At 50.8% G+C, this 71,031-nt stretch overlaps 1 protein-coding gene across 4 annotated transcripts; it reads right to left on the reverse strand.

Annotated features, from left to right (window-relative positions):
- Positions 1–2,274: 2,274 nt before the first annotated feature.
- On the reverse strand, positions 2,275–40,180 carry UAP1 (UDP-N-acetylglucosamine pyrophosphorylase 1). Of its 4 annotated transcripts, none has more exons than XM_039483643.1 (10): positions 39,753–40,179; positions 33,333–33,537; positions 24,310–24,485; positions 22,322–22,494; positions 13,735–13,928; positions 11,865–12,008; positions 9,721–9,909; positions 8,768–8,815; positions 4,427–4,493; positions 2,275–2,650 (listed from the first exon to the last, which is right to left on the reverse strand). In XM_039483643.1, the coding sequence occupies exons 1-10, from the start codon at positions 40,021–40,023 to the stop codon at positions 2,558–2,560; spliced, it is 1,560 nt and encodes a 519-aa protein (XP_039339577.1). In that variant the 5' UTR covers positions 40,024–40,179; the 3' UTR covers positions 2,275–2,557. The 4 variants fall into 4 exon arrangements, 3 of the variants coding, with proteins under 3 accessions (XP_039339577.1, XP_039339578.1, XP_039339579.1); XR_005583484.1 differs by lacking the exon at positions 2,275–2,650 and adding an exon at positions 6,520–6,691 and having other exon boundaries at positions 4,429–4,493; positions 39,753–40,180; XM_039483644.1 differs by lacking the exon at positions 8,768–8,815.
- Between the last annotated feature and the right edge of the window lie 30,851 nt (positions 40,181–71,031).

A 71,031-nucleotide genomic window follows, 5' to 3' on the forward strand; every position in this document is an offset into this window, starting at 1 on the left:
AGGGGTTTCTGTAATAACTCACTTTTTAAATTGCAGGAAGGGAAGAAGTCACAGAATCAATATAGGAAAGGAAGTAGGCACAAGCCAAGGGAAATTAATTCTGTGAGAAGCGACAAAGAGTCCCGTGGCATCTTATAGACTAACAGACGTATTGGAGCATAAGCTTTCGTGGGTGAATACCCACTTTGTCAGATGCATGTCACATGCTCCAATACGTCTGTTAATCTATAAGGTGCAACAGGACTCTGTCGCTTTTTTACAGATCCAGACTAACACGGCTACCCCTCTGATACTTAATTCTGTGAGGCCATTCCAAAGCACAGACAGCACCAGCAAGTTCAGCAAACTGAGCCAAATGAAGAATATAAAAGAGAAGGGGAGGATTTGACAGAGAAAGGACAAAGAAAAAGCTAGAACTGAAAGTAAAAATATTAGAGAGAGGTGGTTATATCATCGGCTGGGAGAGAAGTGGTTCTGTGCAGGGGGGTGGGGGGAAGGGAGGGAGGAAGGAGGGGCTGGGAGCCAGGACCTCTGGTTTTTATCCTGGCTCTGGGAGGAGTGTGGGGATTGCTACCTGTCCCTGCAAAACCTGTATTTGTTCCCCAAGTGCCTGCTGCTTTTGTCTGCCCTCAAAATTGTTTACAGTAGTGCCCTTCCTTGCTTTGGTTAATAGACCGTGTGTCACTGTATAAACACCCATTTCTTTCTGCTCTTTGTCTTCTCCCTTTTTTGCCTTTTCCCTCCATCTCCAATTTAAACAGATTACATACATGACTCCATGGATCACTTTTTGGATTGCCTTTAATGTGACCAAATCACTGCCATAGTCCGTTGTGTACTGTATGATAACATGCTTTAAAATGTCCTGTTTCTCCCTTTGCTATGGCTTATATTTTTATATTTCTATACGGTGTTTTAGCATAACAGTGTTTTGTTGCAAATAGTGGCCACTTTAGACTTTGCTTTATCTGGGTACTTTGTGCAGAAAACATTTTACTTATAATTAATCTTTAAATATTCTTAAAATATGGCTTTATGCGCAGAAAGCAGTTTTTGCTTTCCATAATCTTTGTTAACCAGTTATTTGCCAAAGTAACACTTATTATAATTTTTCCCCCGACTTGGCAAGGACTCCCAAAGTCCAACCTCTAGGAAACTGATATTCCAAATCCAACTGGCTAGCTCATGACCTCAGGACAAACGGGTTTGACTAATGCTTGGCTAATGTCCCCTGGCCTGGTTTGCCAAATTATTGATTGATTAATGGTATAACCAATTGATTTGACTACACTTATGGTTCATTATTAAGGGCTTGTCTGCACTTAAAATGCTACAGCTGCACCACTGTAATGCTTCAGTCCAGACACTATCTACGCCAATGGGCGGGGTTCACTCATCAGCATAGGTAATCCACCTCCCAGGGAGGCAGTAGCTAAGGCGATGGATCAACTTAGATCAACTTAACAACGCTATACAAGGGAGTGGATTTTCCACCACCCCCGACTGACATAGTTAAACCAACCTAATCCTCCTGAGTAAACCAGGCCTAAGAACGTTCAAGGGACCAACTAAACAAGCCTAGCCAAATTTATTGCCTAAAGACAAAACAGCACAATACGAAGAGGAAACATACATACCCTCCTTCTGGGAAGCAATTCTTATCTCGCAGCGTGTTCACCTTTCACAGGTGTGCTTCAAAGATATGCCCTCAAACCCACTTCTATTTATAGTGTGATTGTTACAAGCTAAATGACCCATGTACGTCCAGTTAAAGTTTAAATTTAACCCACTAGTTTGTGCCAGCTTTGTCCTTGGTTCCTCCCCATACTTTCCCATATCTTGTTCTGAATATTACATTCCAAGTGTTGATGAGCCAGGAAAGTACTCCCTAACTGCACTTGGTACAAGGTATTTATGCAGCTTTGCTTTGATAGGTTTCCTATTTTCTAATGCCAAAGCTTACTTCAACTTTGCAGTGTTATGAGATACTTGACATAGGTGAACAGAACTGTGGGAAGAGCATAATACAATCAATTAACATAACTTCCCAACACCCACATACTTAATGTATGTTATATTAATACCATGCACATAATACCTAGTAATGTGGTGTATGAGAAGCCAAAACAGATGTACTAGCTAACAAAATGATGACTCTAAAAAGGCAGAATGTGGACAGTGACATCGATCCTATTTTTGTTTTTAAAGATAGTCATGTCTATTTGAGGAAAAAATAAAATTTAATATGAACCCCTCCTCGTACCATAAAAGCCCTTCAGCATGTACAATTGTTTATTATTTTATACACATTTAAAATAAATGCCTATGCTCAAAGCGTGGAGAGCAACACCACATCTGTACTTAGCTTCAGGGGATTGACTGAAGTGTTTGGTTTTTAAATTAAAATATAGAGACCATCATGTGCCACGAGCCAGTGAATTCAGAGGGCAAGATCACCCCCTACAATTTACAGGTACAATCTTCATCTGTTTGGATTCACAGTCTGACAGTTAAAGTCACAAGCTATGCTGGGTCTGCTGGCTTCCTGCAAAAGAGTCTATACACTGTTCTTCACCCGCTCATAGATCCCATTTTCATCAATGATCAACGGTGCATGAAATTCTTTGTTTTCCACATACTTTTCCAGACCCTAAAAGGAGAAAAATAGCTGCCGTTAGGAACCAGGCGACAACAGCCCAGTGGATTTAGCAGCATTAAGAATGACTCTACCTGCTAACGGACAAGAGCTAGATACTTAACCAAGTGGGGTGAGCAAATTAAAGTGACGTTCCAGAGCAGAAAGCTTTGGTTAAATAGTTAATGCTCTGGGCCCATCCGCATGACAACCTTTAACTGCAATATTGCAATCATCATCTTAACCAGTTATAAGATACAAGGTTCTGTTTTGTCTGAAGGAGTGGCTCTCAGCCATTCCAGACTACTGTACCCCTTCAGGACTCTGATTTGTCTTGCATACCCCAAGTTTCACCTCACTTAAAAATTACTTGCTTACAAAAATCAGACAAAAACACAGACATGTCACAGCACACTACTACTGACAAATTGCTGACTTTCTCATTTTGACCATATAATTATGAAATAAATCAACTGGAATATAAACATTGTACCTACACTGAAATGTATAGTATACAGAGCAGCAGAAACAAGTCACTGTCTGTATGACATTTTAATTTGTACTGATTTCGCTAGTGCTTTTTCTGTAACCTGTTGTAAAACTAGACAAATATCTTCTAGATGAGCTGATGTACCTTCTGGAAGATTGCTGCATACCTCCACGGGTACATGTACCCCTGGTTGAGAATCACTGGTCTAAACAGCAGGGCTTCCGCCATCACAGCTCTGGGGGCATGTCCCATCTACCATGCTGCCCAAGAGTAGTTTTTCAGTGAGTTCTGGAGGAGTTTGGGCAGCTCTGACAAAACGCTCTGAAGACATGTATGCAGAGCAGCATCTGCAGCAAGGTATTCTGGGATGTCTTCCTGCACAAGGAATGGCCAAGCCAGAACATGGCTGGGGGCAGTCCCCATTTGCTGTTCCCAGTTGACCATATGGTACCAGTTACAGAAAGACAACGTGTCAACCTGGGCCACCTTGCTGCCACGGTTCCTAGCCAAGTTTGGCCAATGCTGCTTAGAGCAAGCCATGGCAGTAACCGGTTACAAGCTTGGTTAAAAGGCAGTGTGGACAGGACATAAGAGTTAAGTTGTACTGAACTGATGAGCATGTAATGCCACCAGTCAAAGGGGCTGCATTGCATCTTGTGGACTGAATTGGTTCTTTCCAATAAATGCCAGCTTCAGATTCACTGAGCTGGTCTTAATGAAACTCAAAGCAAGGGCTTTAAGCTGCACAGAGAATCCAGCAATACTCCCTTCAGCTACTAATGTGCGGCCTACGTAAGAGCCAGCACCATCATGTACTGTAAGGTGTTGCATAATTTTGATGCATCCAGTTGTAGTGGGACACACCAGTGACTGCAAGACTGTTCCGACAGCTGCAAGCTCACTGCCATAGTCACTAAGTAATAGTCACTAAGTAATAGCTGAAGGGGAGATATTTCCAGAAGGCCAAAGCACAGCTGGCCTGCTCAGCAGATACACAATGCAGACTCCACTAGGCATGGGCAAAGTCAGGCCCTGTCTAGACAAACCACCTCCAGAGCATCAAGGATGCACCTTGCCTAACTCAGTAAAGTCTAGGTAACCTCACAACAGGAGAAATTCTGGGCATCTCTAACAAGCCAACTCTACCCCTCCCTTCCTCCCCCTTCAATTACAGAATCTGCTCTAAGACAGATCATAACCTGCACAACCCGCTCAGTCACCCGAAAAACCTCATTAAGCTAGTCTACAAATGCATTTTCAGCTAGAAGGAAGTGGGGGGCGGGGGAGGGAATAAAACTTACTTCTCCACCATAGGAGATGAGAGGAGAAATTTCACACTGAATGGGCAAGTCGTTAGCATCCTTCAAACTAAGGCAGAAAGAGAAAAGTTGTGTTAAGAAACAGATGCTTCTAGTTGTGGTGACTATCAATAAGAGCCCTGGAGAATTCAGCCCTTAAACACCAGCAGCCTTCCAGGTGCAAGCAGCTGCACTTTGTATACGCAGACCGTGTGTGTACACTAGCCCCTGATGCCAATGCAAGGGGCGAGCACAGTATACTAAGGAACGAACATGGCCGGTACTCATGCACTGCCTTCCAATGCCTGGCTCATTCACAGATTCATCAAGCCTCCGCTGTGCATGCAGGATTGATGCTTGCTAAGCCTGAGACAGAGGCAGTGACTGATTGGGGAAGACTCAGTGAAGTGACATAGTGCGACCCTGTTCTCTTGTTCTCCATGATCAGCCCCTCCCCCATGTTATATCAGACTGCTTGTCTGCAAGGACGCATGAGCTGTAGCCATTTCAGGATGCCTCAGACTGTCTCCGGGGCATGCAGGGACTCCAGTCTAACATCAGGGTTTTCCTTAAGTCTTAATTCAGAAGCTGGAAGTGTGTTTTATACTGTAAGTGGTGCATGTGCTGTTTGCTTCTTCTGACTCCAACAATTGTTGGCAAAACTTTTTAGATGCAGCTCACCATTTTTTAAATGAAATTTCTACCAGGAAGCCACACGAGATGGAGAACTTCCTAAGCAGATATTTTGAAAGGCTTTAAAAAGTACTGATCTCCTGTCTACTGCTGTCTCATGTTTAGTCACCCTTGAGTGGCTCTCAGATCCAGTTTGCTCAATTTGTAAGTTTCTATAAGTATCACCCCCTGTACTTGAAGGCCAGATATTACTTAGCATGAGTCAGGTGGTAGAAATGCAGTCCTCAAGCAGGCCCACATAGGGCTTGTCTACAGTTAAAATGCTACAGCGGCACAGCTGCACCACTGTAGTGCTTCTGTGTACACATTACTTACACCAATGGAAGCTGTTCTCCCATTGGCATAGATAATCCACCTCCCTGAGAAGTGGCAGCTAGGTCAACTTCCATCCACCTAGTGCTGTTTACACAGGGACTTCAGTCAGCTTAACACTGCTGCTCAGCCATGTGGATTTTTCACAGCCCTGAGCAATGTAGTTATGCCAACCTAATTTTCTAGCGTAGACAAGACCTAAATCAGTGAGGCTACTTCCAGAGCAAAGAGCTGCTCAACATGAGTTAGATGGCTGTGTTCTTTCTGTTGTGTTGAACAATGCTAATTCTGGAAGGGGCAGTTGTTACCTGATGCAGTGCAAGGGGGACAGAATCCTACTCTCTCTGGGAGGCAGCATGATCTGGGACTCAGGACACCTGGATTCTATCCCAAGCTGTGCCACTGGCCTGGTGGGTGACCTGGGGCAGTCCCATCACATGTCTGTGCCCGTCTCCTGCTCCCCTTTGTTGTCTGGTTAGACTAAGACCTGCAGCAGGGCCTGGGCTGGCTCACTAAGTTTGTACAGCACCTAGCACAACGGGTCCTCGATCTCAGCTGTGGTCTTCCAACTCTTTCTGTAATACAAATACCAACTTGTACTGGTTCTACAGGGTGGACGATATCAAAAAGGGTTTTATATGAGAATTAAGTGCATTCTGGGTGATAGCAGTAGCCAGACTAAGCTCTCTGGGAAGGGACTGATTTTTGGTGTTTGTACAGTACCTAGATCACATGGGTGTACCTTCTGGGTTCTACTACAGTACAAACAGAAACAGACCTCTCTTTAACCATACTCCATTTCAAAGCAAAGCCAAGAGAGTCTCAGGAAATCGGTTTCTGTGACACTAGAACTCACGGCATCTCAGGACAGAAGTAGAGGAGGAAATATGCTGGAGAGGTTGGGAGAAGGGGAAAAAGGATGTGGTCTCTACGTGTGAAGGGCTGGGACATAAGCATGTCGGACTCAGTAAAATTCCACTCTTTATGTGGCTGGGCACGTGTAGGGCTATGCTGATTATTAAATGATACCTCAGGAAGCTCTAGCATATCTAGCAGTGTTCATTGTCGTGGGACCCTCTCCCATGCCTTACCTGATAGGCAGGAATGGAAAAGTTTGAATTCAAGCTGCTGGACAAGTTGACCACAACGTACTAGAGCACTCTGAGTGTGTTGCTCTGATGAAAGGTGAAGGGGTTGGATGTTTTCCCTTCGTTTACTGATTTTTATCTTGCCCAGCTTCACAGTGACTGATGTCCTTATCACCTGACATAGATCAAGCAGTTAAAGGGGGGAGGGGTGTGTCTTTCTCGCTTTCTCTCAGCCCAGCTCTTAGCTCTCAATCAAACACTCCATCTTCACCCCAGGGAATTCTGTGCCAAAAAAATTAAAAATTCTGCACACAGTATTTTAAAATTCTGCATATTTTGTGTCAAAATAACACAATAAAAATCACACCATTTTCAATTATTTGTTGACAAGTATTAAATTACCAAAATAATTGAAATGGTGTGTGTTATTTTGACAAATAAAATATGCAGAATTTAAAAATTTTTAATGTTTTGGCACAGAATTCCCTCAAGAGTACCAGGGTTTTGTGTGGCACCATCTGGACGCACAGGGGCTCGTTGGGGAGTTCTGGGTGCAGGGGGAATGGAACTCTGCAGTGGAGTCCCGGTGAAGGTGGTTATGGCTCGGGGAGGAGTGGGGCTTGGTGGGGTGGGGCTCAGTGCAGTGAGGGTCCAGGTATTCAATTCAGGGGGTGTGAGACTCAGGAGGTGGGGGTTTGGGAGTGGGGGACTTTGGGGGGAGGCTCTGGGTGCAGGGGGGGCTCCCGATGCATGGGGGTTGGGCGGACAGGGGGAGCAGCTCCCCGTACAGTGACCCCTCCCCCAGTGGCCATGAAAGTGGGGGAGGGGTCACTATACAGGGAGCTGCTCCCCCTGTCCACCCATTCCCTATGCAGCTGGAGACCCCCCCCAACCAAACCTTGCCCTGCCCAGACCCGGAACCCCCACCCTACCAAGACTCACTCCCTGAACCCAGATTCCTCTGCCAAGCCCCACCCCCAGCAGTGCAGAGCTTCCTGCAGCCGGGGGAGGTTTCTGGGGATTGCTCCATGCAGGGGAGGGAGAGGAGGAGGAACTCTGTCTCTATTGTCCTCCTCCTCCCCCTCCGCCTAACTGGTACTAATGTCCCTGGGCAGCCGGGGCATCCCCAGTCCCCTTCCTTCCCTTGGGCCAAGACTTACCTCTCCCCTGGCTGCCAGGGAGCAGTGAGTGAGCACTGGTGCAGCTTCTCTTTGCTTCCTCACAGAAACCATTTTTCTGTGGAAAAGCAAAGAGAATCTGTGTGTGTGTGTAGGGGGAACATGTTTCTGCAGGTGTGCAGTGGCACAGAATTCCCCCAGGAATAGCATTTAAATGAATAACAGAAACAAGCAGCAAGTCTGAATGACCACTGTCTCCCAAAGAGTCCAAGGCAGACCTTCTCCCAAACACGTACAGTACAAGGCTCACGTAGCAAATAGCCCCAATTCCTAATTTTCTAAGGAAATTGTTTCCCAGTTAGTTTCCCTAGTGTGAGGCCTGAGATGATGAACGCTGAAGATGATGGTCTCCATTTATGGCTTGAAATACGCAGACTCTCTGGAAGCACAGGTTCAAATGCCAGCAAGCTCAGCTGGGCCCGCAGATGGTAGCTAGAGTTCCAGCCAGTCTCTGGCGCAGGAAGAACAGTTTGACAGAAGGCCACAACCAACCCCTGCCTACGTTGCAAGGACCTGAAGAGCACCCATGCCATTTTTACATGGTTCGCTCTCTTGCCTTTTCCCAGTGTGTATCGGATTCAGATCCACATACTAGAGAGAAAGAAAGCACAACCACAGAAGGGAGCTGAAGTCTTTCCTGGCTCCTGCATCAGCAAAACTGTAAACCCAAATTCCAACTGCCAGGCTAAGTTGTGCCTCAAGTTACACCACTCCGTCCCACTGCTGAGAGGAGCACTAGGAATTAACACACAGAGGCCTGGACATGAGACAGGTCCCAGCAAGAACACATGGAATATTATAAATAATTGATTTTGGATCTAGCTACCATGAGAAGCAACAGATACAGGATTCTTTAGCAGGCCATGCTCTCCATTTCCCAGCATGCACCCTCGCTACCTTTCTGTTAGTAGTTCCCAATCAGAAGCCAGTCACCATGAAAGCGGTGCACACCAACCAGGGCGAACTGCCTCTCACCAGGCACCTGGCCTTACAGTGAAATGCAGAGCCAGTTAGTACCTAAGCAGAGCCCCATCACCATGCATGATGTACACAGCCTGGCACTGGATATTTACTTGCAATTGACATCAGCTGTGATGGCATCTGGCTTTCCACTTGTGAAGCTGTTATGTGGGAATAAATAAGAGTTAAAGAAAACAGAAACAAACTGAAATGGAACTAAACCAAGTTAGGAGGTAAAGCTGTTTGTCAGCCCCTTCCTGGAACCCCCTAGTAGTGGTGGCTGCGGTGAAGAGCTGGTGAGAGGGACAGCCAGCAGCAGAGAGCACAATTGCCGGCGAGGATACATTATAACTCTAGCTGCTCCTTAGGATGGGCTGTGTAGTGGTGAACTGTAGTAACCTCTTCACTGTATTGAACAAACTCAACCCAACTGCCTGAGCTGGTCAGGAGCTGGGGAAGGCAGCTATCCTTAATGCAGAGGTCGGCCTACAGGAGACTAGCAATACACCACTGAGCTCTGCAGGATGCACTTCCGCCAGTAGCAGTGGCCATGGACCACATGGCAGAGCTCCACAAGCCATATTTCACTTGTGGGTGGCACTTGGACCACCACAGAGTAGTGACCAACTAGCCATCAGCTCCAGGTAATGACTCTGCACAGGCCCTCAGAGGATCTGTTTGCTGCTTACTGAATGGTTGCACAGCGGCTGGGAACTATTTGCTAATATTTTCTCTGCTCTGAATCCATGGGATGAAAAGAATTCTCTTCAGTGTACAGACAAACCAGTTGCTGCCCCCTACTCAAGACAGGTGCTCAGCTGAGTAACAGAACAGTACATCAACTGGATGACACGAGTCACAAGTGGCCAAGACTCTCCAGAAGAAACCCTGAGGGCAGGAAGAGTGCTCCCCAGTAGGACAGCCAATGGGGCTCCCTTGTGTTCCCAAGGCTAGATAACAAACTGGGAATGAAATGTCTCTGTTCTTCTCCCACCAGCCACTGAGACGGTAAAGGAGCCTGCTCTGTGGGGATGAAGCAGGGGTAGGGCAGGTAACAACAACTTACCGGGGAATCGCAGGGATGCGGGTGCCATTTTCATCCACAAAGTGGCCTCCAGCATTGAGGACCCAGCAATGGTGCAGCGACATGAGGGCATGTCGGGCAGTGGTGGGGTTGTCTTTCCCATTCTGACTGTCTGCATTCTTCAGAGGAGAGAACTCGTCTTCACGCAGCACTTCGTATACCACAAACTGTCTGGAGCGGGGATAAGGCAGGGAACAGCTTGGTGTCAAAGAGAAGGGCTTTGCTACAGATTCCCTTTATTCTCACTTCTCTGGAGCTGAAAGGAAGCCTCCCCTCTTCTCTCCATCCCAGAGACTTGTCAGCAACCGGCAGCACAGATAATGCCAGTGGCGTCACAATTAGCTCCTCTGGGCCGAGATACTGCACCCACTCAGTCTGTAAAGTCTGTAGCCACCTAGGCCTTACAGCCCTGAGCCTGTGTCCCCTGCTCTGAGTGTGGGGAGTACAGTAACTCCTCACTTAATGTTGTAGTTATATTCCTGAAAAATGCGACTTTAAGTGAAACAATGTTAAGCGAATCCAATTTCCCCATAAGAATTAATCTAAATGGGAGGGGCGGGGGGTAGGTTCCAGGGCAGCTTCCCCTACTCTGCAAGCACCAGGGGTGGGGGGCTCAACCCTCAGCCTGTCCACTCCACCCCTTCCCCCAAACCGCCACCCTTGACCTGCCTCTTCTCCTTTACTTTGCACGCTGTGTCCTGGCTCGTCCTCCCTCCCTCCCTCCCCTCCCTTCTAAACACCGCAAGCCAGCTGACTGCTGGTGTTTGGGAGACAGGGGAAGGAGCGGGGAGGCACACCGAGTCCTCGCTCCTTCCCCCTCCCTCCGGCCAGAGGCAGTCAGCTGGCTTGCCGCATTGGAGGGAGGGGGAGCATGTGCACTGAGTCCTCGCTCCTCCCTCCTTCCCGAGGTAATCAGCTGGCTTGCCACAGAGAGGCAGGGGGAGCCTGCACGCTGAGTCCTCCCCCCTGCCTCCAAGACGCTGCAAGCCAGCTGATTGCCACCAGCAGGAAGCGGGGGGAAGAGGCTGATCCGTGGGGTCTGCCGGCAGGCGGGGGGTGCTGTGGGGAGGAGAGGGAATAGGGAGACTACCAGCTGTGGAGATAGCAGGCAGGCAAACAACGTAAGAGTGGAGCATTGCACAACTTTAACTGGGTATGTTCCCTAATTGATCAGCAACATAACGAAACGTTAAGCAGGATGACTTTAAGTGAGGAGTTACTGTACAACACATTTTCCTTGTTGCTGGAGGTGGCTTTTGTCAGTCCAAAGACCACTCTGCTCTGACAAGAGCTCCATGATTCAGGCTGTTCCCAGTCCAGGCCAGGCTGTTCCCAGCAGAGGATGTGACCAAGATGGCTGGCAATGCACCAGAGGGAGTTCGAGAAGCTTCTCATCCCAATTCCAGGAGACTGGCCTACCTCAGAAGGTTTCTGGTCCCACTCCCCAACCTAAGGCAGGAAGTGACAGCAGCCCACAATGTGAGACCATGTGAGGGCCGGAGCGGGAAGCACAGAACTTTCCAACCCTGCCCTGCTGCTTCCTCTCTTGGCTAAAGGGCAGTGCAAAGTGCACCAGACAAAGGAAACAGGGCAGCTGCCAGCCTGCAAGGAGGCAAACGAACAAACCAGGGAACAAAGCCTGGGCAGAACTCAGAGCAGGACTGGGCACCAAAACTGGCTCTTGCAGCTGGACCCCGAGTCTTTATCTGTACCAGCCAGAGCCACCACAGTCAGCCCTCCTCAAAACTGTGCTGAGAGCCACGTCATCTGCACGTGACAGCACAGCTTCCTACACAGTTTGTAACAGAATCCAGAGTGTAACTACACTGGGGGAGGAGCCCTGTGACCAAGCCATGTTGTCCTTGTTGGGAGACCACTGCCACTGAGCGGCCAAGTCCAGGCTGGGTTATAGCATACCAACACCGATACAGTAATTGCCAGTAACACCTGGCATGCCCAGCTCCTCCTTGGAGCAGCTCCCGGAAGAGGGTACAGCAATATGGCTGGTCCGAAGGTAGTGGGTTATCTCAATTGATTGTTCACAGTCAGTTACAGATTGATCTCTCGGAAGAGGGTACAGCAATATTCTACCATCTGAGTAACAAGCAGCAGAGCCCAGGGCATACTTGGCAAACTGGAAGATGTCAAAGACAAACTTCTCCATCTTGATGCCATTCGGTTTGTCTGGCTTGACCAACTGCCCACTGGTGATGTCCACGTACGGAATCTTCTTCTGAGCCACGTGGTGCTTCAGCTGAGGTTCGTGAATGCTGGCAGGGCAAGAAAGAGAAGTCAGAACCTCCTAGTTAGAAGGCATGTTCTAGCTGTCACTGTCCTCCAGTCGTTCTGGCCCAGGAGCATCTGGGAATGATGAGGGTGTATTGTCCTCCCAGCTCTTTTGGTCCCCCAGCCGCCTGCACTTTGCTTGCCCTATGGCCAGAATACAAAAAAATCAAACTCCCTACAACCTGCCCTCCTCCTGCTGTTGGTCCCCATTTAATGCCCCCTGGATCAAACAATTCTGTCCCCCTCTTCCCTAGCTTCTGGGAGTGTTGGCAGGCTCACAACCTCCTCTGCAGGTTGTGCAACTGGAGTGGAGGAAGCCCAGGTACTCCAGTGCTTCTGCCTCCTGCTGAAAGGCAGGAGAGCAGAGCAGAGCAAACTGGTGGACAGAGCATGAGAGGGTGACAAAGCACGATGCTGATACTCCAGGCCCGCTGCTGTGCACACGATGCTCCTGAGGGATTCGTGGAGGGGAAGAAGCTCATGTACAGGGCCAGATCTTGGCCCTTGCCTCAATGCTTTGTTGGCTGCACATATGCATCCTAGTGCCTGTTAACCTTGCTAGACAGTCCAGTTGGGTTTCAACCCTTGCTAATTGTGCTTTAGTTTCTAGAAGCAGTTTTTGTTTTGTTTCCTTATTTACCTGTCAGTGACTGTCCCAGTCCACATATTCCCAGCCCCAGCAGTCACCTCCCAGCTGCCTCACACCCACAAAACAATGTGCTCCATTTACATTAAGGAATGAAGCATTATTAACCAGTCCCAGTCTTGCCAGGGACAGAGAATGTATACGGGTGATGGAAAAGAGGATTTAGGGGGTTGAGAGCAAGAGGAACTATTCTAAAGTGGTGAGACATCTGGAGACGTGTGACGTCCGCTCCCAGGAGCGCTAGCTTTCGCTATGATGACCATGTGAACAGACATGCCAGAAGGCCATCTGAGGCTACAATAATGGCAACAATACATACTGCAGCTGATCCCTGCTCAGTCATGACAGCTAGGGCTTCTGCCAGTAGTGCAGTATAGTCAGGGCAGTGAGGGACTGTGGGCCTGGGGACAGGTGTTACAATTCATTCCAGACATAATGGGAGAGCGTTCATCATGCCCGGACTCTCAGCTGTCCTGTCTGCAAGGCTGTAAATGGCTTTTGTTTCCAGGTGGCAGGGGGTCCCAACGTAAGCGAAGCAGGAACCTAGTGAAGGCAGAGGTAGTTTGCAATTTTACCCACGTCACTTTAGGGCGGGGGTTTGGACTGCTGGTTCTGAGAGCTGTCTCTATAGCGAGAACACCACCAGCAGGGTACTTTACCGATCTTGCACACTGAGGTTGATTTCTACTTCTTGAGGGGTGCCACAAAGTTCAGAGAACAGCCTCATTCTGACCAGAGATGAAAGTCTCCTGCCTTCCACCATTAGCTTGGACTTTACCGCACATGGTGAGCGTGAACACAGCCACTGGCCTGCTGCTGAGGGAAGGTGGTTGTGAAGAAAGGGGCTAGGAGGAAAAATACTAGTGGTAGAAGGAGACACTCAGATGCCACCCCTCATCCTACTCTGCTCTGGGAAAGCTGAAACCCCTGTAATGTTTAACAGAGTGAGATGCTGCCCAAGAGCTTTTGTCTGATTGCAACGGGACCATACTAGATTTCCAAGTCCCAGCTCTTCTCTTTGGCACTGCACTAATACACAGCCCCTGGCCCAAGCTTGCCCGTACTTGACAACATCTCTCAGAAAGGGCACTGAGAGGTAGTGATTGGCAATGTTGCCTGCGTTGAACAGCAGCCGGCCATCGGAGCTACGTTTCTGTGCTGTGGCCAGGGAGATCTCGCTGTACTCCACCACCTGGTACATGCCATCCACTCTGCACACCACGCCCACTGGCTCCATGGGGTTTGTCTTCTCCACCACCTGCCCAGAAAACACACACAGGAGAACTCAGATGAGAGGGCATTTGTCCTAGAAGTCCCTGTAAGGGGGTGAAGTGGGTTACCAGAGCCAGTGCAGAAAGGGGCACGAGTGGGAGCCCCTCGCACAGGGGTTCACAACTTTTACACTGGATTTTAGGTGATGCTTTTGTCCATAGAAAGGAAAGAGAGGCTAAATCAACCCTCTTTATCCCAATCTGTTCTACAGCTCTGCCCCCTCCATCCAAGCCCTGCCCCTGCATGTGCTTCCCTGGCACCTGCCCCTCTCCCTCACAGGCTATCCAGTCCTCTGCTTCCTTTTCCCAGAAACATTGTTCTGCCAGGAGAGGACTTCACTCCCACAGACAGCTCTTCTCCTGTGGCGCATCTGGTGCACCAAAGGACAGAATACTGCTGTCTTCCTCCTGCTAAGGGAACTGGCTCTGCAGTTGGTAGGACACTCCATGCTCACATTATCCATGAAGAATCAACAGAGGACATGGAGCTGGGGAAAGAAAACGGAGCAGCGAGTGGCCTGCCCTTCGGGCTGCACTGCACAGAAGCTGAATGAGACTGTCTAGCCACACTGAAACAGGCCTTGCCCACAAGGGTCATCTGCAGAGGCAGCAGGTCTCAGCATCCCCTCTGTGGCAGGCTGGCCGCTCACCTTGGTGCTGAACACTAGAGAATCTGGGCAAGCTATTGGAATATGAAAGAGCTCAGCCACTGCCTTGGGCTTTCTAAAAACTTGGTCCTGGCTGTGGGTGCTGAGCTTTCCTAGACATAGCTTGTGGGGTTAGCTCCCCCTTGTGCTCTTTGTCAAAAGAAGCTGGATGCAAATAAAAGTGGCTTGGCAGAAGGGGGTTTCCTAGGAATGGATGCAGGCATGCCCTGAAGGCCCTTCCACTGAGATCTTTAGTTAGAGATGGATATGATAAGTCACAGTGGACACGGTTTTATATCCCCCGAGTATCTGGTGTTCAGCAGTGGTGGGGGGTGCATGGGAAGCCTCATGTGGCACTAAAGAGTCTTACAGGGTAAAGCTATGTGTCCTACCACCAGGGCACTCCCCACACAGAACTACAAAGTACCAGGTCCCTCCTTGTGTGAGTCTCCTTGCCTGCATGGAATCTGAAGGCCATTCTGGTGCAAACTGAGGTGTTCAATCACAAGTGCTTTGGGGGGGAATCATGGGGGCTAGCACTGCTGCTGGGGGGGGGGGGGGCACTCTTCATGCACCACAGGTATATTCTGTACCTAGCAAAGCAGCTGCACTCGTTACATGGTGCATAGAGGACGAGATCTCAAACTTGAGCTGCAATCCCTGCGGGTGCCTGCTGCCATGTGATGTCTGGACACTGAAGTGCACTGGAATGCCAGTAATGACTGCACTACATAACAGGAGAAAGGGGCTTTGGCTTAGTACCAATAACTCAGTGCCTTTCATAGAGGAATCTCTAATGTTAACTCTCACCACATCCTGGTGAGGCAACTCATTTTTACCGGGGATAAGCTGAGAAATAGATGTGAAGTGACGAGGCCAAAGTCACATAGCAAGGGTTTGTCTACACAAGGTGCTCCAACTGACATTAGTTTAGTACTGGTGCAACTTGTAACTAATTTTAAATCAGTAGGAATGCTAATGCACATCTGCAAACTAACCAATGTAAGTTTATGACTTCAAGCTAAACCTAAACCAGATTTAAGAGAGATGCAAGAATGTCTACACACAAAGTTACAGTGGTTAAACTAAGCGGGAATAAAAATCACACATTTCCTTACAACTTTGGGTATAGTTCTAAGTCTATGGCAGAACTGGGAATAGAAACCAGGAATTGCAATTGCAGGTCCCCATCTATGCACGAGACCATGCCTGTACAGCTGTGGAGTTTGTGTAGCTATTTCAGCAAGATCCCATTTTTATACATACTTTCAACCATGTAACTGTGGAAATACCTAGTGTAGGCCACACAGGTAGCTTAACATTAAATGTGTTTGCCTTTTTTTAAAGGGGGAGAATTAAAATACTGCTCACCTAAGTTAAGCTTTGTGAGGGAACCTGGAGATTCCACCTTCTTAGAGTCAAAGAAATTGGGTTCAAATTTTTATTGGCTAGAGATACGTAGTGGCCAGGCAAAGAAATTCCTCAAGGCAGAGATTTTCCAAAGCTGGCCACTGAGAGGACTTTAATACGCTCTTGCCATTAGTTTAAATGGGCATGGAGTAGCTAAGCCCATAGGATCTTTGAAGCCTCAGGGGCCAGACTGAGACAAGATCTTGGAAGCCTTTGCATTTTAGTATTCCCCTTAATTAGCAGTCAAGGCGAGGCATGGAACCACTCCTAGCCAATGTGTTTGCATGCATGGGATACAGCTGCTCTGTTCTTCCAAGCAAGCCATGTCTGAATATAAAAGGAGCACTGAAACTTGTAATTGTGACTGTCCAGTACACAGAGCTGGCCGGTGCCATGAAGGGTTACCTGCTGAGCAAGAATGTCAGCAACCTAGAGATGTAGAGTGCCCTGCTGGAATTCTGACAGCACCAGTTATTGAAAAGGACTGGAAGCCATCGGTCTTTATTTACTGCACTGTTATGACTGCCTCACAGCCTAATACAACATCCTCTAATTTGTTCATAAGTCCAGTCACTCTGTCTACTGCCCCCAAATAGAGGCACGGTGGAGGGGGAAAAGCAGAAATGTGTTCTATCACCTGCCTATAAACCCACTGCCTCTGCTATCAGGAGAGAGTGCATGCACCTCACCCTGCAGACCACTACCGTTACATCCCAGCAGCTTTTCTTTTCCAGACTCCGGGCTCATTGAGAGGGAGGAGAGACCCGCCATTTCACTGGATTCCCCCTACCCTGGGCCAAAGCACTTCCCTTCTGCCCTCCTTGGCCAGCTAAACCCAGGAGCAGGGCACTCCAGCTCTGCCTCCCCACAACCCCCTCCTACTCAGGAAGGTGAAGAGTAGGGAACTAGTTCCTCATCCCTCTCTAGGGGAGGGCCAAAGAGTACGGTCGCTGCAGTGCACACCCCCTTCGGCACAAGAGAAGGTAGATACCAACCCCCCAGGCCCTCTAGGATCATTAAGGGAAACTGTAAACCCAGGAGAACAGCCAAACAGGGGCTGAAGTGTTTGCACCAAGCAGTCCTTCCCCACTGAGGACAGGAATAGCCACCCCTGCTCTAAACCACTGCTGCTAAGAGAGAGCACAGGTGAGAGTTTGCTTGTGGGGAGGGGGAAGATTTAAAAGCATCAAGCCTTTGGTGGAGAGAGACAGAACTGATGTGAGGAGGCAGTAGTGCAGCAGGGGTCTGGAAACAGAGAAAAAGAATTTTGTGCACATAAATGAAAGACTAGCCAGAGACACACAAGGGAAAGAGAAAGCCAGTCAGCAGGGACATGACATAAAAGTGTCTGGAGAAGGAAGCATGGTATGGTGCTTCGTAGTGTTTATTAAGTGGGTGGGCAAGTGGTTTTTTGCGTGGACTGGTAAGGTTTCCTGACTGCTCTTCCTGGCAGTCTCCAACAGGTGAGAGGCTTGCTCCAGAAGCAATGATGTGGGCTGTGCCCTTTATCTGGACTTTGCATTGCTAACCTGGCATCCCAGGAATTAGTCTTTCATTATTTAATTAGCCCAGGGAGTTTACATTTGTCAGGATTTTAGCTGGACATCCCTGAAGCCCACTGCTGGGTTAAGGTTCACCAATTTCCCAGGGCAAGCTCCACCCCTGCACTACTGTAGTCAGATATTTTTATAGACCGAAGTGGGCAAACTACAGCCCGCAGGCCACATTTGGCCTGCCAGCCATTTTAATCCAGCCCTCAAGCTACTGCTGGGAAGCAGGGCCTGGGGCTTGCCCCGCTCCAGCTGGGGAGCAGGGTCAGGGGCCACTCCGCACAGTTCTCAGAAGCAGTGGCATGTCCCCCCTGGCTCCTATGCATCGGGGCAGAAGGGAACCACGGCCAATAAGAGCTGCAGGGGCAGTGCCTGTGGATAGGGCAGCACACAGCAGAGCTGCCTGGCTGCGCCTCTGCGTAGGAGCCAGAGGGGGAATATGCCACTACTTCCAGGAACCACTTGAGGTAAACACTGCCCTGAGCAACCCCTGCCCCCCTCACATGCCCCAAGCCTCCTCCTGCCCTCTGAACCCCCCAGTCCCAGCCCAGAGCACCATCCTGCACCCCAAACCCCTCACCCACAGCTCTCACTTCCCCATCTCCCAATCCAGCCCTGATCCCCTTCCTGCCCTCCAAACTCCTGTGTCTGAGTCCAGACCACCCTCCTACACCCCAAACCCCTCATCCCCAGAGACTACACCCCCAGCCAGAGCTCTCACATTCTCTGCCCCACACCCCACCTTCCCTTCCCACTGCCCCCTCCCACACCCTGAATTCCTCATTTCTGCACCCACCCTGGACCCTGCAGCCAGAGCCCTCACCCCAACCCCAATTTTGTGAGCATTCATGGCCTGCCATACAATTTCCATACCCCAATGTGGTCCTCGGGCCAAAAAGTTTGCCCACCTGTTATAGGCAATGCACATACCAACACTTATAGTTACAGTGCCCACCACTTCCCATTGCATGACCCTGTTTGCTTAGAAATTTGCTGAACATAACCAGTTTAGGCTGAAGTTTTCCATGGCGGCTGACTCTTATTAAGAGATCCAGCATAGATATCTCTGTTCTCTGAAACCACTGAGCTATGTTCTGACCATGCTCAGTGAAGTCTTGCAGCCATTCCCCAGAGAAGCGCTAGCAGCTTATGTAGGTGGGGGCATCATAATGCTGGAGTCTGGGAGGTGCCTTTTGCTCTCCCTGTGAGAATTAACACAAATCAGGCCAAACAATTCTTTGAAGAGTCCATCTGCACCAACCATGCACCATCCCTTCACAGCCTTGACACGCCAGGCTGACCATGTGCCATCCCCAGAGCAACTAAGCCTACTTGATCAAGACCTGAGCCTGAGCAACACTTCCCTACAATTGCTTCTTCCAGAAGCCAGGGGTCTCTGTGGTGCAGGGTGCAGTGATAACAGCTGACTTATGTTTTCAATGCTGCCTGGTCCCGCACCTGCATGACTGTAATGCAAAGGGGTGAAGGAGGACAAAGAAATGCAGAGGGGACGGGAGACCATGGGCAGAAACAGAAGGATCTGTAACCGCTAAACCTTCAGAACGTGAACTGAACTCATTATTGATTAGTCCCACCATTTTTCTGCTCTGTAGCAGATAGCTAGACCATAGGTAAAATGTGTCTATTTCCGCCTTAGCAGCAGGTCAACAAAGATATTATCAGTTATGCCATTAGATCAAGAGAGACTGCTGCAGTGAATCTGAAGGTCCTGACCTTGCTGATGAGCCATGACAGCACTAACATGGTTTTACAGGATGAAGTTTGCATTTAAATTTTAAAAAATTGGGAAATTACATTAAAAATGTTAAGAAACTTGTGATTACAAAACTGAACATGGTCATTTGGAAGTGCCAGAACTATGGTTTCCCAGGCAACTTTTATTTAGCCCCTGTGCATATACCTTATGATGCTTCTTTAATTACATGATCATACTATTTTCTCCATATGACCCCTGCTTCATTCAGTGCACAGGACAGACCTGGTCTGGGGATGAGTCAAGGCTGTGGTCTGATGGATCTCTGCCTCAGCTGTTGCAGAAGGTGCGAGATGGTAGTGAATGAAAAAGGGGATTTCAGGAAAAAAGGTAGCTGAATGCTGCTCTGGAAACCAGGGGCAGTTCCAGGCACCAGCATGCCAAGCATGTGCCTGGGGCGGCAAGCCATGGGGGGGGCGCTCTGCCGGTCGCCACGAGGGCGGCAGGCAGGTTGCCTTCGGCGGCATGCCTAGGGAGGGTCCGCTGGTCCTGCAGCTTTGGCGGACCTCCCGCAGGCTGCTGCCGAATCCGTGGGACCGGGGACCTCCCGCAGGCAAGCCGCCAAAGGCAGCCTGCCTGTCGTGCTTGGGGCAGCAAAATACCTAGAGCCGCCCCTGCTGGAAACAGGATTCTAATCCTTCTCTCCCAGAGAGGGTGGATTAGGTTAAAATTGGCTTGAACTGTGCTTTGCATTTGTACCTTCAGTTATTTTCTTAAATAAAATTAGATTCTCATTTTTTTAAATAGATATAGTAGATAGATGGGTACTTTGTGCTAAGAAGGACACACTATCAATATAAATTTAAATGTCATAGCTCAACATACATTTATTCAGATTCTTAATTTACTTTGACTGTTAGAAAATGGTGCAAGATGTATTTCTTAATTTGAGATTTAGGTCAAACTACATTTGGATGGAAATAGGAATTCAATTTAAAATGCACAAAAACATTTTAATTTTTTTTTATTAAATAAGATAATTTTACTTAACTATATAAAAACAAATAAGTAAGGTTGCCCCCAGCCATATTTTCCAAATTGCTTATACACCTAAAGATGCACATACATGCCTCATAGGATTTTTGAGAACCTAACTTACTGAAATCAACTCCCAGTTGATTTCTCAACTTTGAATTAACTAGTCCAAATGGAGAAAGTGTTCTCTGTAACTGCTAGCTAAACTGAAGGCAAAAGCAATTAAGGCAAAAGCTTTTCTGCACAACAGGGACTGAAATACAAGCATCTGCTCTTCTGGAAAGCCTGAAATTGATAGTTAATGTACTTTATGATACCAACATTTATAAATTTAAACTTTTGAGATCACCTCAGAAGATGTAAAAAAGCAGGATCCTTTAATTCATTGAAGTTTGAGAGCTCATTCATCAAACATTTATTTAAATAGTTTTAATAGATCATAGTAAGTTTGGGCCTCAGACTGTCAATTTCAACTTTAATCGTATACAAATATGGATAATTTGGATCACTCAATGATTGCCTGTTCTGTTCATTCCATCTGAAGCACTGGCCCCTGTCAGAAAACAGGATACTATCGGTCTGACCCAGTACGGCTGTTCTTATAGGTTTGTTTTCAATCATTTAACCTAAGTCGGATTTTTTGCAGGTTGGCACTAACTGTGGTCCTCATTTTCTAGGTATTTGACTTGAGGTATTTGAGCACTCTCAGTTGCAAATGGAGGTCAATGGAAGCTGTGCTTTCAATATGTGAAATGTTATGAAGTTCTAAGTATTCTGAACAAAAATCAGGTCCTAGGCTGCTCAAATTGGGCACTGAAAGTTAGCTGACACTTGGCTATAATCTGTGCTTTAGTTCCCCAGCTGTAAAACGGGGATATCCCCCACTCATCTCACAGGGGTGAGATACCACATGCAGTAATGTCTGCACAGAACTAAGACTATGAGGAGAGCACCACAGAAGAGCCCATGAGTTACTTATTCTGTATTTGGCAGGATTTGGACGGCGAACAGTAAACGCATGGGCTATGCACTGAATGAGGACAAAATCCTCAATACCCATTCAAAGTGCATCATCAATCCTGTGCACTGAGTGAGGTGGGGTCCTGTGGTAGAAGTATGTGATCAAGTAATTAACAGCTGTACTACATACAGAAGAGGACTGGATTAAGCGTGCACAGGCATCTCCTAATTTGAGTGATTAACTTTGCAACCCTAATATGTTTAATGTAATTCTGTTGGACGTGCTACACAAACAGAGCAGGTGCCATGCAGATGGCCAGTCCACTAAGGAGCTGATGCCTGAAATAGCAACAGCCACCTACTCTACTCCCCGCTCAAGTAGCTCAGCCATCCAAAAGGACCAACTGGAAACAAGAACACTGAAGCAGGGGCTGGATCGGGGCAGCTCAGTGAGATAGTACTGCTCCCCTGGGGCTGAATCAGGCTCCAGAACCTAAACTTTACATTGGAGTTCAATATCTAGCACTTGAGAAAAGCGTCACAATACAAACCACATATAAACAGGTGCCTGGGTGCACAGGCTTTCTGAAACATGGCTCAAGATGACTATTCGTGTCTCTTAACCACAAGGCCATGCTGAAGCTGAAGCCTAGGGATTATAAATTTAAACAAACTATCAGCTATTCATCTGGCCATCAAGTTATGTGAGAAAGGAGAGGCACTGTCCTATTACTGAGATGTGCAGTCTCCTGCCAGTGGCATCACATGGTGCCATGCACAGAGATTGGAGCACACCATATCCAATCCCTGATTACAGGGGCTAACATGGTTGCAGCCTGAAAAAACAGCACCACACAGCATTCACTGCAGTGAGCATAGTCCCATCTCCTCTAGGATTTACAGAGCCCATGTTGACGGAGGGACCAGAAGAGCCTGGATACAGCCTTGATGGGGAGCAAGCTGCTGATGCCAGCCAATGGTGTGATTATGACAATTGTGCCAGTGCACTCAAGGGTGTATGAGCCAGCTCCTCTGCCCTCTCCACCCCACTGCAGCCCCATTACCTTTGCACCACACTCAGCTCCCTTCTGTATGCAGAACCCAATGAACCTGGGGTCAGCCACCTTCACTAAGATGTTGTCAACGCAGTACATATGGATGCTCCAGATGCCTCGCTGCTCCATGTCCTCCACGATGCCATGGGCGCCAAGGGCTCGGTACAGCCCCCCATTGCCATCTGGTGAGGCGAGAACACATTACTGCACCAGAAGCATACAGCAGGAGTGAGTATTTGAGCCAGTCCCCAGCTGGATGCCACACAGGGAGTAGCATGTTCCTAGAGATTAAGGGAAGCTGCCAGGGGAACAGACTAGACAGTAGTAAGAGGGGCCAAAGTGGGATTTGGCCTCCTGTGAGCACACCCCAACCCAAATAGCCTCTCCCCTGGTCTGTTTCCCTGATGCCCTGTTCCATCCCATCCCTCAGGCTGGGGACTGACACTGCGACCCTGCAGCACAGGCTGGGCCAAGGAGAAGCCATCACACAACCCTGAGTGGCCAGCACCAGTCTTTGTCTGCTCTGTGGGGGAGGAGGAGGAGGAATAGTCCTAGCAGGAGCAGCATATGCGGGGAATTAGGGGGAGAGGGAACTACACAAGACAGAGGTGTCTATGGGGAAGGGGCTGTGCCAAGGTACACAGGATGGAATTGTGACAATCCTAGGGTTCATTCCAACACTAAAATGCCAAGTCGAGGCAAGGACTCAGCTCAGTAAAAATGCCATTGGGCTGCAGGGCACCAATGGCAGGAAGGATCAGACTAACAGTGGCTTTTGTTCCTATAGGACCAGGAGATACTGAGCCCGTCATCACTACTAAAGCCCTGCAAAGCCTTCTCTCCCCTCTCCTTCCTCCACATTCACTTATAGCCTAAGCAGGCTCTTTGGCATCTCAATGCTAACTCCATCACCAAGATGAGGATGAGTGATAGGACACAAGCTGCTCTGTGCAAATTCACCCCCTTGGCCCAGAGGGAAAACAGGAACCCAGCTGTGCTATAGCAGAGCAAACTACTACACCTAGATAACTAGGCAGAATAAGAAGAGTGTCATTCCCCAGTTTGCAGGCAAGATGCCTGGCTTTCTTAGAGCCATATTTGTCTAAGGGAAAGGAACAGGCAGGCAGTTACTGTTGTGATACGGATGTTTAATGACACCAAGCCTGCAAGTTGCTTTCTGAAAGGCCAGGTCTGCCAGATCTAGGAGGATAAGCAGCGATTCTCTGCTGTTTCCTAGAACCAACCTTTGCACAAGTCACCTTCAGAAGTCCCTAGAGTGAGTTTCATCCCACTTACGTATTTTCTGTCCCTCCCATCTAACCTGTTCTCTTGGGTGATGTTCTGGGATGAGGGAAAGGGGGTGTCCCTAGCCTGCAGTCTAACAAGCTCCTTCCCTCCTACTCAAAGCCTCTTCAGTCTAGCCATTTCTGTGACTCCCCTCTGCTCAAGCTCAGCCAGAGCAATACTGGAAATCCATGGGAAAATTGGGGGATTGTTGCTGGATTTGTTTTGTAAGTTCTACAGGATTCCAAACAAAGCAATTCTGCATCTAAAAACACCTGTGAGCTGCTGGCTACATGTGTTTGATGGCATTAGAATGAACTTTCACCCCACCATGGTTTACCCTACCTCCTCAAAAGCTTTTTATCCCCATCACTCTCCAGATCAGCGTTTCTCAAACTTTTGTATTGGTGACTCCTTTCACACAGCAAACCCATGAGTGCGACTCCCCCTTATAAATTAAAAACACTTTTTTTGTATTTAACACTATTATAAATGCTGGAGGCAAAGCAGGGTTTGGGGTTGGAAGCTGACAGCTCGTGACCCCCCACATAATAACCTTGTGAGCCCGTTTGAGAACCCCTGCTCCAGATCTTGCATTTGAGACCTTCCAATCTGAACAATCTTGATGCCCCATTCAGAGCCTTGCTGAATCCAGTCTGCTGGAGAGGTTTGCTCCCCTAAACTCCCACTCATGGGCTTTCAACAGCACAGACCTGGTGCCATGGAAACTTTGCCCTTCTCTTCCAGAAAAATCTTGCCATCAAACCCCATAGCAGGCAGCATCCCTTGCTGGAAAAAGATCACATTTTCCTGCTTTAAACCAAAGTAATTGTGCTTCAAGAAGAACTCCTTTGTAGATTCCATTGTTCTGCCACTTGTCATGATGTACCTGCCACAGCAAGAAGAGAAAAACTCAAGTAAATAGGGAGACAATCAGACTCTGCTCCTGTCTGATCTTCACACAGGATTGCTTCTGAAGCCCACATAGCACTCGTGGGATAGAGCTCAGGACCCCCTGGGATGAGGATGTATCACAGAACAGCTCTCACAAACATTAACAATGAATCACATCAACATTTCACCTCTGCCCAGTGAGCTCTCTGCAGCCACAGGTTTGGCAGCAATTGTCTGAGTGACCATGTCAGGGACCTAGGGAGCCAAGAAGATGGTGCTGGTGGTCTCCATGAGCTGGGAGGAGCCCATGGTTAGAACACATGCAGGAGGAAGTTGGATCTGCTGCAGTATGATCACCAAGCCAGGGAGGAACCTCAGCACAGGCCTTGAGCAACACCTCCACTGACAGCAACAGACACTGGAACCTCCTTGAGCAGGCTTGGACAATGCTTTGCTGGGTAATTTGGCTGGAAGACCCATTGTCAGCAGCATCTGGCACTGCTGACTTACTGGCCCTTGAGCCCCATTGCTGCTGGAGGCGGCTCATCTCCTGACCTTTTGGGGTTCTGCTTGAACACGCAGCAGAGAACTAGAGGGATTATGGCTCAAGTTCTAGAAACACTAGCAATGGCTACCAGGAATATGATAAATCAGTGCTTGATGCTGGCCTCCCTGAATGCCCCAGCCAGGATACCAGAGAGTCAGACCCAAAGCATAGATCAACTGTAGAGGATGGGAGACTATCCCAGAAGAATGAGGATGCACAAGCAGCTTAAGAAGGCAAGACCACAGTAGTGCCTGCAACCAGCAATTAGAAAAACCACTTTCAGAGAAGACTGAACTAACAAGAGGGAGCTAAACTGGATCAGCTCATCCTGTTACTTCCCTGGTCAAAGAACAGCCACCTCAGAATGAACTTAAGGGCAGCTGGAGCCATCCCCCTTTACACCCTTCAGTGCCACCAGAAATGGTGGAAATGCACTGTTGACCCAGACACACTGCTCGCTGGAAGTTTCTGAACACCCCTGAGGCACAGGCACATTTAGAACATAAGAATGGCCCTACTGCAGGGGTCGGCAACCTTTCAGAAGTGGTGTGCCGAGTCTTCATTTATTCACTCTAATTTAAGGTTTTGCATGCCAGTAATACATTTGAACCTTTTTAGAAGGTCTCTTTCTATAAGTCTAATATATAACTAAACTATTGTTGTATGCAAAGTAAATAAGGTTTTTAAAATATTTAAAGAAGCTTCATTTAAAATTAAATTAAAATGCAGAGCCCCCCAAACCAGTGACCAGGACCCGGGCAGTGTGAGAGATGATTTTCAGTGGCACATGTGCCATAGGTTGCCTACCTCTGGCCCGACTGGGTCAGACCAAAGGTCCATCTACACCAGTATCCTGTCTTCTGACAGTGGCCAGTGCCAGGTGCCCCAGAGGGAATGAACAAAAAAGGTAATCAAGTGATCCATCCCCAGCTTCTAGCAAACACAGGCTAGGGACACCATACCTGCCCATCAGCCATTGACAGACCTATCCTCCATGAATTTATCTAGTTCTTTTTTGAACCCTGGTATGGTCTTAGCCTTCACAACATCCTCTGGCAAGGAGTTCCACAGGTTGACTGTGCGTTGTATGAAGAAATACTTCCTTTTGTTTGTTTTAAACCAGCTGCCTATTAATTTCATTTGGTGACCCCTAGTTCTTATGTTATGAGAAGTGGTAAACACTTCCTTATCTTTCTCTACACCAGTCATGATTTTATAGACCTCAATCATCTCTCCCCTTAGTTGTCTCTTTTCCAAGCTGAAAAGTCCCAGTCTTATTAATCTCCCCTCATACAGAAGCTGTTCCATACCCCTCATCATTTTTGTTGCCCTTTTCTGAAGCTTTTCCAATATATCTTTTTTGAGATGGGGCAACCACATCTGCACACAGTATTTGAGATGTTGCCTCTATATAAATCCATGGTATGCCCACATATTTTCTCTCCTATTGTCTATCCCTTTCTTAATTATTCCCAGTATTCCGCTCGCTTTTTTGACTGCTGCTGCACACTGAGTGGATGTTTTCAGAGAGCTATCCACAATGACTCCAAGATCTCTTTCTTGAGTGGTAACAGCTAATTTACACCCCATCATTTTATATGTATAGTTGGGATTATGTACATTACTTTGCATTTATCAACATTAAATTTCACCTGCCATTTTGTTGCCCAATCACCCATTTTTGAGAGATCCTTTTGTAGCTCTTCGCAGTCTGCCTGGGTCTTAACTACCTTTAGTAATTTTTTATCTGCAAATTTTGCCACCTGTTAACCCCTTTTTCCAAATCATCTATGAATATGTTGAACAGGACTGGACCCAGAACAGACTACTGGGGGACACCACTATTTCCCTCTCTCCATTCTGAAAACTGACTATTTATACCTACCTTTTGTTTCCCATCTTTTAACCAGTTACCAATGCATGAGAGCACCTTCCCTCTTATCCCATGGCAGCTTACTATGCTTAAGAGCCTTTGCTGAGGGACCTTCTCAGAGGCTCTCTGAAAATCTAAGTACACACTGGATCGATCCCCTTAGTCCACATGATTGCTGACCTCCTCAAAAAATTCTAGTAGATTGGTGAGGCATGATTTCCCTTTACTAAAACCATGTTGACTCTTCCTCAACAAATTATGTTCATCTATATGTCTGACAATATTGTTTTTATAGTTTCAACCAGTTTGCCTGGTACTGAAGTTAAGCTTACAGACCTGTAACTGCCGAGATCACCTTTGGAGCCCTTTTTAAAAATTGGCATCATGTTAGCTATTCTCCAGTCATCTGGTACAGAAGCTGATTTAAATTATGTGTTACAGACTACAGTTAGTAGTTCTGCAATTTCACATTTGAGCTCCTTAAGAACTCTTGGGTGAATACTATCTGGTCCTAGTGACTTATTGCTGTTTAATATATCAATTTGTTACAAAACCTCCTCTAAGGATACCTCAATCTGACAGTTCCTCAGATTTGTCACCTAGAAAGAATGGCTCAGGTTTGGGAATCTCCCTCACATCCTGAGCCATGAAGACCAATGCAAAGAATTCATTTAGTTTCTCCGCAATGGCCTTATTGTCCTTGAGTGATGTTTTAGCACCTCCATTGTCCAGTGGTCCCACTAGTTACTTAGCATGCTTAAAAAAAATTTTGCTATTACTTTGAGTCTTTGGCTAACTGTTCCTCAAATTCTTTTTTGGCTTCCTAATTGTATTTTTTACACTTCATTTGCCAGTGTTTATGCTCCTTTCATTTTCCTCACTAGGATTAAGCTTTCACTTTTTAAAGGATGCCCTTTTGCCTCTCACTGCTTCTTTTACTTTGTTGTTTAGCCACAGTGGCTCTTGTTTGGTTCTCTATGTTTTTTAATTTGGAGTACACGTTTAAGTTCAGCCTCTATTATTAGGTCTTTAAAAAGTTTCCACACAGCTTGCAGAGATTTCACTTTTGGCACTGTACCTTTTAATTTCTGTTTAACCTCCTCATTTTTGTGTAGTTTCCCTTTCTGAAACTAAATGCTACAGTGTTGGGCCACTGTGGTGTTTTTCCTGCCACAGGGATATTACATTTAATGATATTATGGTCACTATTACCAAGTGGTCCAGCTATATTCACCTCTTAGACCAGATCCTGTGCTCCACTTAGTACTCAAACAAGAATTGCCTCTCCTCTGGTGGGGTCCAGGACCAGCTGCTCCAAGAAGCAATCATTTAAAGGTGTCTAGAAACTTTATCTCTGCATCTCATCCCAAGGTGACATGTACCAGCCAATGAGGGTAATTGAAATCGCCCTTATTGAGTTTAATAGCATCTCTAATCTGCCTGAGCATTTTACAGTCACTATCACCATCCTGGTCAGTAATATATCCCTACTGCTATATTACTAGAGCATGAAATTTCTATCCAGAGACTCTATGGTGCAGTTTGATTCATTTATGATTTTTTACTTCATTTGATTCTATGCTTTCACATATAATGCCACTCCCTCAACCAACATTACCTGTTCTGTCTTTCTGATATATTTTGTACCCTGGTATTACTGTATCCCAGTGATTATCCTCATTTGATATGAGGCACTCTAGTTCACCCATTTTATTATTTAGACTTTTATGTGAAGAAAGCCACATAGTGTGCAGAGAACCACCATCAGCTGAATTTACATTTTCCCTCATCAAGGCAAGGTGTGCCTGAAGGCAATCTCTGGGATTCTTTTATGGCTTTTCCTGGGATTTTCTCTTGCTTTCAAAATTTGTGTCTTTTCTCCCCCATTTTTCTTCACAGCCTCTAAGACTGCCTGAAGTGCCAGGCTTGTGACAGAAACCACAGAAAGGAATCCTAGAGCTACTTGTTTACAATTTCAGTTCTCATTGGGTGTGTGACATACCAGGGTACAATCCAGACCAATGAGTAGATGCATCACCCCTGACCTGTAACCTGGGCTGCCCTTTACAGCAGCAGGGCATTGTAGTCTCCAGCCTGGCCTGCTAACCAACAGCCGTCAGCACGTAAATCACTCCAGGCCATGTCTGTATGTACTGCTGCCAGCCAGCCACACACCTTGGCACCAACCAGCCTTGGTTATGCTGCAGGGTGACCCCAACACAGACCCAGTCCTGGATCTTTCCCCAGGAATATATGTCCTGTATTGCCCAGTCCTCTCCTGAATAATACAAATATGTTAAATGTTACTCCTTTAAAGGAATAATATGCACATAATTTGTTACCCCAAATAGAGTCACCCAGACCCTTCAACTTGAACATGCTGGATTAGATAATAAAACAGTAAAACCAGTTTAACTACAAAGAGATTTTGAGTACAAGTTATGAAGCATAAAAGTCAGAAAGTTACAAGAAAAAGAGGTAAAATGCTTACTGGTGCCTAACCAACCTATATTAGATTTAAAACAAATTTCTTTTGCCACATGCTTTCAGCAGTTTTACTGACCAAACTCTAAGTCAGGATCCCTCCCTCAGAGTACAATGGCTGCTTCCTTGGTCTCTTTAGTTGCAGTGAATGTGATGGGCAGGGAGGAGAGGTGTCTTGGGGTGTCTGTCCCTTCTTTCTATAGTCCTGTCTCCACCTTGAGAAGCATTTCCAGCTGGGAGCAAGGCAACATGCAATCGGTGTGGAAGGAAACTTCATGCTGTTTCTTCACTAAGATGTAGATTTTTGCTCTGCCCCCTTTCCTGCCAAAGAATGGCCACTTGGCAGGTAACTGTCCATCAGCTTTGTTTACACATAGCTCAGGAATCAGCTTGCCCTTTGTCTCTGAGGAACTTGTAGGTCACTCCTCAGACTTCTCCAGAAAACACACTTTCGCCATGATTTCAGCTTGTTTATATATGAAGTTTATAGTTGCACACATAATGCTACTATTTGTATTTTGCCATGATAATGCTGACGAGAAAATTATGCATTTTTCAATCAGTACATCTCGAACTGGGGGTCCTGACAGAAAAGGGGGTCACAAGGCTATTGTAGGGGGGTCATGAAAACAAAAAATATTGCCAAGAGGAAGGGAAGCTGGGGGTACAGCAGCTGCCGCTCTCTGGCCACCAAGCTCCAAAGGCAGTACCGCCACCAGCAGCAATACAGAAGTAAGAGTGGCAATACCGTAAGTATGCTCCTACAGTAATTTGCTATCACTTTTGGAGGGTCATCACAGCCTGAAATACTGAAACCAGTTTTAAATTATACCTTACAATGCATAAGGTGTATATTCTGTCTACACTGGAATTAGATAACCCATGCCAGCTGACTCAGGTTCACAGGACTCAGGCTGTGGGATCATTTAATCACAATGTAGACGTTCTGGCTTGGGTTGCAGCTTGAGCTCTGGGACATTCCCAACTTGCAGGCCTAACAGCCAGAGCCAACTGGCATGGGCCAACCACAGGTTTTTAATTGCAGTGTAGACATACTCAAATACCTCCTGAACTCAGACACTCGACATATGATTTGGAGAGCAGCTCTTTGAAACGGCTCATCACCCCACCCATGAGAGTGATGGCCCACAAAGGTCACAGTCCACATCCTTCTTGAGCAAGGCTGGGAGGACAAGCTTAAAGACCAAGAAAGAAGAGAAACAATGGCAGACACCCATCTTCCCCTCCTGCCCTCCCAGAGGGGAGTGGATTGAGGCCTGGGTCTACACATAAAAATTAGATTGATCTAGCTACCCCACTCAGGGCTATGACAATTTCTGAGCCTGAGCACAATGGTTAGGTCAATCTAGCTACTGCCTCTCAGAGGCAGATTTAATTAATTGACACAGAAAGTATGTACACTATAGTGCAGCACCCCAGCTGTGTCACTGTAGCACAGATATACCCTTAGAAGAAGGCTTATAATGGAAGTCTAGTTGCAACCTTATCTATGGTATTACAACTCAATACTTTGCCTGGGTATAGTGTCTTTCAGTCAGCAATGCCTTGCAGAACAACTTAGATGGGCAGACTCGGGCCACAGCTACATTAAGGCAATTCACACCGACATAACTGCCTCTATGCTGCATCACTAGTGCAAACCTCTAAAACAGGCATTACACCAGTGCAGTTTAAACTGGTAATGTACCAAAGAGCACAGCCTCAGCATGGTGTGCCCATGCAGAGAGCAGCCTATGTCTTCATTAGGGCTTTGTGCTAGTGTATGCAGTTACACAGTTTAGACCAGGGGTGGGCAAACTTTTTGGCCCAAGGGCCACATTGGGGTTGCAAAACAGTATGGAGGGCCAGGTAGGGAAGACTGTGCCCCCTCCCAAACAGCCTGCCACCCACCCCTTATCCACCCCCTCCCACTTCCTGCCCCCTGACTGCCCCCCTAAGAACCTCCAAACCCATCCAACCCCTCTGCTCCTTGTCCCCAACCGACCCCCCTCCATCCACACACCCCCCCCACTCCCTGACCACCCCCTTCCAGGACCCCCTGCCCCTGACCACCCCCTTCCAGGACCCTACCCTTATCCATCTTCCCCCACCCAGCCCCTTTCGGAATGTGGCCCCGCAAACATGGGCGGAGGACTCAACAGGAGCAGGGGCAGCCGCACATCCAGAGAGAAGCGGCGGTTTCCCCTTCAAAGGGCCGCTTCTCTCTGGCCGGCTGCGTGGCCTCCCAGTGCTCCCCCTGAGTCCTCCACCTGTGTTCCCTGCGCTCCCGCCATCTGCACCGCCCGCCTGCATATGATTTCAGTGCAGCCAGTGTTGAGTTGCCCGAGTGCCCGGCCCTGGGTCCCCCTGTTGTTGGGGGGCCTTTGCCAGGGCACCCTGTGTTCACTTGTAAATCTGCCCCTGCACCGCGCCGCCCAGCCCCGGAGCCAGCCAGGATGCCGCACTGCCAGCACAGCAAGCTGAGGCTGTGGGGGAGGAAGGACAGCCGGGGAGGGGCCGGGGCCAGCTGGGAGCTCAGGGGCTGGGCAGGATGGCCCCGCAGGCCAGATGTGGCTCGCGGTCCGTAACTTGCCCACCTCTGCCCTATCCACACCCCCGCCCTCTGACCACCACCCCGAACTCCTCTGCCCTCTATCCAACCCCCCCCCCGTCCCCTGCCCCCTTACCACACTGCCTGGAGCACCGCTGGCTGGCGGCGCTACAGCCATGCAGCCGCCGCCACCGTGCAGCGCAGAGACTGGGTCAGGCCGGGCTCCGCAGCTCGCTGCCCCAGGAGCTCGCAGCCCCTCCGCCCAGAGCATTGCGCCAGCGGCGGAGCGAGCGAGCTGAGGCTGCGGGGGATGGGGGATAGCAAGGGAGGGGCCAAGGGTGAGCCTCCTGGGTCAGGAGCTCGGGGGCCGGGCAGGACAGTCCCGCGGGCCGTAGTTTGCCCACCCCTGGTTTAGACTAACACCCTGTTAGGAATGGTCTAGCTTAAAATGGTGGGCAATGACTAATTTTTGAATTAAAGTGCAACCCAGGATCTACCCCGCCCCTTCCTGACACTCCCCCCCCCAACCTGCACTCACTTTCACCAGGATGGGGCCACAGGCTCTGGGCTGGGGCCAAGGCATTCAGAGAGTGGGAGGGGGCTCAGGCAGGGGGATTGGGGTGCAGGAGAAGGCTTGGGGTGCTGGCTCCGGGAATGGGCTCAGGGCTGGGACAGGGGTTGGGGTGTGGGCTTGCACTGGGCAGGCTCCTTGCCTGCCCTGGCCCCACACTACCCTGACCGCCGGCACATCCCTGCAACCCTGGTGGGGGGGGGGGGGAAGGAGAAGAAGAGGGGCTAGAGGGGAGAGAAGATGGCTCTGTGCACTGCCCATCCCTGCAGGCACCATCACCGCAGCACCCATTGGCTGCAGTTCCCCATTCCCGCCCAATGGGAGCTGCAGGGGCAGCGCCTACAGGGAGGAGCAGTGCCTAGAGACCCCCTTTCCCATCACCCCCTCCCCGCCCAATGCAGGGATGTGCCAGCTGCTTCCGGGACCAGCGCTGGGCCAGTGCGGGCAGGGAGCCTGTCTCAGCCCTGCTGCACTGCCAGACTTTTAGCAGCCGGAGACTGCAGTCGACTGGCAGAGGCTCTGTGATCAGTCAATTAAAGTCTACTGGTTGGTAACCACTGGTCTAGGTAATACTTAGTCCTGCCATGAGTGCAGGGAACTGGACTAGATCACCTCCTGAGGTCCCATCCAGTCCTATAATTCTATACCAATGCCAATTGCCTTCACGTAGGAAAGGCCAAGACAGAGATTAGTTACCATGCCCAAGTTTACATAAAGCAAATAGAGCCAGGACCAGAACCTAGAACTCTCCCCCAGGCCCCTGCTGCAGACAAACCAGACTACTATCAGGATGGACTGACAATGCACACCCCTTACCATGGAATGACACACTTGGTGCCATGCTGTTTTTCAGCCAGCTGCTGTAGTTTCAGGATGCGCTCTGCTTGGATCTGGAAGAGCGTTTTGTGGGATGGCAACCCCACATCGTACATTCCCTTGGGATAAGAAACACCCAGTCTCGTCCCCTGTCCACCAGCTAGGAGGAGGACAGCTACTTTGCTCTGAGAAATCTGATGGAGACCTAAACAAGAAAGAAAGAAAAAAAGTGAGTAAAAAGCTTTCCCCCTGCAGAGGGGAAACTATGTGATGCCTTCCAGTTTATGAACAATATCATTGGAACCATAATCCTCCAGCACCCAAGCTGGCTGGCTCTAGGGAGGAAGGCAGCACAGCCAATCCCAGCTAAAGAAAGGCTCTCTGGTTATTGGCAGTATGGTCTGAGGGAACATGTGTACTGCTCTGTTGACTGGCTCAGTCACAGCAAAGGTGCTCTGTCTGGAGGAGACAAGAATGAGCTTCAGAGCAGCCCCAACAGCACTAGATTAAGTTCTGGGCATGCTTGTGGCGTTTACCCCTCACCCTTCTTGAGAACAGCCAGCTCCTGTCCACCAGGATCACACCACTCTGCCCAGGAGTGGCCTTGCGGAGAGGCAGAGAGATTATCCTTTGGGGGTACAGAAGCTCAGCTGGCAGTTTCATGTAGTAAGTGTGCAGGAAGGATCTTCAAATCATCCTGTTGCAGGAGTGTAATCCAGGCTCAGCCAAGTTTCTTTAGATTTCTATTTACCCCCAAATCATTGGGACTCAGTGCTGGGCTTCACAGAACCAGGAAGACAGTTGTCCTCACAACTCCCAGGTCTTGCAGACGTCACAAGGACAGCCTAGACCAGGGACACAGGTTGCTTACTAGCCTCAGTCTGTCTCCTGCAGCTCTCAGTGTTTTAACATGTGCTGCAGATTTAATTAACCAATCAAGATGCTATTAACCAATTGTGTTAAAATATTTGGTCAGTCATTTTGTTGAGAGACCACACACTAACTCATTTAAAGTCCTCCTGGTTAATGTTGTTTCATTGCTGATCAATTAGAGAACATGCTTGTTTAAAGTTGTGCAATGCTCCCTTCTAACATTGTTTGGCAGCTGCCTCCTTTGTCCACTGCTTGCATATCGCAGTTAGCTGGTGGGGGCTTGGAACCAGAGTGGACCGGCAGCCCCCCCATCAATCAGCTCCCCGCTCCCCTAAGTTCCCAGTGCAGCAGCTGCCCTGCAGGCTAGCAATTGCAGCTGTCCCTCCCCACCCTGCTGCTCTTTTGAGTAATGCTGGTCACTAATTTAGCTCCTGAACCACTGATGTCAGAGTATCACTAGCCCAGACTAACCACATCATAAGGAGTGGTAAAACGTGGCCAACCCAGCATGTGTTCAAAGTACTATACAAACATTAACACACTCAAATCCCTTGTGAGGTACATGGCTTTATCTTCATTTGGTATTTGCCCAAGGGCAGAAAGCAGGAGGATGGGAGGGAAGTAGAGTCAAGATCAGAATTCCCAGACTCAGATTTCTAGCCCAGAACTTAATTCCCTAGACAATGCTGCCTGATCTAAGATAAATGCTGTCTGGCAAGTTAACACAGATAAGGAACCTGTGCATTCCTATTGCCCAACTGGCATTTCAGTTATGCACCCTTCTTGTTGCACCAGCGTAGATGTTTGTATTTAGTAACCCACCCACCCTCAATACTATATTCCTTACAGAACTGAGTATGCAAGTTAAAAAAATAATCAAGGTTGCACAACTAACATGGAATTTTCCTATTTGAAAGTTTAGAAAAGAATTCAACAAACAAGAGGAAGACAGAAAGAAGGGAGAGTACCTATGTGTTGCATTAGAGAGAAGCATGGCCTAAACATAGGAATGAATGGGAGCCACAAATGCTGGAGTTCTAATCCCAGTTCTGCCAGTGGCTTGGGTAAATCTGTACCTCACTTCTTCCCCCCTCCATTCCCATATCCCAGTACACATGCTCTCATCTCAGAAGAGTTGGTATAAGTGCTGTTTTGTAGGTGCATAGCAAAAGATACTCAGCATTTAAAGTATTAGAAGAATGTCAAGCATTAGGAGTGCTAGGTTGTATGTGGGGCCAAGACACGAAGCAGTTATTCACAGAGGGTTTGTATATGCTAGATCAGTGGTCTCAAACATGCAGCCCGCGGGCCGCTATTTCCTGTGGCCTGCACCCGTCCCCCCGGGCCTATCTCCAGGCCAGGGGTGGACAAACTACACCCGCGGGATTGCCCTCAAGCCTCATGCCACTCTCTGAAGTGGCTGGTATCGTGTCCCTGTGGCGGGCGGGGGAGGGGAGAAGCCAGCGGGCTCCCTCTGTGTGTTGCCCTGCTTCTCGGCACTCTTCCCCCCCCGCCCCCTCAACACACACAGCTCCCATTGGCTGGGAACGGGGAGCTTTGGGGGAGGTACCTGGAGTTGCAGCAAGCAGCATGCAGAGCCCTGCAGCCCCCTCCCCAGAGGCCACAGGAACATGATTCCAGCTACTTCCTGGAGCGGAGCGGAGCGGGGCTGGGGCCAGCAGCCTTCCCTGCCCCTGGTGCGTGCTGCTGACACCCCAGAGCCCAAAGCCCTCCTGCACCCCCCCCCCAACTCCCTGCCAAGCCCCCTGCTGCACCCCAAACCCATTCCCTGAGCCCTCTGCTGCATCCCTCATGCACACTCTGGGGGCAGGGAGGGGGCGGAGTTGGGGTGGGGACTTCAGGAAAGGGTTGGAATGGGGGCAGGGAAAAGGCGGGGCCTCATGGAAGGGGGAGTGGGGGCAGGGCTAGGGGCAGCGAGGGGGTGTGTGTCAGTGATGCGCCCTCAGGCCAATGAACTAGCCCTCATGGTCATTTAAGTTTGAGACCCCTGTGCTAGATGTTACACAGCTGGGCATTTCTATCACAATAGCTTCAGTAACAGAATGTGCTCAGTTGTATAGCATATGTGGGTGGCTCTACTCCCAAGAGCGAGAATTTAAGACCGTTCTGAACTTGTGCACAAAAGTGCACATCTTCAAGCAATGTCCAAGCAGGTGATGTGACAGACCAAAAGTTATAAATAACTGGAAATCTAGGGATTTATATAGCACTGTTATGAACAGTCTATAGGTCTAAATTTTTGACAATGGGAGCCTAAATATGTGCTTACAGCACTCTAGTTATCAATGGGATTTGTGGTGAAGGGTTCAAACTTCAATAGGAGTTTCAATCTTCTGCACTTCACAAAATGTAACCAACTAATTAGGTGCCCACCCCGCCCCCCACAAAAACACTGGCCTTTGGCTCTTTAGCTGTGCCACAATGAAATTGAAGAGTTTGGGTTTCATCTACTGCCACAAGACTCCAAACAATGGTAAAGGTAAATTCAAATACATTTCAATTTAGAAAGCTATGCAATCATTTTTCAGCCCAACAGTGACGGTTCTTCATGTAGTCCAGCTATTGGCTAAGCATATTGTGATGTCTGCTCCTGGTTTTTTATATGCAAAAATGTTTGTTCCCTCTTCACAAAGTGGTTGGACCAATTCACAGAAGTTCATTTTCCAAGAAAGCTTTGGTTTCAGTCAAATTTCAGCAAAAAGGAAAATTTTTGCTAGAGTAAAAGCATTCAAATAAGACAAAGCTGAACCAGTCAATTTTATGCAGCTAAATTATGCTCTTTCCAAACTGTGCCTATATTTACAGGACAGCTACCTAGAATAGTGCACAATAAAGAATCCACAATAGTTGGAAATTGTTTGAAAATGCCATTTTCAGATCAGTAGCCCTCACTGAGGAATGTCTACTTAAGTTTCAGAGTTGCATGTGAAGTTTTCTGCATGTAATTAGTGTCCAGATTCTCCTACCTTCCTGATGGAAAAAGGTATGTCACCCTCTTGATACAGCTACCCCCAACCCCACTTTGGCCCAGAAGATTTTAGAAAGTTGCAAGTTTCTGCAGACAGGCATTTATAATGAAAAGCCTTTTGCAACATTAGAGCTTTCTCCACCAACAAAAAACTATGTGGTATGGCTGTTTATCCTGATAGCAAACAGCTGAGAGTTTACAATGAACCTCCAAAGGTTAAATGCTTCCTGGATAACTTCCTGCTTGGACTCATGCCTCAAACTTGTTTTAAACATCTGTTTAAGGAAAGGGTGCCGCACATATCGAGGCACACCAGCAGGACAACATATGCATAGTAACTAGCACGTCAGTGCAAAGCTTAATAGTCTGTTCAGTTGTGCTCTCCCCACTTTACCCAAGCCACACCATAGTGTCATATCAAGAGAGCAAATAAAACAAGCAGGGCCAAAGTGTCCCCCCATACGCTATAGACACCAGTTGTGTTTCGATACATTAATGCCAACTCTTTTGTAGCACATTCCAGCTGTCAGTCTGGAAATGTGTTGCAAAGGTGGTCAGAACCACAGTTCTCCTGTTACAGAGGGGGATATGGAGGCAGAGAGGGAAATCAACTCATCAAATCACCCAGCAGCAGAGCTGGGACCAAAACTCAGCTCCCTCAAGTCTCAGTGAAGTGTTCTACCCACTACATTTAAGTGCAAGTTTTATCGTTCTATTACAGTTACATAGCAGCTACAAGACTCATTTCACAATCACTCCAGCTGTCTCTTTATCTAAGCTATCATTCCAATCCTAGCCTTACTAGGGATGTCTACATTCTTGGATATGCAGCATTAATGCTGCCTTTTCACACAGAAGTGTGGTATTTGAAGACAGCAGATCTTAGGGCTTGGCTACACTTGCGAGTTAGCATGCATTAAAGCACCCTAGCTTAATTCCCATCCACACTGGCACTCTGACTCCAGGGCTAGAGCGCTCCTAGCATTCCACCTTGGTGAGAAGATTAACACTTGGTGCACATTGGCTGAAATGCCCGGGCGTCAGTGTGTTACATTACTGTGCTCTGATCAGCCTCTGGAAACATCCCATAATCTCCTTAAGTCAAGAGGCCACTCTTGTCATTGTTTTGGAATCACTGTAGGCATGCCAATATGCCCTTCGAAAGCTGTTTCTGACAGCTGGCATGCTTATCTGCTCCAAGACAAAGCAACCATTACTGTGGAATGGTGGGGGGGGGGGGGGGGAGAAGGGTCTGTTGCGGTCTGAACTTACAAGAGAGCATGTTGACATGCTCTCCACCCCCCCAAAAACCCACTCCCCCCCCCCCCACATACACACAACACACTCCCTGTCACACTCCATCCCACCCCCATCATTTGGTAAGCATGTTGCAGCCACTTGCATGCTGGGATAGCTACCACAATGCACTGCTCTCTGTGGCCATTGCAAGAGCTGCTAATGTGGCCACGCCAGTGCAGTTGCAGCTGCCAGTATGGACAGATTGCTGCGCTTTCCCTACTGTGTTCAACAAAGGCAGGTTTAACTCAAAGCGCTCTACATCTGCAAGTGTAGCCATGCCCTAAGTTAACACTACAACTCTGCTTCCATTATAACCCTCTCCCAGTTTTCACACACCACTTCTGGAGGGTTCTGTTGTGGCTAAGATACAATTTAGATAATGCTTTCCCAGCCAGAAGGCCGAGAACCATGCCTGGACTCAGTCCACAGTGATTTGTCTTCCACTGAGCCACATCCATTTGCCAGCTTGCATTCCTGGTGAGGGGAAAGATCATAAATATTTACTCCCCCTTCTTTACAGCACAATGTTCTTCACTTCAGCTGGGTTTGATGTTTGTGTGCAAATGTGAAGCGCCACAAGCATGTGACTGGCCCTCATGGAGGAACAGCCACTTGGACAAGTTTAAACATTTATGTTAATATAATCTAAAGCCAAGAATTTAAAGAAAGAGGCTTGTGCCCAGCGCAAGCTTTTCAGGCCCCAGGATCAGTCATTGTTCACAGGGCAGCACTCAGGAGAGGGGCTCCCAGGCACGGAGATTGGATTTCCCAAGACACTTAGTCAAGGACAGTCAGAGCTGAGTGTGCCCAGGGAATTCCCAAACAGCTCTCACCACCGGCCACCCGGATCAGCTGCCCTCCGCACTGCTCAGACTAAGGCGACCAGACAGCAAATGTGAAATATCAGGACGTGGGGGGGAGGGGTAATAGGAACCTATGTAAGGAAAAAAAACCCAAAAATCAGGACTGTCCCTATAAAACTGGGACATTTGGTCATTCTAGCTCAGGCTCCAGGGCCTGCTGGAACTCGGAGGAGTCTGCGGGCTCGGCCAGAGGCTAACGGGGGAAGCCCGCTAGTGTATGGTCGGCGGCGACAGCCGAGCCCACCGCCCCCTCAAAGGGCTCCCTCCCGCCAGACGCTAAGCGGCGCCCAGAGGCCGGGAGCCAGCTTGGCCCACCGGGGGAAGGAAGCGCCCCGCGTTGCCCCGGGGCCAGAAGCACCCGTCGCAGGTACTGGGGAGGAACCCCCCACCCAGTACCTTCGAGCTCCCACTCGGGGAGCCGGCCCGCGTCTCGGGTGGCGCTGCCCAGCACAGCCCGCGGCAGCGCCTCCATCCGCCCGTCCACCTTGTCGCGGTCAGCCGCGCCCGCGTCCTCCATGGCCCGGCGGAAGCAGGCACCCAGCGCCTCGCAGTCCAGGCTCTGCAGCTCCTCGCACAGCGCCCGCCGCTCCGCGTCGCCCAATTCGGCCCAGAAGCGCAACAGGTGGCCCTGCCCGGCCAGCCGGCTGCGCAGCGCCTCGGGCTCCATGGGCAGTGAACGGCGCCCAGCCCCGGCCGGCCTCGGGCTCCGCCGCACGGGCAGCCCCAGCCCGCGAACCGAGGGCTCCGCTCACGGCTCCCAAGCCGCATGCACCCGGCCCACGCGCCCCGTTGCCGCCCAGCCCTCTCCCCGCTACCGCCCACATATAGGCGGCTAAGCTCCGCCCCCCCGCTCAAGGCCGGGCTGCCTCGTCGCGTCCGCCATCGCCATGACGCACCCACTGGCCCTGACTTCACGTTAGGCGGCGGGGACGCGTTCCAATGGCTGAGAGCCCACGAGGGGCGGGGTCACAACCACCTCCGTCCAATCGCTTCCTGGGGCACGTGGCAGGCCCTAGCGTATGCGAAAGGGAGCCGCTGCCGTCCTCTGCTAACTCCGCAGCTGTTTGCCATGGTGATGTTTGTGATGTCACATACACTTAACGTAGCCGACTGGCGGGGCAAACAAAGGCTTTCCCTCAACCCCGCCTCCACTCCCCTCCCCCACAGCGTCTCTCCCTGCTACCACCAACCCCCTCCCCCTTCTAGCCCTTCCCCCCACCACTGCTCCTTACTCCCACCCAATCCCTCGCCCTTCCACTTCCCTCCCCCACTGCATCGCTCCCTGCCCCACCCAACCCCTCACCCTCCACTCTCTTCCCCCAAAGCCCTGCTCCCACCCAACCCTACTCTCTCTCCTTCCGCACAGCACCACTCCCTGCTCCCACCCTCCCCACTTCATCACTTCCTGCTCCCACCCAACCCCTTCCCCCTCCACTCCCCTCCCCCACAGCACTGCTCCTTCCACTCCCCTCCGTCACAGCACTGCTCCCTGCTCCCACCCAACCCTTCCTGCCTCCCCTACAGCACCATTCCCTGCCCCACCCAACCTCTCCCCCTCCACTCCACTCCCCCGTAGCACTGCTCTTTGCCCCCACCCAACCCGTCCTTCCTCCACTCCCCGTCCCCGACAACACCACTCCCTGCTTCAACCCAACCCTTCCCCTCCCCCCACTACATTGCTCCCTGCTCCCACCCAAACCCTCCCCCCTCCACAGCACTGCTCCCTGCCCCCACCACACCCCTAAAGCATCACTCAAGGACAATAAGGCCATTGCGGAGAAACTAAATGAATTCGTTGCATCAGTCTTCACGGCTGAGGATGTGAGGGAAATTCCCAAACCTGAGCTATTCTCTTTAGGTGACAAATCTGAGGAACTGGCCTAGATTGAGGCCATTAGAGGAGGTTTGGAACAAATTGATAAACTAAAGAGTAATAAGTCACCAGGACCAGATGGTATTCACCCAAGAGTTCTGAAGGAAGTCAAATGTGAAACTGCAGAACTAACTGTAGTCTGTAACCTATCATTTAAATCAGCTTCTGTTCCAAATGACTGGAGGATAGCTAATGGGATGCCAATTTTAAAAATGGCTCATGGATTAACATAATTTGTTGGGGAAGAGTCAACATAGTTTTTGTAAAGGGAAATCATGCCTCACCAATCTACAAGAACCCTTTGAGGGGATCAGCAAGCACGTGGCCAAGGGGATCCAGTGGACATAATGTACTTAGATTTTCAGAAAGCCTTTGACAAGGTTCCCTCATCAAAGGCTCTTAAGCAAAGTAAACTGTCATGGGATAAGAGGGAAGGTCCTCTCATGGACTGGTAACTGGTTAAAAGATAGGAAACAAAGGGTAGGAATAAATTGTCAGTTTTCAGAATGGAGACGGGGTCTGTACTGTACTGGGACCAGTCCTATTCAACATATTCATAAATAATCTGGAAAAAGAGGTAAACAGTGAGATGGCAAAATTTGCAGATGATACAAAACTACTCAAGATAGTTAAGTCCAAAGCATACTGCGAAGAGCTACAAAAGGATCACGCATAACTGGGTGACTAGGAAACAAAATGGTAGATGAAATCCAATGTCGATAAATGCAGAGTAATGCACACTGGAAAACATAATCCCAACTATACGTATAAAATGATGGGGTCTAAATTAGCTGTTACCACTCAAGAAAGAGATCTTTGAGTCATTGTGAGTAGTTCTCTGAAAACATCCACTCAATGTGCAGCGGCAATAAAAAAAGCATGCAGAATGTTGGGGATCATTAAGAAAGGGATAGATACATACTGCAGATGTGCCCCCCCCCACACACACACACCTCAAAAAAAATATTTGAATTGGAGAAGGTTCAGAAAAGGGCAACAAAAATTATTAGGGGTATGGAACGACTTCCATATGAGGAGAGATTAATAAAACTGGGGCTTTTCAGCTTAGAAAAGAGATGACTAAGGGGGGATATGATAGAGGTCTATAAAATCATGAGTGGTGTGGAGAAAGTAAATGCAAAAGTATTACTCTATTTACTATAACTCTTGTTCTGCTTCATTCTCCCCCGCCCTTCCATGTCCCCCACTTGGTCTGCTTATGGCATGTTTGACCTTACACTGTGAGTCTTTGGGAACCAGACCAATTCTTTATGTGGACAGCACCTGGCACACTTTGGGCATTCAGACAGAACTGACCACCCACTATAAATTCAGCATTTCTGAGGCAAAGCGCACAGCCAATGGTTCCTGTCAAACAGCCTCCTTGCCATGTGATAGGGTTATATTTAATTCAGCCACCAGGCTACAGAGTTTGGACCTGGGCTTTTCATTCTGGTCCAACTCTAATTCAGACTATCGCAGCCAAGGAACCTGCAGTAAGGCCCGTTACAAATGTGGGTGAGCCATGAGTTCAGCCAGGGAGAGGGCGGTAGCGTCTGTGTCATGAATGAGCCATCTACAGCAGTGATCTCAGGGGAAGGATGGGTGGGGCCCTGCAATGTGCATAGCTACAAGCAGCTGTGTAACAAACAAACCTCATCTCAGCCCAGTTCCTGGCAGGGGTGTACAACCAGTCTGGGTGTGCAGTCATACCTCATCACTGTTGGCCTGTGCCATTCCACCCAGTCCCTTCCCTTCAGCTTCGCCACACTACCATTTCATATCCTGCCCCAGCATTTCATTCTCATTCACCCCCACAGACCAGCATTTAGTAGTTAGCCCCTGCACCACCCCTGAATTTTCTGCCTCCTAACCTTTAGAAGTTGCCCCCTCTTTCTCCATCCTGCAATGTAGGGGTTGGGGGTTCCTGGGGAGTTCCTTCCTCCACAGGCATCTAGCTCCCCTGTCCCCATCAAAATAGTCACAAGTGTTGGCCAGGGGGCAGAGATGGCAAGAATACCCATGGCCCTAGGGGTGGCAGCACACAGAAACATTCCCATCCCTGCAGTGCCAGCGGAGCACTAGCTACTCCATTTGCTGAAGAAACAGGAAACTCGGGATGTCCAGGAGCTCTGATTGTCTGCCCTTTCACAGGAGGTGGAGGGATGGGAAAAGACAACCAATGGGGCGGGGTGTTCCCCACACCCACAGAGGGGTCTGAATATGCAGAAAGGTGCTAGAGTGGGCAGAGCTGCAGCTTGCCCTTAGAGGGAGAACGGTGTCTGTTCTGTTTGTTGCTGCAAACTCTAAGATGCTGCTCTGAAAAGTTAGCCCCACTGCCAGTGCAAGACTGTGCTTATGCTGTTAATTACACCCAGAAAAACTATATGAAAAGCATGTTAAAGTTGCAAATATTATGTGACCATATCACTACGGTGCTATCATACTAAACACAGGGTTGCACACAGAGCCCTATTACTGGCATTCCCTAACTTTTGGTGGCTTCACTTTGCACCATCAATGTTCTTTAATGTAAGTTTTTACATGTAATTTCCTAAATATTTTAAAAAGCAAATTGAAAAACAGAAATTCCATCCTATGGAACCCAGTTCACCTACCGATGGTCTTCAGCAGGGTTGGAACCTTTAGATCCATAGCGCAGACCTCTATCCTTTCAGCTAGGGAGTAACTGATAGCAGTAGTAGATTGTCATTCCCTTAGAGCAGGGGTGGGCAAACTTTTTGGCCCAAGGGTCACATTGGGGTTGCAAAACAGTATGGAGGGCCAGGTAGGGAAGACTGTGCCCCCTCCCAAACAGCCTGCCACCCACCCCTTATCCACCCCCTCCCACTTCCTGCCCCCTGACTGCCCCCCTAAGAACCTCCAAACCCATCTAACCCCTCTGCTCCTTGTCCCCAACCGACCCCCCTCCATCCACCCCCTGACCACCCCTTTCCAGGACCCCCTGCCCCTGACCGCCCCCTTCCAGGACCCTACCCCTTATCCATCTTCCCCCCCCCAGCCCCTTTCGGAATGTGGCCCCGCAAACATGGGCGGAGGACTCAACAGGAGCAGGGGCAGCCGCACAGCCAGAGAGAAGCGGCGGTTTCCCCTTCAAAGGGCCACTTCTCTCTGGCCGGCTGCGTGGCCTCCCAGTGCTCCCCCTGAGTCCTCCGCCTGCGTTCCCTGTGCTCCCGCCATCTGCACCGCCCGCCTGCATATGATTTCAGTGCAGCCAGTGTTGAGTTGCCCGAGTGCCCGGCCCTGGGTCCCCCTGTTGTTGGGGGGCCTTTGCCAGGGCACCCTGTGTTCACTTGTAAATCTGCCCCTGCACCGCGCTGCCCAGCCCCGGAGCCAGCCAGGATGCCGCGCTGCCAGCACAGCAAGCTGAGGCTGCGGGGGAGGAAGGACAGCCGGGGAGGGGCCGGGGCCAGCTGGGAGCTCAGGGGCTGGGCAGGATGGCCCCGCAGGCCAGATGTGGCTCGCGGTCCGTAATTTGCCCACCTCTGCCCTATCCACACCCCCGCCCTCTGACCACTACCCCGAACTCCTCTGCCCTCTATCCAACCCCCCCTGTCCCCTGCCCCCTTACCACACTGCCTGGAGCACCGCTGGCTGGCGGTGCTACAGCCACGCAGCCGCCGCCACCGTGCAGCACAGAGACTGGGTCAGGCCGGGCTCCGCAGCTCGCTGCCCCAGGAGCTCGCAGCCCCTCCGCCCAGAGCATTGCGCCAGCGGCGGAGCGAGCGAGCTGAGGCTGCGGGGGATGGGGGATAGCAAGGGAGGGGCCAAGGGTGAGCCTCCTGGGTCAGGAGCTGCGTTATCAGGTCCGGCCACAACGGGAGGGGAATGGGATCCTGTACGGAGAGCTCGAGCAGCAGAGTGTACCAGTGCTGTCTCGGCCAGGCTGGAGCAACGAGTATGAGGCGGGCCCTGTCCCTCCGAAGCTTGAGTAGCACCCGATGTACGAGTGGGAACGGAGGGAAGGCATATAGGAGGTGATCCGTCCAGGAGCAGAGGAATGCGTCTGACAGGGAGCCTCGGGAGCGACCCTGGTAAGAACAGAACTGGTGGCACTTCCTGTTCTCTTTGGAGGCAAACAGGTCTATCTGGGGAAACCCCCACCTTCGGAAAATTGTGTGCACCACATCTGGATGAAGTGACCACTCGTGGGAGAGGAACGACCTGCTGAGACGGTCGGCCAGCGTGTTCTGCACTCCTGGAAGAAAGGACGCTACCAGGTGAATCGAGTGGGTTATGCAGAAGTCCCACAGGAGCATTGCTTCCGTGCAAAGCAGGGAGGAGCGGACCCCGCCCTGCTTGTTGATATAAAACATCGCCGTCGTGTTGTCCGTAAACACCGCCACACAGCGCCCTTGGAGATGGGCGTGGAAAGCTTGACACGCAAGACGGATCGCCCGCAGCTCCCTGACATTGATATGTAGGGAGAGCTCTCGGGACGACCAGAGACCCTGGGTGTGTAGGTCGCCGAGGTGTGCCCCCCACCCCAACTCCGAGGCATCTGTGGTCAGGGTGACGGACGGGCGAGGAGGGCGGAATGGGACTCTGGCACACACGACCTCTGGGTCCAGCCACCAGTTGAGTGAAGCGAGGGTCGGTTTCGTGACTGTGACTACCATGTCTATGGGGTCGTGGTGCGGTCGGTACACCGACGCAAGCCAAGTTTGAAACGGGCGAAGGCGCAGCCTCGCGTACGTAGTCACAAATGTGCATGACGCCATGTGGCCCAGGAGGCAGAGGCAGGATCGCACCGTTGTTGTGGGAAAGGATTGTAGGTCCCGGACTAAGGAAACCATAGTCTGATGCCGAGGTCGAGGGAGGCAGGCCCTGGCCAAATTGGAATCCAGGACCGCTCCGATGAACTCCACTCTCTGTGATGGAGCTAACGTGGACTTCTCAGCGTTTATCATAAGACCTAGGCGCTGAAACAGGGCTAGGATCTCGGCCAGTTGACTTGCTACCAGTTGGCGGGATGGTCCGCAGACCAGCCAGTCGTCGAGATACGGGTACACATGTATGCGGCGATGGCGGAGGGCTGCGGCAACCACTGCCATGCACTTGGTGAAGATTCTCGGCGTGGTGGAGAGGCCGAAGGGTAGCACCGCAAACTGGTAGTGCATGCTGTTGACGACGAAACGCAGGTAGCATCGATGAGGAGGGTAAATTGCGATATGGAAATACGCGTCCTTCATGTCGAGGGCGGCAAACCAGTCTCCCAGATCCAGGGAGGGAATGATGGTCCCCAGGGTTACCATGCAAAACTTGAGCTTGAGCAGGTATCTGTTGAGCTCTCGGAGGTCTAGTATAGGTCGTAGACCTCCTTTCGCTTGGGGATTAGGAAATATCGGGAATAGAATCCCCGGCCTCGCATGTCGCTCGGCACCTCCTCTATGGCACCCAAACTCAGCAGAGTCTCGACCTCTTGCGAGAGGAATTGCTCGTGAGAGGGGTCCTTGAAGAGGGATGGGGAGGGTGGGTGAGAGGGAGGGGGTGAAACAAACTGAAGGCGGTAACCAGACTCTACTGTGCGCAGTACCCAGTTGTCCGTTGTAATCTGGGACCACGCCGGGAGGAAGTGGGAAAGATGGTTGAAAAATAACGGGGAAGGATCCGGTGAAGAGACTGATGGGCCGTCCTTGGGCGTCCCATCAAAAGGCAGACTTAGGCCCCTGAGGGGCTTTGGAGGGCGCTTGGGACTGATTTCCCCGGTTGCCCGACGGTCTCCGGCGGTTCAGCCTGCCTCTGCGCAGATTGTAGGCCGTGGCCTGGCCTGATTAAACCGGCGGTACGACTGCTGCCGGAAGGACCTCCGCTGGGTAGCTGGCGTGTGCATGCCCAGGGTGCGGATGGTGACTCGGCCATCTTTAAGAGTCTGAATTCTGGAGTCTGTGTTTTCCGAGAAGAGACCCTTGGTATCGAAGCGCAGGTCCTGTAGAGTGTGCTGGACCTCGGGCGGCAAGGTGGAAGACTGCAGCCAGGAGATTCTTCTCATGGTCACTCCCGATGCCAAAGTTCTGGCTCCAGAATCTGCGGAGTCCAGTGAGGCCTGGAGGGAGGACCGGGAGGCTTTCTTGCCCTCCTCAAGAAGGGCTGAGAATTCCGGTCTGGAGGCTGCTGGTATCAGCTCCATAAATTTAGACAGGGACACGAAGGCGTCGTAGGTGTAGCGACCAAGGAGAGCCAGCTGATTGGCAATCCGTAGCTGGAGGCCACCAGCCGAATAGACCTTCCGGCCCAACAGGTCCATCCTCCTTGCGTCCTTGGTCTTTGGCGCCGGAGCGGGTTGCCCATGTCTCTCCCGGTCATTCACGGACTGTACTACGAGGGAGTCCGGAGTCGGGTGCGTGTAAAGATACTCATATCCGCTGGGGGGAACCGAGTATTTCCGTTCCACCTCTCGAGCGGTGGGAGGGATGGACGCCGGCAACTGCCAGATCGTAGTGGCATTCTTTTGGATGGTCCGAATAAAGGGCAGGGCAACCCGCAGCGGGGCCTCAGCTCCAAGCACCCTGGTCACCGGATCCTCGTCTTCAGCGACCTCTTTGACCGGGAGGTCAATGGCCTGTGCCACCCGTCGAAGCAGGTCCTGGTGGGCCCGCAAGTCAATCGGTGGGGGGTCCGATGTTGATGCCCCTGCCACCGCCTCATCCGGCGAGGAAGACGAGGATAGACCCTGGCCCATGGCTTGTAGAGGTGGTTCGTCCATGGGGTGCAAAGCCTCCGCGTCTACGGGATGCTCTGCCGCTACAGGTGGCAGTGGAGCCTCAACCGGCGGTGATGGAGGGGGCCTGCTGACCGTGGCGTCCGGCACCCTGTGGTCGGAGGTCCTGGGTTGCTGAAGGGAGGGGACCCCTTGAGCCTTGTGATAGGCCCAGGGGGTCCAGAAGCCCCACTGCTGCGGACCGTGGTCCTGTCCTTGGGGATCGGCCCGGAGATCACCACCGCTGCCCGCTTGAGAGGTGACTGAAGGTTGGTGGGAAGGCCACGGGGGGGCAGAGGCACTCAGGGACTGCGCCGTCGATGCCGCCAGTCTGTCCCTGGACGGTGCCAGGGATCGGTGCTGGTCGTCGCGGTGCCGGGAGCGAGAGCAGGACCATCGACCGTGCGGGTACCGGGAGGTCGACCGCGATCTCGACCGATGTCGGCGGGAGCGGCTTCGTGATGATTGGTACCGGGAGCGGTACCGGGATCCGGACCTTCTTTGGTACCGATGGTCGGGAGATTGGGACCGGGATCGTCTCCGGGAGTGCAACCGGTACCGCGATGTGGAGCGGTACCGGGACTGCGACCGGCGCCGAGAAGGAGAACGGTACCGGGATGGTGACCGGTGCCGGGATCTAGATCGGCGTGAAGGCGACTGTCTCTGGGATCGGGATCAGGAGCGTGACCTGGAACGCCTTCTATCCCATCTGTCGGGGAAGGCGGCCTCATGATGGCCGGTTTGCCCACTGACTGCACAGCCTGCACCAGCGGTGCTGGGGGCCGGAGACTTGGTGCCTCTGTGAGCTCTATGAGCTCTCTCGCCGTCGAGAAAGTCTCGGGCGTCGACGAGAGAGGCAGCTCGACCACAGTTTGCACCGGGGAGCACGGAGGTACCGGACTCAACGGCCCTGTCAGTGCCGGTGTTGATGGTACCGCGCATGGTCTATGCGCTGTCGTAGCCGGTGCTGAGGGAGCCGGCGCTGGCGGCTGGACGAGCGGTCCCGACGCAGGTGTCTTGGTAGACTTCTGCTGCGGCTTGCGTTTCCCCGATGGCGAGAGGGAACGGTGCCGAGGCGTCGGTGCCGTCTGCTTCTTTTTAAGAGTCTCGGTACCGGACTGGTCGGGAACCACTGGGGCGCTCCGCGCCGAAGACGACTGCGGAGCTGATGGTGTCGGCACCACAGGGGTAAGCGCCGACTCCATTAAGAGCTGCTTCAACCTAATGTCCCACTCTTTCTTCATTCTTGGTTTGAACAATTTGCAAATTGGGCACTTATCTGCGCGATGGGCCTCTCCTAAGCAGCACAGGCAGGAGTCGTGAGGGTCCCCAATCGGCATGTGCCACTGGCAAGCCGCACAGGGCTTAAACCCCGGTGCCTTGGGCATAAGCCCGCACCGGTCAGGAAAAGAGGGGTTAAGCCCCCCTAATTCCCCTTAATCTACTTAATAAACTAACTTAACTAACTATTTTAACTAACTATATACACTAAATACAACGAGAACCAGAGATAAGCTAGGGATGTGGAGGTCAAAGGAGCACTCCACTGTTCCAACGGCCGTCACAGGCGGGAAGAAGGAACTGAGGAGCGGACGGGCCGGCTGGGGTATATATCTAGCGCTATAGCGGCGCCACTCCAGGGGGCGCCCAGCCAGCCCGCCGGAGTTGCTAGGGTAAAAATCTTCTGAAAAGCCGTGCACGCGCAGCGCGCACACCTAAGTGGAATGCATAGGAGCAATCACTCGAAGAAAAACAAGGTACTTTCCCCTAATTTCATTCTCAGAAATGCCTGAACAGTTCCGCTGACAGTCAGGAAAAAAAAAAGCAGCCTAAGGCAGGATCCCAGCACGGGAAATTTCAGTCCAAACACTTACAGTTTGGCCAAAGTCATAAGCAAATGAAAACGGCTCTTATAATGGAATATGTCAGGCAACCTTAACTATAGGATTCAGAGTAGCAGCCATGTTAGTCTGTATCCGCAAAAAGAACAGAAGTACTTGTGGCACCTTAGAGACTAACAAATTTATTTGAGCGTAAGCTTTTGTGGGCTAAAACCCACTTCATTTGATGCATGCAGTGGAAAATACAGTAGGAAGATATATATGTAACCCTTCTGCTCCTATGAGTTGGCAGCAACAAGGGCCGGGTTCAGTATCCAGGGGTTCTGTTTAAATAACGCTTTGCAAAACCGGCTCGAGCCCCACCCAGTGACCTGGGACAATTACATACCACTCCCCCGTGCGCCTCTAGGAGGCAATATTTCCCCTCTCGCAAGCACGGAGTCTGAGTGTAGCAAAATCCTTTTAATAAAGGAGGGTAACAATGTGGCATTACGTTGGGGAAACACCACAAACAGGATTCATAACACAAACCATGAGCAAAAGACAAGTAAGTTTGGCAGTGTCCTTTTCCCCTCAGGGTCTTAAGTCCAAATCACCCCAAAGTCCAACAACCCAAAAGTCTCTGTCCCTGGTCAGTGCCACCCCAGAGTTCAAAAGTTCATCTGCAGAGTTTTACCCCCTTAGCCTGGGTGGAAGTGGGGGGGGCACACAGGGTGTTAAGGGGCACCTTACATGGGCTGAGGCTGACTGCCCTGCCTCTCCGTGGAGGTCTGCTGCAGCCTTCACCATGAATGGCTCTGCTTCACCAGCCGCTCCGCTCTTCCAGCTGTCACCGCAAACTGCTCCGCTCTGCTTCACTCGCTGTTCCATGGGCCGCTCCAACCGTCCCACAAGCTGCTCCGCTCCACCAGCTGTCCCCACAAACTGCTCAGCTCCACTCTGCTGTGCCAGCCGCTTAGCAATATATCTTGAAGCTCCTGCGCTAGTTAACACAGTACCCAGTGATCTCAGCTCAGTAGTTTTAGCTCTTTTAGTGGTTTCAGCTCTTAGTGATTTCTGCTTGTAGTAGGGGAGCCCCAGTCCTGGTGCACCATTGGCCTAACATGAATTCAGCTCAGCAGTCCCCAGCTAGCCTCTTAATAGAATCAAAATTAGCTCTACTATTCAACAGTGAAGAGAAAGAAGGAGGTGCAATTACTATGCCAAGACCCATACCATCACATACACACACCTATCCCCAACCTCTCTCAATTTACTGGGTTTTGGAACCCATGTCCCTTGTCTAGCAAGTGCTACTTAGTTGATGGTGAGACCCTCTGTCATAAAACAGTCTCATAGTCCTTCATTCACATAATCAGGGTAACAATACTTTATTCCTCCTACCCCAATAATCGATAAATTGGGGATCGCCCAGCTGTCAAAGTGACCATCTCGGGCTGCCGTGGGCTCATACTAGGCAGAGTGGGTGTGCCTATGCAAACAAGATCAGCTCCCTAAGTTCTTTTCCACACTTGCCATAATTCACCACCAGATGTCAGGGTAGAGCTCATCCTGACTCTGCTTACATATATATACACAGAGAACATGAAACAATGGGTGTTACCATACACACTATAACCAGAGTGATCAGTTAAGGTGAGCTATTACCAGCAGGAGAGAAAAAAAACTTGTAGTGGTAATCAAAATGGCCCATTTCCAGCAGTTGACAAGAAGGTGTGAGGAACGGGGGGGGGGGGGGAATAAACATGGGGAAATAGTTTTACTTTGTGTAATGACCCATCCACTCCCAGTCTTTATTCAAGCCTAATTTAATGGTGTCCATTTTGCAAATTAATTCCAATTCAGCAGTCTCTCGCTGGAGTCTGGTTTTGAAGTTTTTTTGTTGTAATATTGCGACTTTTAGGCCTGTGTGAGCGTCCGGTGTGGGGGCTCGGCCGTCTCAGGTGCGGCCGGGAGCCAGGCCGCGTCACTACACGGCCTAAATCCGCAAGTCAGTCTCCGAAGGTCCACGGGCTCAGACCCTCAGGCAGGGGCTGAGCAAAAAACAAACAAACAGTCAATGAAGCCCAACCCCTCAGTCAGGGCGGGCACCAAACAGCAGTTCTAGGCTCAGACCCTCAGGCAGGGGCTGAGCAAACAGAGTCAGTAATTTAAGCCTGAAGCCCTCAGTCAGGGTGGGGCAACCAACAGCAGTTCTAGGCTCAGACCCTCAGGCAGGGCTGAGCAAACAGAGTCAGTGGTTTAAGCCCCAAGCCCTCAGTCCGGGCGGGGCAGCAAACAGCAGTTCTAGCTCAGACCCTCAGGCAGGGGCTGAGCAACAGCAATAGTTCAGGGCTCAGGTCCTTGGCAGGAGCTGAGCGACAGCAATAGTTCAGGGCTCAGGTCCTTGGCAGGAGCTGAGTAACCAGCTGGTAAGTCCAGACTTCTCTGTCTGAGCACTGGGGTGAGGGGGAGACTGCCACCCGTGAGTGGGGTGGCAGGGGGGACACAGGTCCACCCACTCCACTGTGTCCCAGCCCGGGGCCCTAACAGCAGCAGTTAGTCTGCTGCTGGGTCGGTGGGGTCCTGACTGCAACACACCGACATCGGCTCAACGTCTGCTGTAGCCAGACTGGGGTCAGCTACCCCCGGGCTACTTTCCATTTCCCCCTCCATGGGTACCTGCTCAGTACTGGGGTCCGGTGCTGGGTCCCACACCATGGGCTCCTCGTCGTGCTGAGTGTCGGCTAGCTCGGGCTGCTCCTCAGGACGCGGGTCGGGGTTACGCTCGGGTCGCTCCTCGGGGTACCGTGCTCGGGGAAGGCTCGGCCAGTCGTCCTCAGGGTACTGTGCTCAGGGAAGGCTCGGCCAGTCCTCCTCAGGGTACCGTGCTCGGGGAAGGCTCGGCCAGTCCACTTCAGGATACCGGGCTCGGGGAAGGCTCGGCCAGGCTTCTTCAGGGTACCTGGCTCGGGGCAGGCTCGGTCCAGCAGGAGCTCGGCCAGGAGTGTCTGTCCTCTCCGGCTGCCGGGCTGCAACTGAGCGCTGGGCCGGGGCTTTTATACTTCCTGTCCCGCCCCTTGACTTCCGGGGGGCGGGGACAGGCGGCAATGGGTCCGCCCACTGTGGCGGCTGTTCTGGCTCCTCCCTCTCAGGAGCAGACGGGAGCCAGGCCGCCTCACTACAGCCTGTAATCGAGTGACCAGGGAGACTGAAGTGTTCTCCAACTGGTTTTTGAATGTTATAATTCTTGACATCTGATTTGTGTCCATTTATTCTTTTACATAGAGACTGTCCGGTTCAGGGCTGCCGGGGAGGGGGGGGGGAAATGGGGCAATTTGCCCCAGGCCCTGGACCCCACAGGGGCACCCATGAGAGTTTTTCGGGGCTCTTGGAGCAGGGTCCTTCACTCGCTCCGGGGGCCCCAGAAAACTCTCGCGGGGCCCAGGCCCCCGGAGCTTCTTCCGCTCCAGGACTTCGGCGGCAGGGGGTCCTTCCACCCCGGGACGGAAGGACCCCCCACCGCTGAATTACCGCCGAAGCAGGACCAGCCACCGAAGACCCCAGGCCCCCTGAATCCTCTGGGCGGCCCTGGTCCGGTTTGGCCAATGTACATGGCAGAGGGGCATTGCTGGCACATGATGGCATATATCACATTGGTAGATGTGCAGGTTAACGAGCCTCTGATAGGGTAGCTGAGGTGATTAGGTCCTATGATGGTATCTCCTGTATAGATATGTGGACAGAGTTGGCAATGGGCTTTGTTGCAAGGATAGATTCCTGGATTAGTGTTTTTGTTGTGTGGTTACTGGTAAGTATTTGCTTCAGGTTTGGAGACTGTCTGTAAGCAAGGACTGGCATGTCACCCAATATCTGTGAGAGTGATGGATCGTCCTTCAGGATAGGTTGTAGATCCTTGATGATGCGTTGGAGAAGTTTTAGCTGGGGAGGTGAATGTGATGACTAGTGGTGTTCTGTTACTTTCTTTGTTGGGCCTGTCCTGTAGTAGGTGACTTCTGGGTACTCTTCTGGCTCTGTCAATCTGTTTCTTCACTTCAGCAGGCTGGTATTGTAGTTGTAAGAATCTTGTAGGTGTTTGTCTCTGTCTGAGGGGTTGGAGCAAATGCGATTGTATCGTAAAGCTTGGCTGTAGACAACGGATTGTGTGGTGTGGTCTGGATGAAAGCTGGAGGCATGTAGGTAAGTATAGCGGTCAGTAGGTTTCCGGTATAGGGTGGTGTTTATGTGACTATCGCTTATTAGTACTGTAGAGTCTAGGAAGTGGATCTCTTGGGTGGACTGGTCCAGGCTGAGGTTGATGGTGGGGTGGAAATTGTTGAAATCATGGTGGAATTCCTCGAGGGCTTCTTTTCCATGGGTCCAGATGATGAAGATGTCATCAATGTAGCGCAAGTAGAGTAGGGGCGTTAGGGGACGAGAGCTGAGGAAGCGTTGTTCTAAGTCAGCCATAAAAATGTTGGCATACTGTGGGCCATGCGGGTACCCATAGCAGTGCCACTGATTTGAAGGTACACATTTTCCCCAAATATGAAATAGTTATGGGTGAGGACAAAGTTACACAGTTCAGCCACCAGGTTTGCCGTGACATTATCGGGGATACTGTTCCTGATGGCTTGTAGTCCATCTTTGTGTGGAATGTTGGTGTAGAGGGCTTCTACAGCCATAGTTGCCAGCATGGTGTTTTCTGGAAGATCACCAATGGATTGTAGTTTCCTCAGGAAGTTAGTGGTGTCTCGAAGATAGCTAGGAGTGCTGGTAGAGTAGGGCCTGAGGAGGGAGTCTACCAGTCCACACAAGAAAGCCAGGGAGCAGGGACTGATTAATTAGATACAAGGCGTGGACAGGGACAGGCGGGACCTATATAAGGCAGGAAGCTGGCCACAGAAGAGGGCTGCATGGAAATAGTCTGCAGCCACTCCCTGGGTGAAGGGAGGTGTGTTGGGACTATAGAGGGCAGTCCACAGTTACACCCTGAGAGGAGGGAGTTGGGAGACTGGTGAAGCCGGGGGAAGCTAAGAGAAGGCTCAGGGGAAAGCAGCAAGGTTGGACAGTGCAGCCCTTGACTGGAGGGCTCCTGTGCTGGAACCCAGAGTAGAGGGCAGGCCTAGGTTCTCCTACCAGGCACTGAGGAAAGTAACAACAACCAGGAAGAAGACAATGGACTGCCTGAGATGTTTTGTTTTGGAAAGACTTTGTTAGTCTCCCTGGAAGGGGGAACCACTTAGTGACCTCTCTGGAGACCAAGTCACAAAGAGGAAGCTGCAGTTCCTGAAGCAAGAGGAGATGCAGAGTGAGCTATGATGAGTGGAGAGAACACCAGAGGCGGGTGCAACATATGGAAGTGCAAATCCCCACGTGACCAGGAGGATGCACCACCAGCAGTGAGCAAATCCTGTCACAAGTAGCAAAAGAAAGACGAGATTATTTAAAATGGTGACCTTCATGCTGCTTTACTCAGATTAAAGAGCAAATCAAGGAAACAGAGATTTTTTTGGATGCTTTAACATAGCTCATTATGATCAATCACATGGCTAACAGGAGGCACAGAGCTTGGCAAAGACTTTTGTTGGCTCTTTGCCAATGAACATAAGGTGACAGCGGTCCACAGCATGTCTCTGCTCCATTGGGTCCTGGACTCTGTTTGCTTGTTTGCCTGTTCTTTCATTTTTTGCTCATGCCTATTTCACAAGACCTGCCTTCTAGGAGTTGCACAACAAGTCACACTGCCAGGGAGCTGGCTCTAGCCTTTCTGTGGGTGTGGGCTGCAGAGCAATGACTCAGAATAAATCAGCTGTGAGATGCCCATCCCTTGCGCAAGACCTTCCCTGCCACTTTTACAATGAGATGAAATTTGGCTTCTCTGTGTTTCTATTGGGTTTGAAATACTGCAGCACCCCAGCACCTCAGGGAGAGGCAAGGTGCTTTAGAACTCCATTAATGAATGACACCAAACAGTTTCTCGTTGAAGTCTGTTTTTGAAATTTTTTTGTTGAAGAATGGCCACGTTGCCAACTCTGTCCGCATATCTATTCAAGGGACACCATCATAGGACCTAACCACATCAGCCATACCATCAGGGGCTCATTTATATCTACCAATGTGATATATGCCATAATTTCCAGCAATGCCCCTCTGCCATCTACATAGGCCAAATAGGACAGTCTCTTCACAGGCAGGCTGGCTAACCTAGTGAGGAGGGCTTTAAACTAGGGTTCGCTGGGGGATGGTGACCTAAGCCCAAAGGTAAGTGGGGGAGTGCAATACCGGGAGGAAACACAAGGAGGAGGGTACAAGACAGGAAGCCTCCTGAGTCATACTGAGAAAGTAGGGCAATCGACTAGTTATCTTAGGTGCATGTACACAAATGCAAGAAGCCTGGGAAACAAGCAGGAAGAATTGGAAGTCATGGCACAGTCAAGGAACTGTGACGTGATTGGAATAACAGAAACTTGGTGGGGCAGTGCACATGACTGGAGCACTGTCATGGGTGGATATAAACTGTTCAGGAAGGACAGGTATGGGAGGAAAAGTCGAGGAATTGCATTGTATGTAAGAGAGTGGTATGATTGCTCAGAGCTCTAGTTTGGAACTGGAGAAAAGCCTGTTAAGAGTCTTTGGGTTAAATTTAGTGGTGTGAACAACAAGGGTGATGTCGTGGTGGGCGTGTGCTATAGAACACCAGATCAGAAGGATGAGGTAGATGAAGCTGTCTTCGGACAACTAACTGAAGTTTCCAGATCACAGGCCCTGGTTCTAATAGGAGACTTCAATCACCCTGACATCTGCTGGGAGAGCAATACAGCAATGCACAGACAATCCAGGACGTTTTTGGAGAGTGTTGGGAACAACTTCGTGGTACAAGTGCTGGAGGAACTGACTAGGGGCCATGCTCCTCTTGACCTGCTGCTCACAAACAGGGAAGAATTGGTAGGGGAAGTAGAAGTGGGTGGAAACCTAGGCAGCAGAGACCATGGGATGGTTAAGTTCAGGATCCTGACAAAAGGAAGAAAGGAGAGTAGCAAAATACGGACCCTGGACTTCAGAAAAGCAGACTTTGACTCCCTTAGGGAACTGATGGGCAGGATCCTCTGGGAAGCTAATATGAGGGGTTAAGGAGTCCAGGAGAGCTGGCTATATTTTAAAGAAGCCTTATTGAGGGCACAGGAACAAACCATCCCAATGTGTAGAAAGAATAGTAAATATGGCAGGCGACCAGCTTGGCTTAATAGTGAAATCTTTAGTGAGCTTAAACTCAAAAAGGAAGGTTACAAGACGTGGAAATCTGGATAGATGACTAGGGAGGAGTATAAAAATATTGCTAGAGCATGTAGGGGTGTAATAAGGAAGGCCAAGGCACAATTGGAGTTGCAGCTAGCAAGAGATGTGAACGATAACAAGAAGGGTTTCTACAGGTATGTTAGCAACAAGAAGAAGGTCAAGGAAAGTGAGGGACCCTTACTAAATGGGGGAGACAATACAGTGACAGATGATGTGGAAAAAGCTGAAGTACTCAATGCTTTTTTTTTGCCTCAGTCTTCACAGACAAGGTCAGCTCCCAGAATGCTGCACTGGGCAACACAGTATGGGGAAGAGGTGAGCAGCCCTCAGTAGTGAAAGAACAGGTTAAGGACTATTTAGAAAAACTGCATGTGCACAAGTCCATGGGTCCAGATCTAATGCATCCAAGGGTGCTGAGCGAGTTGGCGGATGTGATTGCAGAGCCGTTGACCATTATCTTTGAAAATTCATGGTGATCGGGGGAGGTCCCAGACAATTAGAAAAAGGCAAATATAAAGCCCATATTTAAAAAAGGGAAAAAAAAAGAACCTAGGGAACTACAGACTGGTCAGCCTCACTTCAGTCCCTGGCAAAATCGTGGAGTATGTACTCAAGGAATCCATTTTGAAGCACTTGGAGGAGAGGAAGGTGATCAGGAACAGTCAACATGGATTCACCAAGGGCAAGTCATGCCTGACTAACCTGATTGCCTTCTATGAGGAGATAACTGGCTCTGTGGATATGGAGAAACTGGTGGATGTGATATATCTTGACTTTAGCAAAGCTTTTGATATGGTCTCCCACAGTATTCTTGCCAACAAGTTAAAAAAGTATGGCTTGGATGAATGGACTATAAGGTGGATAGAAAGCTGGCTAGATTGTCGGACTCAACGGGTAGTGATCAACAGCTCGATGTCTAGTTGGCAGCCGGTATCAAGTGGAGTGCCCCGGGGTCGGTTCTGGGGCCGGTTTTGTTCAACATCTTTATTAATGATCTGGATGATGGGATTAATTGCACCCTCAGCAAGTTTGCAGATGACACTAAGCTGTGGGGAGAGGTAGATATGCTGGAGGGTAGGGATAGGGTCCAGAGTGACCTAGACAAATTGGAGGATTGGGCCAAAAGAAACCTGATGAGGTTCAACAAGGACAAGTGCAGAGTCCTGCACTTAGGAAGGAAGAATCCCGTGCACCAATAGGAGAGCACTTCAATCTCCCTGGACTCTCAATAACAGACTTAAAAGTGGCCATTCTTCAACCAAAAAAACTTCAAAAACAGACTTCAACGAGAAACTGCAGAGCAGGAATTAATTTGCAAACTTGACACCTTCAAATTAGGCCTGAATAAAGACTGGGAATGGCTGAGTCACTACAAAAAGACTAACATGTCTACCCCTCTGAAACCTTTTACCATGTACGTCTTTGAGTGTACAAAGATGTTCTCCAGAAGGCTTGTCTTTCAGATCGGGGCATGGTGACGATCCAATGCTGGATGTGTTACACACCCAAAGTCAGCCAGCTACTTGGAGAAGCCAACTGATGCCTCTGAATCAGCTGGGTCAGATGGTTCCTCTGTTCTGCACAGCGCCCATGTCTATTTCCTGGATCCAGGCCTCTCCCAAGCCTTCGCTAATGCTGCTCTGCAAGGCAATAGGGGTGTCACGGACCCACAGGATCAGTACTATGGCCCCAGCTTTGGAACAATTTCTAGGGCAGTGGGCCCCAAACTTTTGAGGGCTGTGCCCCCCCAACTCCTATCCGCACTCCTGACCCCCGGAGCCAGGAGCAGGGATGCGGCTTGAGTGTGTGTGTGGGGGGGGAACGCGGACAGGGATAAGGGGGCTGCAGCCGGCGGGGTAGGTCTGGGGCCAAGAATGGGGTCGGGGCTAGAGCCACGGCCAAAGTTGGGGGCAGGAGCAGAGGTGGTGGAGGCCAGCAGCTGGGCCGGTAGCCTGGTGTAGGTCTGCTTCCAGCCCTGCTCCTGACCCCAGCCTTGGCCAGAAACAGAGCCATGGACAGCAGTCAAGGCTGGGGTGGGTCTGAAAGTGGAGCTGCGTGGAGACTGGGTTTGGGAGCAGGGCTGGGGACACAGCTGCCGACGGGACAGAGCAAAGCTGGGGCCAGGGAGAGGCTGGGTGGTGCTCCCTCCCTGCTTCCCAGAGCATGGCTACCCAGGTCACCACACTCCCATTTTGGTGAAGCAGCCTGGAGCCAATTGTACGTACCCTAATAAGGGCTGCTGAGCCAGTTCCCAGCAGCTAGCTGGATCCAGCTCTTGGGAGGGTTCGATAAGTCCTGTGGCCATCAGCACTGGCAGAATGTCCTTTTCTGGACAAGCAGCAAAGAATCCTGTGGCACCTTATAGACTAACAGATGTTTTGCAGCATGAGCTTTCGTGGGTGAATACCCACTTCTATTCACCCACGAAAGCTCATGCTGCAAAACATCTGTTAGTCTATAAGGTGCCACAGGATTCTTTGCTGCTTCTACAGAACCAGACTAACACGGCTACCCCTCTGATACTTTTCTGGACAGTCATCACCTGGGAACTGGTTTCCATTGGGGCAGCTGGCCACACAGCGCTGAAGATGATGGGAATCATTGGGCACTTACTGATGGATCTAGACCATTCCCAGTCAGACCTTGAACCTAGTGGCTGTCCCTGGAGTTCAGTCCTATGCCCTAAGAATCCCCCTCTTTAAAGCCACCCTCCATTGGGAGCACCCCCTTCTGCTGTGGCCAGCATCCCGCATTCCCAGCAGAGGTGCTGGCCACCCTGAGCAAACTGATTGTTGGCCCTTTGCCCTGAACTGCCTCAGGCCAGTCTCTGCAGCTGCATCTCTAGCTGTCTGCTCAGACCCTCCATGTGTCTGGACAACCCAGCCAGCCGTTCCCTTGGGCCAGTCCTGGGGGAGTGGAGGAGGGGACACCCAGTTCCAATCCAGAAAGCTGAGCCACTTGCTGCGAGGCTGCCTCAGGGTCTGGGGGTGATGTGGTGGGTCTCTCTGGGAAACGTCAGCACTTCCCCAACCGGCTCCCAAGGGTCACGTGCAGGTAACCCAAGCTCTTCAGGGGGGTGGCTGCTCAGCCCTGGCTCTCAGGAGCCTGCAACCCAACTGCACTCAACTCCAAGCTCGTATCAGGCTGTGGGACCACCAGGGAGTTCAAAGCCTGCTGAGCACCAGGGTCACAGGTCTGCCTGCTCATCTCCACGCTAGGCCCTGGGCCAGGGAGGTGCTCCAGCAGAGGCTCCCTTGGAGCTGACTAGCAAAGGCCCCGTGTGTCTTGGGGGGAGTTTGGGCCTGAGCAAAAGGCTCTCACTTGTTCCAGGGGGCCCAGGAGCCCATAAATCCAATCTGGCCATGTCATAAACAGTTAGTTAAGGGTTAAGGTCTCTTTTACCTGTACTGGGTTAACAAGCAGTACCTGATGACCACCTGACCAGAGGACCAATCAGGGACAAAATATTTTCAAATCTCTGTGGAGGGAAGTTTTTTTTTCTGTTCTTTGTTTTTAGAGAGTCTCTCTTGGGAGTTAAGGGAGTCCAGTATCAGAGGGGTAGCCGTGTTAGTCTGGATCTGTAAAAGCAACAAAGAATCCTGTGGCACCTTATAGACTAACAGACGTTTTGCAGCATGAGCTTTCGTGGGTGAATACCCACTTCTTCGGATGCAAGACATCTTAATCAAGTCCTCCCAGGTTTCTGCAGTACTTTTCATCTATTCAGTCTAGTGAGTATTAGAAAGGCGAACTAGTATTTTTTTCTTTTATTTCTGCATTGGCAATTGTGTGTTTTGCTGAAGTAATCTCTTTATTTCTATTGCTGTACTTTGCTTTTACTGAGAAAGAAAGGGGGAGGGGGAGTTCTCTCCAGGTTTATAATTTAGACTCTGTGTATTGTTCCATCCTGGTATGACAGAGATAGTGTACTTTCTTTTTTTGTTCTTTTTAATAAATTCTTTTCTTTTCTTTGGACGTGGTTAATTCCTTCTCTTGTGGAGATTCAAGGGAAGGGGAGGGGGGAAGAGTGAGTTCCTCCTGAGGTTGATTCACAGAGTTGAATCAGTATGTATCTCTCCAGAGTGGCTAGGAGAGAGGGAGGGGGGAAGCGGGCTGCTTCCCTGTGTGTAGAGAGTCAGGGAGATTGAATCTGTGTTCCCCAGGGAAAGTTTGGGGAAACAGGCAGTGTGTAAGACACTTAGAAAACTGACTGGTGGCAGCGTATCAGATCTAAACTAGGATTTTAGTTTAGAGGAGTCCATGCAGGTCCCCATCTTGGAACCCAACAGCTCCAAGTGGGGGAGAAACCTATGATTTAACCAAGGGGTACTGGCAAGTACCACTAGATGAACCCGCCAAAGAAAGGTCAGCATTCATCACCCACGCAGGGGCATATGAATTTAATGTGCTTCCGTTCGGACTGCGGAATGCACCAGCCACCTTCCAAAGGTTGGTAGATGGTCTACTAGCGGGATTGGGAGAATGTGCAGTTGCCTACCTCGATGATGCGGCCATTTTTTCTGATTCATGGCCTGAACACCTAGAACATCTGGAAACGGTCTTTAAGCGCATCAGGCAGGCAGGACTAACTGTTAAGGCCAAAAAGTGTCAAATAGGCCAAAACAGAGTGACTTACCTAGGGCACCAGGTGGGTCGAGGAACCATAAACCCCCTACAGGCCAAGGTGGAGGCTATCCAAAAGTGGCCTGTCCCAAGGTCAAAGAAACAGGTCCAATCCTTCTTAGGCTTGGCCGGATATTACAGGTGATTTGTACCACACTACAGCCAAATCGCTGCCCCACTAACTGATCTAACCAGAAAAACACAGCCAAATGCAGTTAAGTGGACTGAGGAGTGTCAGAAAGCCTTTACCCAGCTTAAGGCGATGCTCATGTCTGACCCTGTGTTAAGGGCCCCGGACTTTGGCAAACCCTTCCTAGTGACCACAGATGCATCTGAACGTGGGGTAGGAGCAATTCTCATGCAGGAAGGATCGGATCACAACTTCCATCCTGTCGTGTTTCTCAGCAAGAAACTGTCTGAGAGGGAAAGCCACTGGTCCATCAGTGAAAAAGAATGTTACGCCATTGTGTATGCCCTGGAAAAGCTACGCCCATATGTTTGGGGACGGCGGTTCCAGCTACAAACCGACCATGCTGCGCTAAAGTGGCTTCATACTAACAAGGGAAACAACAAGAAACTTCTCCGATGGAGTTTAGCTCTCCAAGATTTTGATTTCGAAATTCAACACATTTCAGGAGCTTCCAACAAAGTTGCTGATGCACTCTCTCATGAAAGTTTCCCAGAATCAAATGGTTAACAACTGTTCTTGAAACGTGAAAAATCTCGTTGGTTACATACTTAGTAGTATCTGTAATAGTGCATGTGTTTTTTAATCTGTTTATTTTAAAGTTCTAGGAGGAAATCACCGCCAGTGTGGGTCCCCCACTGTCTGCGATTTGGGGGGCGTGTCATAAACAGTTAGTTAAGGGTTAAGGTCTCTTTTACCTGTACTGGGTTAACAAGCAGTACCTGATGACCACCTGACCAGAGGACCAATCAGGGACAAGATATTTTCAAATCTCTGTGGAGGGAAGTTTTTTTTTCTGTTCTTTGTTTTTAGAGAGTCTCTCTTGGGAGTTAAGGGAGTCCAGACATCTTAATCAAGTCCTCCCAGGTTTCTGCAATACTTTTCATCTATTCAGTCTAGTGAGTATTAGAAAGGCGAACTAGTATTTTTTTCTTTTATTTCTGCATTGGCAATTGTGTGTTTTGCTGAAGTAATCTCTTTATTTCTATTGCTGTACTTTGCTTTTACTGAGAAAGAAAGGGAGAGGGGGAGTTCTCTCCAGGTTTATAATTTAGACTCTGTGTATTGTTCCATCCTGGTATGACAGAGATAGTGTACTTTCTTTTTTGTTCTTTTTAATAAATTCTTTTCTTTTCTTTGGACTTGGTTAATTCCTTCTCTTGTGGAGATTCAAGGGAAGGGGAGGGGGGAAGAGTGAGTTCCTCCTGAGGTTGATTCACAGAGTTGAATCGGTGTGTATCTCTCCAGAGTGGCTAGGAGAGAGGGAGGGGGGAAGTGGGCTGCTTCCCTATGTGTAGAGAGTCAGGGAGATTGAATCTGTGTTCCCCAGGGAAAGTTTGGGGAAACAGGCAGTGTGTAAGACACTTAGAAAACTGACTGGTGGCAGCGTATCAGATCTAAACTAGGATTTTAGTTTAGAGGAGTCCATGCAGGTCCCCATCTTGGAACCCAACAGCTCCAAGTGGGGGAGAAACCTATGACAGGCCACTTACAAATATTTGCGGTGGTGGGCATCTGGTCAGCGGGCCAGGTGTGCACTGCACCAGGGTGTCTCCTCCATTCATTTGGTCTCTGAATCTCCCAGGCTGGTCTCCCAGGTGTGGCGCTGGCAGTGCGGGAGGCTAGGCTGGAATGGGAGAGTCCGTCTGACTCAAAGATGCCCCTAGTACCTCTGCCATGGTCCCAGGGATCCTTGCCTACAGTCCCCAAATCCTGTTTGTGTCACCCCTTGTCAGAGGGAGACTCCCAGATTGCAACCATGCACCTTGGCACACACACCAGCCCTCCCTTCCAGGGGGATCAGCGTTAACCCAGGGACAAGCACCTCCCTCATCAGACCCAGGGCAGGATCTCCGGCAGGGGCTACAGCCTCCCTTGCCCCAGCACAGCATGAAGAAAAACAGTCCCCACCATGCCTGGCTAGACAAACATCAACTCTGCCCCACACCAGTGTGATCCCTCCCCCACTGGGTCAGTCCAACTTGTCTGTGCTCTGCTCTGGTGCTAGTGTGTGGTGTGAGCACAGGGTGGTGGATCAGTGACATGGTCTCAGCTCCTATCAGCTCCAGGCTGGGTCCCCTTCGCCAGTGATTGGTTCTCCAAGCCACTTCCTCTCTGCTTTCACTAAGAGCTCCTGCATCTTCATTTTCTCTGTCTTCTGGGTTGGTTCCTCATCCTGTCCCCACTGTGACGTTCCACTCCATATGTTTTATGAAAATATGTTTATAAGTGTAAATATGATGTAACTGGAATATGCTTCATGCAAAAGGTCTCTTGTAAGGTTTCGTTACAAAGCTTATGACGTACTGAGTGTGTTCATCGTATTCGTTTGCATGTATTATTTCTCTGTCTGGAGTTAGGAGAATAAGATATAAACTTGTGTTACTGATGTAAACACGTTATATTGAAGCCATTAAGGGTGCTTCAGAATCAATGAACTGTGAATGGGTTTGTTTACCTGCAAACCTTCCTATGTACACATCTTCCAACTCCTAGGTAATGAAGGTGGTCTTACAGGGACATGTGATCATGTCACCTGAACTGGAATCCATCTTAAACCCGGTGCTTTTCCATTTAGGAGAAGGGGTGGGGACCTAGAGAAACAAAAGACTCACGCCTTGTGCCAAAGCTATAAAAGGGGGTGGAACAGAACAAAGGGGGCTGCCAGTCATGAGAAAACCCCTAGTTACCACCTGAGCTGGAACTAACAAGAACTGTACCGGAGAAAGGATTGGGCCCAGACTAAGAAGGAGTCTAGTTTGTGAAAGAAGCTTATTGGAACATCTCTGAGGGTGAGATATTACCTGTATTCAGTTTCTTAAACGAATTAGAATTAGACTTGCATGTTTTATTTTATTTTGCTTGGTAACTTACTTTGTTCTGTCTATTACTTGAAACCATTTAAATCCTACTTTTTATTCTTAATAAAATCACTTTTGTTTATTAATTAACCTGGGGGAGCAAACAGCTATGCATATCTCTCTATCAGTATTAGAGAGGGTGGACAATTTATGAGTTTACCCTGTATACGCTTTATATAGAGTAATACAGATTTATTTGGGGTTTGGATCCCATTGGGAGCTGGGTGTCTGGGTGCTGTAGACAGGAGTACTTGCTGAGCTGTTTTCAGTTAAGTCTGCAGCTTTGGGAGTGTGGTTCAGACCCTGGGTCTGTGTTGCAGCAGGCTAGTGTGTCTGGCTCAACAAGACAGGGTTCTGGAGTCCCAAGCTGACAAAGAAAACAGGCTCAGAGGTAGTTTCAGCACATCAAGTGACAGTCCCAAGGGGGTCTCTGTGACCTAACCCACCACACCCACATCTGTTCATTGTTCCATTCCTCCCAGGGCTCAGTGAATCATGTGGGTTTGCCTGACACCCCCCAGCTGCATGCAGAGTGGCAGGGAGGAGGAGAAAGGAGGATCCAGGGAAGGAGGTCTTGCTCCAGCTCCACAAATGGCACTAACAATGGCAGGATGGGAGTGAGGGGCTTGCTCACACTCACCTCCCCAAAGCACCCACCAGCTGCTCCCTGCAGGAGCATGAACAAGTGCTCTCGTTCCCTATTGCTACTGCTCTACCCTATCCCTACTGATTGCTCCAGGGACCATGCCTGCAGGGCAGGAGATGTGCCCCATTGACTACATGGGCTGAGGCAGGCCAAGCCTTTCTCCAGCTGTCGTCTTCCAGCCACCCAGAGTCCAGCTGCTGGGAGGAGGGGACTGAGCTGGAAGAGCTGTCTCTAGGGCAGAGACAAAAGATCTTTGGACAGGGAAACCAGACCCACTTAGGTTGAGAGGGCGGGGAGCCACTGACTCAGTGGTGCTGGGGTAAAGGGCAGAGGAGGCCAAATTACTCAGGGCTTGGGCTGAATGTCAATTTGCCTGGAAACAGTCAAGCTCCTCAAATACTGTAATACTGGCTCTGCAGGCAAATTGCCTCCAGTTCCAGCTGGGCACACACCCAGCCCCCTGCCTTTGAGGCCTTGCATTGGCCAGTAAACAATCCTATTGATGAGGCAGGAGGATAACATGGCTGGGTCTCAGCTGTGCTGACTCTGCTAGGTGCGCAGGAGCAGGGCTGAGTGCACGCTGGGCAGAGCCAGCTGTGCCTTGACACTGGTACTGTGCAGACCCCCACCCCACGTTGGAATTAAAGTACATCCTGGGCCCCACAGGGGTTGGGAAAGGCCGGTTATTGCTGTGGTTCTGCCTTGCGGCGATTTCCCAGTTGTGGGATTTGCTGCCTGAGCTCTGGCCATGAGGAGAAATCTCTCCAGTACGGCTGCTTCTCCAGCAAACTGGGCAGCCTTTCCCCAAGGTCAGGAGGCACCTGCCTACCTGAGGGCTGCTGCCTTGGCTGCCCATCTGAACCTGCCAAACACACCCATGCCTGAATGATTCCGTTCTCTGGCCCAGCACTGATGTTCCGCTGCAGATATTCCTAACGTTCTGCTTCCTTAGGGGTAGGGAAGCGCCCCTGTGCAGAACAGCAGTAACATTAGTTACCAAGTAGCCAGAAAGCAAAGGCCCCTCTATGACCTGACCCAGCCACCCTGCAGAAAAGACGGTTACTCACCTGTAGTAACTGGTGTTCTTCGAGATGTGTTGCTCCAATCCATTCCAGTTAGGTGTGCGCGCCGCGCGTGCACGGTATTCGGAACTTTTTTACCCTAGCAACCCCGGCGGGCCGGCTGGGCGCCCCCTGGAGTGGCGCCGCTATGGCGCTGAATATATATCCCAGCCGGCCCGTCCGCTCCTCAGTTCCTTCTTGCCGGCTACTCCGACAGTGGGGAAGGAGGGCGGGTCTGGAATGGATTGGAGCAACACATCTCGAAGAACACCAGTTACTACAGGTGAGTAACCGTCTTTTCTTCTTCGAGTGATTGCTCCAATGCATTCCAGTTAGGTGATTCCCAAGCCTTACCTAGGCGGTGGGGTCGGAGTGAGACGTGGCAGAGTGCAGTACCGCGGAGCCGAAGGCTGCATCGTCTCTTGATTGTTGCACCAACGCATAGTGTGCCGCGAAGGTGTGTACGGAGGACCAGGTGGCTGCCCTGCATATCTCCTGGAGCGGAATATGGGCCAGGAAGGCAGCCGAAGAGGCCTGAGCTCTGGTAGAGTGGGCCGTCAGTCGAGGCGGTGGTACTCGAGCGAGATCGTAACACGCCCGGATACAAGCCGTCACCCACGAGGAAATCCTCTGTGAGGAGACCGGTTCGCCTCATACGCTCCGCACTGCAACGAAGAGCCGGGGCGAACGCCGGAACGGCTTCGTGCGCTCGATATAGAAGGCGAGAGCCCTGCGGACGTCCAGGGAGTGAAGCCGCTGCTCCCGAGAGGAGGCGTGTGGCCTCGGGTAGAACACCGGGAGGAAGATGTCCTGGTTTATATGGAAGGCCGAAACGACCTTCGGGAGGAAGGCCGGATGCGGTCGGAGCTGGACCTTGTCCGTGTGGAAGACCGTATAAGGGGGACCGACCGTCAAGGCACTGAGCTCGGAGACCCGTCGCGCCGATGTTATCGCGACAAGGAAGGCCGTCTTCCACGAGAGATGGAGCAAGGAGCAAGATGCCAGAGGCTCAAACGGTGGACCCATGAGCTTGGCCAACACCAGGTTTAAGTCCCAGACCGGCGTCGGGCGTCGGACGGGTGGAAACATGCGGTCCAACCCCCTGAGGAAGCGGGAGACCATATGGTTGGAAAATATGGAGCGTCCCTCAACCGGCGGACGAAACGCAGATAAAGCTGCCAGGTGAACCCTTAAGGAGGAGACCGCGAGGCCTTGCTCCTTAAGAGACCAAAGGTAGTCCAGGATAACCGGAATAGGGACGAGAAAGGGGTTGTGGCCTTTCTGGTCGCACCAAATAGCGAAGCGTTTCCATTTTGCTAGATAGGTGGACCGCGTTGACGGTTTCCTGCTCTCCGTCAGGACCCGCTGAACAGCCCGCGAGCAGGATTGCTCGGCGCAAGTCAACCAGTCAGGTACCAGGCTGTAAGATGCAGGGAGCGGAGGTCCGGGTGGCGGAGCGGCGCCAAGTCTTGTGTGATAAGGTCCGGCCACAACGGGAGAGGAATGGGTTCTCGGACGGACAGCTCGAGCAGCAGGGTGAACCAATGTTGCCTCGGCCAGGCCGGAGCAATCAGGATGAGACGGCCCTTGTCCCTCCGAAGCTTTAGGAGCACCCGATGAACGAGTGGGAACGGAGGGAAGGCGTAAAGGAGGTGATCCTTCCATGAGCACAGGAACGCGTCCGACAGGGACCCACGGGAACGTCCCTGGAAGGAGCAGAACCGGGCGCACTTCCTGTTGATCTCCGACGCAAAGAGGTCTAGTTGGGGAAATCCCCACCTTCGGAAGATCGTATGCAGCACGTCCGGGCGAATGGACCACTCGTGTGCGAGGAAGGATCTGCTGAGGCGATCGGCTATTGTGTTCTGAGTGCCCGGAAGAAACGACGCTTGTAGGTGAATGGAGCGGGCTATGCAAAAGTCCCACAGGCGAAGCGCTTCCGTGCAAAGCAGGGAGGAGCGTGCCCCGCCCTGCTTGTTGACATAGAACATCGCGGATGTATTGTCCGTCAGCACGGTGACACAGCGGCCGCGGAGATGGGCCTCGAAGGCCTGACACGCCAACCGAATCGCCCGGAGCTCCCGTACATTGATGTGTAGGGCGAGCTCCGGAGGGGACCAGGTGCCTTGCGTGTGAACATCGCCTAGGTGCGCTCCCCAACCCATGTCCGAGGCATCTGTGGTCAAGGTAATGGAGGGACACGGCGGGCGGAAAGGTACCCCTGCACAGACTACCTGAGGGATCAGCCACCAATTGAGGGTGTCGAGAGTGGCCCTCGGGACTGTGACAATCAAGTCCATGGGGTCGCGATGTGGACGGTACACAGAGGCCAGCCACGTCTGGAGTGGGCGAAGGTGCAACCGGGCATAAGTTGTCACAAAAGTGCACGACGCCATGTGGCCTAGGAGGCGAAGACAGGACCGGGCTGTCGTCGTGGGAAAGGCTTGGAGCTCCGTGATGCAAGCCGCCAGAGTCAGGTACCGATTGGGCGGAAGATAGGCCCTGGCCAACTGGGAATCCAGGACCGCTCCGATAAACTCCACCTTTTGAGCTGGAGTTAGGGCGGACTTTTCGAAGTTGATGAGCAGACCGAGCTCCCGAAACAGCGACAGGATATCGGTCACTTGGTGTGCTACCAGCTGACGTGATGGACCGCGTATCAACCAATCGTCGAGGTACGGATACACGTGTACCCGACGACGACGGAGGGCCGCGGCAACCACCGCCATACACTTTGTGAACACTCTCGGGGCGGTGGAGAGGCCGAAGGGCAGCACCGCGAACTGGTAATGTCTGTCGTTCACCATGAAGCGGAGGTAGCGACGATGCGGGGGGTAAATTGCGACATGGAAATAGGCGTCTCGCATGTCGAGGGCGGCAAACCAGTCTCCCGGATCCAGGGAGGGAATAATAGTCCCCAGGGATACCATGCGGAATTTGAGTTTTATCAGGTACCGGTTGAGCTTCCGGAGGTCCAGGATGGGGCGGAGGCCTCCTTTGGCTTTGGGGATGAGGAAATAACGGGAATAGAAACCCTTGCCCCGCCGGTCGGGAGGCACCTCCTCTATGGCACCCAAGGTCAGGAGAGTCTCGATCTCTTGTTGAAGGACCTGCTCGTGAGCAGGGTCCCTGAAGAGGGATCGGGAGGGCGGGTGGGAAGGAGGGGGCGAAATAAACCGGAGGCGGTACCCTGACTGGACCGTAGTCAGGACCCAGCTGTCCGATGTTAAACTGGCCCATGCCGGGAGGAAATAGGAGAGGCGGTTCGAAAACAAAGGGGTAGGATCCGATGGAGAGACTGAAGAGCCGTCCCCGGGCGTCCCATCAAAACGCCTGCTTAGGCCCTTGGGGGGCCTTAGCGGACGACTGGGACTGATTGCGCCTATTGCCTGATGGTCGGCGGCGTGTAAGGTTGTTCCGACGGCTGTTATACGGTCGGGATCTGGCGTGGGTGAACGGCCGGGGTGGCTGTCTACGGAAGGGTTGCCGCTGTGTCGCCGGCGTGTGCATCCCCAGAGTCCGGATGGCTACGCGACCGTCCTTAAGGGTTTGTATACGGGCGTCCGTCTTCTCTGAGAAAAGTCCGTGCGTTTCAAACGGCAAGTCCTGCAGAGAGTACTGTACCTCCGGGGCCAAGGTGGAGGATTGGAGCCAGGAAATCCTCCGCATAGTGACGCCAGAGGCGAGAGTGCGGGCTCCTGAGTCTGCTGAATCGAGCGCTGCCTGGATGGAGGAGCGCGCGGACTTTTTGCCGTCCTCGAGGAGGGCGGTGAACTCCTGACGCGAGGACGCCGGGACAAGATCTGCAAACTTGGAGAGGGAGAGCAGCATTTCGTAGGTGTATCGGGCCAGCAACGCCGATTGATTGGCTATGCGTAGCTGCAGGCCTCCAGCCGAGTAGATCTTCCGACCTAAGAGGTCCATACGTCTCGCGTCTTTGGACTTAGGGGTCGCCGCCGGTTGACCGTTGCGCTCTCGATCATTTACCGACTGGACGACGAGGGAGTCTGGAGTCGGGTGAGTATACAAATACTCGTATCCTGTAGGGGGAACCGAGTATTTGCGCTCCACTCCCCTTGCCGTCGGAGGTACAGACGCCGGCGTTTGCCAGATGGTATTGGCATTACGCTGAATCGTCCGAATAAAGGGGAGCGCCACCCGGACTGGAGCCTCTGACCCGATAACGTTGGTAACGGGGTCGTCGTTCTCAACTACCTCTGCAATCGGGAGGTTAATGGATTGCGCGACCCTGCGAAGCAGGTCCTGGTGCGCTTTTAAGTCTATGGGTGGCGGGTCCGCTGTTGACGAGCCCGCGACCGCCTCGTCCGGAGATGAGGCCGACGACAGGCCCTGGCCCGTAGGCTCTGGAGGTGGTTCGTCCACCAATGGGGCAGGGACCTCTACGGCTGGCTGCACCGACGGGAGTGGCTGCGAAGCTCCTGTTGTAGGTGATGGTGGGGCCCTACTGACAGTCGCTTCTGGCGCGCGGCGCTCAGAACCCGGAGGTCGAGTGGGCAAGGGGAGCCCCTGTGCTTCGTGCTGTGCCCAAGGGACCCAGAAACCCCACTGCTGTGGGCCATAGGC

The sequence above is a fragment of the Mauremys reevesii genome, linkage group 8 (assembly GCF_016161935.1).
Source record: "Mauremys reevesii isolate NIE-2019 linkage group 8, ASM1616193v1, whole genome shotgun sequence".
NCBI lineage: Eukaryota > Metazoa > Chordata > Testudines > Geoemydidae > Mauremys > Mauremys reevesii.

What these genes read in the sequence shown, in the direction of transcription:
- UAP1 (XM_039483643.1), bottom strand. Translation starts at nt 40,023, where the DNA reads ATGGAGCCCGAGGCGCTGCGCAGCCGGCTGGCCGGGCAGGGCCACCTG. An exon ending in GAGCTGAGTGTGGTGCAAAG is followed by an intron (nt 13,929 to 22,321) that starts GTAATGGGGCTG and finishes TTTTCTGGGCAG; the next exon opens with GTGGTGGAGAAGACAAACCC. An exon ending in CGCATCCCTGCGATTCCCCG is followed by an intron (nt 8,816 to 9,720) that starts GTAAGTTGTTGT and finishes CCCACATAACAG; the next exon opens with CTTCACAAGTGGAAAGCCAG.